This window comes from Emydura macquarii, unplaced genomic scaffold, assembly GCF_026122565.2.
Source record: "Emydura macquarii macquarii isolate MOO-44397 ecotype Brisbane River unplaced genomic scaffold, CSIRO-AGI_Emac_v2 contig_1253, whole genome shotgun sequence".
NCBI lineage: Eukaryota > Metazoa > Chordata > Testudines > Chelidae > Emydura > Emydura macquarii.
Window position 1 is genome coordinate 33,710,891 of NW_027131390.1, and position 69,437 is coordinate 33,780,327.

General features: G+C 49.0%; 3 protein-coding genes and 2 long non-coding RNA genes across 7 annotated transcripts in view; 1 reads left to right on the top strand and 4 right to left on the bottom strand.

Annotated features, from left to right (window-relative positions):
- Positions 1 to 393: 393 nt before the first annotated feature.
- Positions 394 to 15,346, bottom strand: NOX1 (NADPH oxidase 1). 2 transcript variants are annotated; one of them, XM_067549758.1, is made up of 13 exons: positions 15,302 to 15,346; positions 8,574 to 8,669; positions 7,974 to 8,084; positions 6,799 to 6,883; positions 6,101 to 6,249; positions 5,792 to 5,973; positions 5,288 to 5,420; positions 3,839 to 3,931; positions 3,358 to 3,593; positions 3,080 to 3,242; positions 2,679 to 2,825; positions 2,237 to 2,361; positions 394 to 1,252 (listed from the first exon to the last, which is right to left on the bottom strand). In XM_067549758.1, exons 1-13 carry the CDS (start codon positions 15,344 to 15,346, stop codon positions 1,126 to 1,128), a joined length of 1,692 nt encoding a protein of 563 aa, XP_067405859.1. In that variant the 3' UTR covers positions 394 to 1,125. The 2 variants fall into 2 exon arrangements, with proteins under 2 accessions (XP_067405859.1, XP_067405860.1); XM_067549759.1 differs by having other exon boundaries at positions 8,574 to 8,665; positions 15,298 to 15,346.
- A 5,012-nt stretch (positions 15,347 to 20,358) lies between these two features.
- Positions 20,359 to 30,250, bottom strand: XKRX (XK related X-linked). The gene is made up of 3 exons (XM_067548403.1): positions 29,560 to 30,250; positions 26,125 to 26,384; positions 20,359 to 21,973 (listed from the first exon to the last, which is right to left on the bottom strand). Exons 1-3 carry the CDS (start codon positions 29,892 to 29,894, stop codon positions 21,228 to 21,230), a joined length of 1,341 nt encoding a protein of 446 aa, XP_067404504.1. The 5' UTR covers positions 29,895 to 30,250; the 3' UTR covers positions 20,359 to 21,227.
- A 7,375-nt stretch (positions 30,251 to 37,625) lies between these two features.
- LOC137154002 (uncharacterized) lies at positions 37,626 to 39,870 on the bottom strand. The gene is made up of 2 exons (XR_010920018.1): positions 39,734 to 39,870; positions 37,626 to 37,886 (listed from the first exon to the last, which is right to left on the bottom strand). It is a non-coding gene; the product is annotated as an uncharacterized lncRNA (long non-coding RNA).
- A 10,197-nt stretch (positions 39,871 to 50,067) lies between these two features.
- ARL13A (ADP ribosylation factor like GTPase 13A) lies at positions 50,068 to 65,882 on the top strand. Its single transcript, XM_067548404.1, has 9 exons — positions 50,068 to 50,162; positions 53,279 to 53,349; positions 54,975 to 55,224; positions 56,760 to 56,865; positions 59,287 to 59,492; positions 60,579 to 60,672; positions 60,786 to 60,996; positions 63,538 to 63,636; positions 65,363 to 65,882. Exons 1-9 carry the CDS (start codon positions 50,104 to 50,106, stop codon positions 65,437 to 65,439), a joined length of 1,173 nt encoding a protein of 390 aa, XP_067404505.1. The 5' UTR covers positions 50,068 to 50,103; the 3' UTR covers positions 65,440 to 65,882.
- Positions 65,883 to 66,762: 880 nt separating this feature from the next.
- LOC137153264 (uncharacterized) overlaps positions 66,763 to 69,437 on the bottom strand; it is a 3,731-nt gene continuing 1,056 nt past the window's right edge. Inside the window, exons 2-4 of one of the 2 annotated variants that reach the window (XR_010919747.1) lie at positions 68,917 to 68,974; positions 68,314 to 68,481; positions 66,763 to 68,140 (exon numbers count right to left, since the gene is read on the bottom strand). This is a non-coding gene — a long non-coding RNA (uncharacterized lncRNA). Of the gene's footprint in view, positions 68,141 to 68,171; positions 68,482 to 68,916; positions 68,975 to 69,437 lie in introns of those variants that run through there. The other variant, XR_010919746.1, reaches the window with a different exon arrangement.

Below are 69,437 nucleotides of genomic sequence, written 5' to 3' on the forward strand. Positions count from 1 at the left end.
GGTGTAACACGGAACTGCAGCACTCTGCCACAACTGGGTGTAGCCGAGAAAGCTACACTGAAACTGTTCTCACCCAGCCCTCACCTTTGTGGCTTATCCTTCTGTGGAAGATCTCTAGGGCTCAAAGTGGTAGCTCATCTTTCAGTCGCTACCACTCCTGACTGCTGACCTGGGTATGAAAAATGCCATTGTAGATTGCTAAGCCCCCTTGCTATCAATTGGCAGATCAACTGTGGCTGCTGTATCATTTAAGGTGCCTCCCATTCCTGGTAGTGTGATTTTCATCTTTTCTGGATACATTCAAGTATGTAGTAGTTTTCTTTCTTGTGAGTCACTCTGTATAGTCATTAAAACCTTTCTGCTGTGTCTACTGGGTGACAGAATATTAAAGGGTTCTGCTCACAGCGTCACCAAACAGAACTGGTTGGGAAGGTAGGTGGCAATTTGACTTTATTACCCTTTGTTTCTTACATTTATTGCAGACAGAGCACAGGTGCAACAGATACAGGCAGTAGGTAAACGCAGTGCATTTACATCTTAAATTGGACAGAGTGGTTCACTGGGATTGGATTTTATCCCAAGCTGCTTACAAGGGAAGCAAGTTTTATTTACTTTATTTACAGGAACATTTATTGGATCCACTACAAACGACCTCTGTCCTCCCCAGCAGATTTCCACTGAGTTCATCATCCTGGAATTCCTCACTGTCAAAATCAAGTTTAGTCATCAGTGTGAGCTTTTGTCGGTCCCTTGTACAGGTGCCACAATCAAACTTTAGAAGATAATACTGATTGAACCAGAAAGTCCATTTCAATTCCATCTGCAAGGGAGACCGGTGCTGACCTCTAGTGACGGAAGACCATTCGCCTCCCCTCCAAAGGACGTGCAAGGTGGAAAACTCAAAAGGACACTTCCATTGGAGAAATGCAGTGTTTCGGAAGATCACTTCCTTCTTGAGTTTAGTAGTTAGGAAAGACATGGTTTGAATGGCAGCATTTCCTGGTAGCATCAGTCAGTGTACCCTCAGCAGGGCCATGTTGATTCAGGTTTAAAAGGCACTAGAGGATCAGATAATGGCTTTAGGAGGTTGTGGTGTCATACATGTAGTCACCATGTTCCTGGTGCTTAGAAATTCTCCTTGTTGAAGTAGAATTTGACCTTCCTAGGATCCAGGCTGGAGTACTGATGGCAGCACTTCTGCAGGCTCTTTGCCAAAGCTTCAGGCCCACAGAGGAACACCCCCACCACAGACCTGCACAAAACAGAAAGGAGTTGTTAGTGCTGGGGAGAAACAATCTGCCCACCCAGGGCTCTGTACAGAGCCCTTCACCTGCTTTCATCTTCAGAACATGTCCCCATCCTAGTCACTCATTGGCCCCTGCTGATGGGGTAGTGTGCCCAATGAATTACATTACATGTATTAGCCCATAGCTCCAGGGAACTCTGCAACTATGTGCACACTTAACTCCTAACATTCTTTACACCCACCACCACTACCTCAGAGGAGACTCCAGTCCTCTTTACAGCATTCAGAAGGGATAGCTGTATGTGGAGGAGCCATGGAGAAGGATTTTGCTGTGCAGGGCATCTGTGATCAGTGCAGGAAACCTTCAGTTCTTCCCAGTGTTTCCCTTGAGAAGACTATTTGCCATCATCCTACAGAACAGTGGTTTTCGACCTGTGGTCCACGGACCTTTGGGGATCCGCAGTCTGTCTCTAAGATTTCCAAAGGGGTCAGCACCCCCCCCCCTTTTCAGAGATGCTGAGCACCCATGATTCCACCTGAAATCAGTGGGAGCTGTAGGAGCCCTGCACCTCAAAAAACCCCCAAAAAATAATCCACACCATTAAAATCCAATAATCTGAGAGCTCTTCAATAATTAGCCATGGGAACAACTTAGCAAGGATCGTGGTGGATTCTCCATCACTGGCATTTTTTAAAATCAGGATTGTCTGTTTGTCTAAAAGATCGGCTCTAGGAATTATTTTGGGGAAGTCCTATGGCCTGTGTTATACAGGGGGGTCAGACCAGATGATTACAATGGTCCCTCACCTATGAATCCAATCATTCTGGTGCTGTAGCATACGCAGCTCATTCTCAGTGTCCTTACTTGACACCTGTGCTTACAGAAGCAGCCCTAGACTTGCTGGGCATGCAGTCTAAGGAAGAAGCCAGGTAGCTTGAAGAGACATTTCCAGCTCTAGTAACCTGGTCTCCAGGTCACTAGACACTCACCTGGGGTGGGCAGTTGCTACTGCAGAAAACTCACTGCTCCACATGGGTCTCCCAAAGGAGGTTTTCTGTCTGAGACCCGTCACCACATCCGTGTCATTATCCGAGCTGAAAGCTGCGTGGCCAGCCTGGAGTTACAGGAGACAAGAAGTGAAACCGGGCAGATATCCTGCCAGTGCCTGGAATCCAACCGACAGGCTGCAGGAGCCCTCGTTCAAGAGGCCTGGCCTCAATTGCTGCCACGCTCCCTGATGGGTTAAAAGGCTGAATCCCCACCCTGGTACCTGTGTTCACCTTGTCTAGCCTTTAACCCAGTGTTCTCACCTTCTTCCCAGCCCTAGCTACATCCCATTCTCCCTTGTTCCCTTCTGGCCACAGAGTTCTGCCCCTCCTAGACTGTGACCTCTCCTCCAGCCATCAGGACCCTCTGGTATTTATGACTCACAAAGCTGTTGTCCCAGCCGGTGAGGAAGAGTCTGTAGTTCAGGAAACCTGCTTTGCCAGATTCCTCCATCTCTTGCTCCAGGGAGGCGAGTAGGTCATTGAACCAGGCAAATGCACCTGTATCCCGGCAGAGCCAGTAGAAGTAGATCTGGGATCCGGCAGCACAAAGAGAACGAGAGAGACGTTACTGAGAATGGGAGAGCTTGTGCACTGCGGTGGAGCAGAGGAGCGAGTCCATTACTGTACAACAAGGACTGATTCACCAGGAAGGCTGTAGCTTCACCCTCTAGGACAATGCTGGGGAAGGTGGGACATTGTACTTTAAGGGCACACAAAAGGCTGCTGGGACTGCAGGTCAGAAAGGCAGTGTAGGGCCAGCCTTTCCCCCATTACACTGGTTACCTTTTTAGTTTTGAGATGCTGGTCCGCGTGCTGGAACTTGTACCAAATTGATTTCAGCACAGAGGCAAAGGGCGTGACCCCGATCCCTGCTCCTACTAGCATGGCAACCTCATACTGGAACACGTCTTCACTGGCTGTGCCAAAGGGGCCATCCACCTCTATCCTGGTAAAACAAGGCAGGGCCCCGGTAAGAGGAGGACGCTGCCTTCCTGCATCCCCTTGTATCACAAAATTCTGAGTTCTATTGGCTTCCTGACTCTAATGCCGCCCTGGCCTACCTGGGTGTCTTTGGTTTCTGCTGCTGAAAGGTATCGATTAGACTCTCTGTCCAGTCCCCTGCTGCCCGGATGTGGACGGAGAAGAAGTCTTCTTCTGGTGCAGAGGTCAGGGTGAAAGGATGCCACTCCAGGTGCGAGACAGAGGGGCAATTGATAAAAATATACTGGCCCACTTCCATGCTGAAGCCCTTCTTGTGCATCTGTAGTTCTAACACTTTTGATGGGTGCATGACAGCCTGTGGGAAAGGCACATCAGCCAACCATGAGTATGTCCCACCCAGCTGCCACGCCAGCTACACCACTGCTTACAGTGCTGGGCTGAGCCTGGAGTAGCTGGGAGCATCCCAGCCAGGGAGCCTACTGGGATTGGAGTGGTAGGAGCGCCCACAGGCAGTGCCTCTACTCCATTTCCTACTGTGACTCCTCCTGGGAGAGGCTGCTACTGGAGGAGGGGGACTGGTTGTGCCAAGGCATCCCTTACCTTTGTAACTACGACCCTCTGTCGGGAACGCCAAAAGCGTAAGACCCGCTCGAAGACATAGAGAAGGATTGGGGCCAGCACCCACTTCCAGGACTGTGGAGACAAAAGCGAGTAACATATTGTGAGGGCCGCTCCATCTCTGGAGGAGCTAAGGGGAGATCTGGCATCTCTTCTGGGAGATTCTTGGCTCAAACGCTCCTGCCTAATGTTTGGAGAAATGGCTTTTTGGCACAGGAGACGTGGCTCCATGCTGGCACAGGGCGCCATGGGTGCACCAGGATTGGTATTAGTACCTTATACCTACAGACCACTGTCCTGCCCACGCTAATTCAGGTTCTCGTCCTGCTCCCGTCACCATAGGGTCTGTGCACTTTTTCCTCTCGGGACCCCACTACACTTTGCTGACGCCGCCTTGTGAGGTGGAAGAACCATTATCTGCATTTTCAAGAGGCAGAAACTGAAGCACAGAGAGGTGAAGTGTCTTTCCCAAGGCCATGCGGTTGCAAAGACAGGAACAAAACCCAGATGTTCTGCCTCCCTTTTGCTCCTCTAACCAGTGACTCATATTCACTCTGTCTGGTTCTTGTACTTTCATGACAGGAAGCCTTAGGCTTAGGAGACAGTCATTTCTCCCTCTCCTGCCACCACTGCTGTTGAGGAGGGGTTAGTGGCATTTTCAAGACTTGGTCCAAGCAGTAAGAAAGGGACGGGCTGGGGCGGAGGGTGAGAGCCATTGCTCAGGAGGTGTCCGTGCAATCCACGCCAGCTTGGCAAAGAGCTCCTGTCAGCAATGCTCTCTAGTGCAGTGCGGGTTACAGTGAGGGGGGGGGGGTACTTCTCTCTACTCTTTCAGTTCAGGAGGAGGAGAAAAGCTCCATTTCCAAGCCCCTCTACAGAGGGCTGCACATATTGTTAATGTCATCCCCTCTTCTTAGCCCTTTTGAGAACTGGCTACTTCCCAGCTAGCCGACACTGAGGGCTCCCCCAGCGCAGCGGGTTGGAGCTCTTGCCCAGTGGGAGCCTTGCCCTGCATCCTTGCTGCTGCGGATCCAATCTGTGCTGCTGCCATTTCTTACCCGCTCTGTCAGGCTGGGAACCAGCAAGGAAAAGATGGGCTGGCCAGGACTGCACAGCGGGGAGTCTCTTGGCAAGAAACACTTGGAGAGTGGAGTAGGGCTGAGGCAGGCAGGCAGCGAAGGGCCCCACGTGGGATACTTGGCAGGGAGTGGGTTAGGGAGGTGGGACTAGGGAGCTTGTTCTATTGGGAGGGGTGAGTGGCAGGACGGGGAAGGAATTAGGAGGGTCAGAGAACTTCTCTCCCATCACACCATAGCAAATGAGACTGTCAGTGGCTGCACTGCACTGCTCCCGACACTACAAGGGAGAGATCTGTCAGTTAGCTCAGGGTCGCCTCCTGTCAGCGAATTTCTCTGCTGGAAGGACTCTTACCTCAGCTGGGATGCTCCCAAACTCAGGCTCTTCGCAGAGTTCCTTATGTCTGCCCCACTGTGTAGGGTCCCATGCACAGAGCTCGGGGTTGTGCTCCTCCAAGCTCTCTGCTGTCTGCCCACGAACAAGACCGCTGGGAGAAGAGAGAAATGTCACCACGGCTCTCCTGACCCAAGCCCACCTCCCTGCTTCACCTTCAGAATTGCTCAGCAAAAGAGGAAGGGGAGACGCTCAGCTAGAGATGGGCGAGCATGTGACAGCAGGATGTTCTGCGGGAAAACGGGAGGCTAGGACAGTCAGAAGAGGGTCAGGAGTAAAGTGAGGGTGTGACAGATGCTAGGGTGGGAGGTGGGGAGGGTGACAGATGATCGGCTGCAGCAGGGATGTGGTGTGAGAGTCGCACGCCAGGGTGGGAAGTGGGGAGTGCAGGACAGATGGGGAGGTGACAGAGCCCGCCAGTATGATAGCATTTGGGAGTGACGTGGCTGTTGTGCGGTGCCTTACGCGATGCCATGGATGACAAGGCCGGCGAAGTAGATGACGAAGAGATGGTGCGTGTACCAGAAGACCTCGAAATAGCTCCTGCGGATGAATTCCATGGAGGAGGTGACCATGAGGATCAGCGCCACGGTGATGATCACGCCCGTCAGGCCTGGGATGGTAGTGAATGTCACATATGCTGGAGTCTGCAAGGCAACGCAGCAAGATGGGGATGGTCACATACAGTCAGCAGGTAGCACAGAATGAAGCCATGGTGCCCTCTGGCAGCCAACTCGGGTCTCACATCCCCCAAGGCAGGCCCGGGACACTCACCGTGCTATTGGAGTGGATGGGGTTTAGCCACTTGTTACTCTCCTTATCCTGGTGCAGGTCAGAGAGGATGGAGGAGAGGCTCCCATCTGCAGCTTGCTGGCTGTCATTGTACCACTCAAAGTTACACAGGTGGGCGATGATGTGAACAGCTGAATATCACAGACACAGAGAGACTGGAACCTAGACACTGGGAGTCCATCCCCCAGGGCATGTCTACGCTGGACTAAAACACCTGCAACGCCTCCATGGCTGGCCTGACTCAGCTGATGGGCTGTGGGACTAAAAACTGCTGGATAGATGTTTGGGCTGGAGCCCGGGCTCTGGGACCCTCCCACACCATGAAGTCTCAGTACTTGGGCTCCAGCCCAAGTGTCTACACAGCAGTTTGACAGCCCCGCAGCCCAGGCCAGCAGACACGGCCAGGTGCAGGTATTTAATTGCTGTGTAGACATAACCCCAGAGACTTGCTGCAAGCCAAGGCAGCAGAGCCTGCAGGGAAAGGGTCAGCACCCCACTCCATTGCCCTCTGGGATATAAAATCCATGCTCATCAGGTGGAGACAGAGCTCAGACCCGATTAGCTTCCCCCGGAGGGCCCAGGTATCCACACACCCTGCCCCAGGCCAGGGGGAACCTGAACCAGCCACTGCTGTGCTGGTTGGTGTAGCACGTTCCTGTGCTGAGCGGCAGCTCAGTTACCTGTGAACAGGGAAATCGTGTAGGCCAGCAGCTTGTGGAAGGTGAGGTTGTGATCCAGCTGCTTCCTCATTGTGCGCCTGCAGCACTGCGGGGAGGAGTGGAAACGGTCAGCAAACGTGGGGCTGCTTCAAGGGAACAGGCTGCGGTGGGGGCAAGAGGGGCAGGGGGGGCCGTGTGGGGCAGGGCCAGCCCGTCCCCCATGTGGGGGAAGGGGGTCTGTGTGGGGGCAGGGTGAGAAGGCGCAGTGGCACACGAGGCCAGGTGCATACCGCGTCCAGCTCTAGCCAATGAGGGCATCCACCTTGGCCCCAACTGCTGGAGTCAGTGTGGCATCAGCACTAGGAGCTCGCACTGCACCCCCTCTGATTGGCTGCCTTCCTCCACTTCCCCACCTCCTGAGGAAGAGCAGTCAATCAGAGCTGTTGAAGGAGGTCCATGCTGCCCCTCAGTAGCCGGAAAACCTTTTGGGTAGGGGAGGGAGGGAGCAGACAACACCATTCTCACAGTAGGGGACCCACGCGCCATGGGTCAGCCCACTCCCTGCCCCTCCATCCCTGCATCACCAGCCTGGGAGGATGCAGAGGGGGTGAATGAAGAGCCTCGGAAGATGCCCCTTCTGGCCTGGGGAAGGGGTGACAGGCACTGGGCTGCTGCAGCCCTCCCAGGTCCAGGAGAGGAGGCTGAAGAACTCCTGGAGCTGCAGGAGAAGTGGTGGTGCAATGAACAGGGGGGGGTGTCATAATTAATTGCTGAGCTGGGAGAGGGCCAGGTGGCGGGGTGGGGGGCAGAAGTAATTAATGAGAATTGTAAGCATTGGGAAGCTGCTGAAAACCCCCCCTCCCCAATCAGGCAGCAGCAGAAGCCACAGGAAAACCTCCTCATCCCATAAATGTGGCCACATTGGCAAGCACTATTTCTCCCTTGCACACACACAGGCAGGCAGGCAGGCATGCACATGGGAGGGCAGAGAGAGTTTCAAGGCCACATCTGACCAACAAACACACGGTGATGTTTGTAAATGACTTTGGGGCCGATCTCCTGACTTTTTGGAATCTGGCTGCTGATTGTGTCGTGCTGGGAGTGACTGGCCAGGAGTGCCAGAATCGTTCCCAAGTGTGGGTGAACATTCATGCGGTGGGATGGGAAGCAAGGGTGGGGCACGGCTGGTCACTTACCGAGCAGGTGCCCCTCAGGAAGGAGAGCAGGTTGCGACACACTGGTAAGAGGATCAGCATGCTGTTAAAGTTCAGGCATTTTGCAGATGCCCGGGCCCATGCCAGAGCAGACTGGAGAGGCAGAGAGAGTGGGGAACAAGGATGTGCAAAGACAGTGTCAGTCTCACTCTGTGGGAGCCCACTGATAGCCAGCATCACTGTACACACCACGTTGCGTTTGGATTTAATGCAGGGGCTGGGGCCCTTCACACCCTAGACAGGGTGGGATTTTTCCATCCTCCCCTCACTCCCAGCAGTGGGTGCCACTGTATGTCAGCAACTACTGACTAGTGCTCTGCCCCAGGCAGCAGAGCTCCCAGAGCACCAGACCAACTGTGCTGATGCAATCCCAGAGGGGCCACAGCCACGAATGGCCTCCCTGCATGCCCCATTTGGAGCAGCACCAGCTAGAAGTGGGGACGAGGAGTCGGCACACCTGGCCCATCTCCAGCCTGAAGGGGGGCTGTGATGGGAAAGGCTTCCTATTTCTGGATGGGAAACACACTCCGCACTGATAAGCTCAATGCCTGGCATAAGAGGGGCAGGGGAGAGGGTCCTTACCCCAAGCACCACTCTAGTGTAGTAGAACTTCTTATCCCTGTCAAACAGCAGGAAATAATATACAAAGAGGAAAACATTCAGGCCCAACCAAGCTGCCTAGAAAGGGGGAAGAAAAGACAGTTAAATGGCAATTTAATGACCCCACAATCAAACGGGAGGGGACAACAAAAGAACTGTCTACTTTATTTCAGTGAACCTTAATGGGAAAAGCTAATGTAATAGAAAATGCCGGAGGGCCAGCTCCTCCACCAGCATAAATCATAGGTCTAGTGAAGTCAGTAGAGCAATGCTAATTAATACCAGCTGAGGATGTGGCCCATGGGCTGTAATCCCTGCCTCTAATTACAAAGCAGAGTGAGCGCTCACAGCAGTCTTTTCCGAGCTACTCACTGATTTTGGAGGCCAGTCTGAGACACTTGGTGCCTGACGCTCTGAGGCGCAGTGGGGCTTCCTGAGACCAGTGGAAGCTGGGACAGCTCAGTGCTGGGCTGGTGTTACTGAGAGCAGGAGTTGGCCCTGCACCCTCCAGAATGCTAAGGGCTGATTTTCTGAGGTGAGAGCACCCACAGCTCCTACTGAAGTCACTGGGAGCTGGATGCTGAGGAGGACACACAGCCTTGCCAGACTGAAGGAACTTCCATTTCTAGATGCTTGTATTGTCTGCACTGCCAAGGTTTGCTAAGTCCTCAGGTGAGTCCCGGGGAACTGTGGGGGAAATGAAGAGGGACTGTCCCTGCTACTGCCCATTATCTGAGGCTATTTGCTCTGTAGGTGATGGGACGGGGGTAGGACTAACAGAAAGTCCATCCGCTGCTTCTGTTTGTATCACTGTTCCTGAGGCCTAGGCTTTGGGCAATTGTTCACAGCCCCAGGGAGGAATGCAGTCGTGTTGCCCAGCATCTTGGTGAGAGGGGTGAGCATCTCCTTTCCCTCCCTCCCCCCCTCCCCAAACACGAGCATGTTGCTGTTCAGAGTGTTTCCATTCAGCCTGTCGGATCAGGTCAGCGACAGGCACTTCGTGGGTATCTGAGGGCTGTATCCCGCCTAGGTGAGAGGAGCTGCTGGTTCTCCATTTCGCTCCCAGTGGAGAAGTGCTGATACCACCACCCTCTGGCATATCTGGTACTGGCCCTCTGTCTCAGCCAAGGCCAGGGGCAGTGCTTAAAATGATCTGAAAAAAGTGGTGGGTGCATCATATTCTGCTTTGGTTAGGCAGTATTTAAAGTGCACCCCTCAGCAACCCGACTCAGTGTTTATACATTTATTTAATTTGTTGGGTCTGAGACTCCTGGCAAACCCAGCCTCTGCCCTCCCCCAGCACACACACTCTTTGAGCACTGGCTGAACGGCCCTGGAGACAGTTCCCCTCTCAACCCTCACCCCTCCAGGGCAGGGTAGCAGCTGTTGGGAGGAAGCCAGCCCTGCCAGCACCTAAGCTGTCCGTGCTCTGTGGATCAGCAGAGGACTTCCATCTCCAGTGCAGTCAGGCCAGCACCTTTCCTCAGCAATAACAACACTTAACAAATGTCAAGGGAGGCAAAATCCCTCAAGGGGTCCCCCAAAAATCCCACCTCAGATCTCTGGTGTCTATGGTAACTGTTGGCCACTGAATTAGATCCTGATCCTGCAGCTGGCTGTGTGCAGGCAAACCCTTGTGCCCATGCGGAGACAGCTGACATTAAAGCAGCTCAGCATGGATGCAGAGTTTGCCTACACAGAGCCAGTTGCAGGATCCGCCAGGCATTTAGGCATCTAACCCCCTTTAAGGATCTGGGCCAAATTCTGCTTTGAGTGATGTAGGTGTAAATTCAGAGTAACTTCTAGTTTCAGTGCAGTGACTGGCTTTACATCGCTGTAAGTGAGATTGGAATCTGACCCCATTTTCACTGGACATTGTAAATCACTTCTTTCATCTTACACTATAGTTTAGCTTGCTGAGTGTTTGGTAGGTGTAGTCACACAATAATCGTGGGACCAACACAGCTGCAATACCACTGCAAACAAAACTGTCCATGGAATTTCAAGTGTTCCCATGAAGTCAGTGTGTGGGAAGCTGTGAGTTCAAAGGGAAGCAGAAGGAAGCATTTAAATAATATAGGAAATTCTTAGCAAAGCACCCAAAGTATTTACTATTCATTGGATAGATGCTACCATGACACTAGCCAGCCAGAACCCTAATGAGAAACACTGAAAGAACATGTATTTATCATTTTAGAATATTATTTTATCATTACAATTGTTTTGTTTTATTATGATGATTGAACCAAATTCATCCGTCCTTATCGAGCAAAAGTCCCATGAACTTTATTAGGAGGTAACTTGGGTACGTTGGACAGAGCTCAAGAAGGTACATAAACATGTGCATAACTTAACTGTGGTATGTAACCTATTGCTTAAATCAGCCTCTGTACCAGTTGACTGGTGGATAGCTACTATGATGCAATTTTTTTTTTTAAAGGCTCCCGAGGTTATCTTGGCAATTACAGGCTGGTAAATTTAATTTCAGTACTGGGCAAATTGATTGAAACTACAGTAAAGAACAGAATTATCAGACACATAGATGAACACAATGTGTTGGGGAAGAATCATCATGGCTTTTGTAAAGGGAAATCATGCTTCACCAATCTATTAAAATTCTTTGAGGGGGTCAACAAACGTTTGAACAGGGATGATCCAGTGAATATAGTGTACTTAGACTTTCAGAAAGCCTTTGACAAGGTCCCTCACCAAAGGCTCTTAAGCAAAGTAAGGAGTCCTGGGATAAGAGGAAAGGTCCTCTCATGGATCACTAACTGGTTAAAAGAGAAAACAAAAGATAGGAATAAATGGTCAGTTTTAAGACTGGAAAGCAGTAAATAGTGGGATCTATACAAGGACCAGGGCTGTTCAACATATTCATAAATGATCTGGAAAAAGAGGAAAATAGCAAAGTGGCAAAATTTGCAGATGATTGAAAATTACTCAAGATAGTTAAGTCCAAAGCAGAGAGACTGTGGACAATTACAAATGGATCTCACAAAACTGGGTGACTGGGCGACAAAATGGTAGGTGAAATTCAGTGTTGATAAATGCAAAGTAATGCACATTTCAAAACATAATCCCAACTATACACACAAAATGATAGGGTCAAAATTAGCTGTTACCACACAAGACAGATCTTGGAGTCATCATGGATAGTTCTCTGAAAACACCCACTCAATGTGCAGCGGCAGTCAAAAAAGCTAACAGAATGTTAGGAACCATTAGGAAAGAGATTGATAAAGTAAGACAGAAAATTTTATAATGTTGTTATATAAATCCATGAACCATAAATACTGTACATCCTTCCACACCTTGAATACTGTGTGCAGTTCTGGTCACCCCATCTCGAAAAAGATGGAAAAACTACAGATTAGGGGTATGGAACAGCATTTGGCCACTGTATGGAACAGCATTTGGCCACTGTAGGAAGATGCTTCTTCTTATGTGTAAACATATGAGTAATTTCATTAACATCAATGGGGCTACTCAAATGCTTCAACACCTGCCTGAATTCCTTTATTATTAAAGTGCTGCCAATGTGTTTAACGCAAGAAGATAGTCCTTGCCCTGAAGATCTTACAGTCTAAAATGAATAAACTATTTAGGCCTTAATCCTACAACAGGCTCTGTACAGGTGGAACATGGGTCCATGGGGCTCTGTGAAGGAGAAAGGGGTCCACTGGGGTGTGTGGCCCTGGTAGATCAAGGCCTTAGGTACAGTGCTATTTTTCTATCATTTCCACTGTTTCTTTCTCACAAAGGCTATGAAGTGGATTCCACAGCAAGCAATTGTGATGATGTAAGAATGAAAAGATCATGACCCTGGGTTGGGACTAAGCAGGGGGAAGAGAAATTCTTAACAAAATTATACTGTTGTCATTCTGGTGTCCTTCATCTATAAAGAATGAGGAAAGGGAAATAGAAAAAATGTTTGACATGGCAGCAGGGTTTTCTAGTTTTCTCGGAAGAAATACTTAGATGTAATAAAAGTTGAGCTGACAGAATAGTTGAGGAAAAATCTGTGAATATTCATTCGAATTGAAAACTGGATTTTGATGTACAGTAACTGTATTTGCCCCGTCTTTTGTTGCTTTGACTTTCCACAAACATTTGAGCAGTCTAATTTTCACAGTACAAATACTCCCAAAAAGCAAATTTGAAGCCTGAATATTTCCTAAAAGCAACATTTCAGATTGTATATTCTATTACAATATTCTGCATTCTAAATGCATGATGTGTTGGCTATTTGCATCAGTTGTCCAGTCAGGAGCCAGAAACACAGGTGATTTAAGTGACTGACCAACACAGAATGAGTTTTATATTTCAGATATAAAATATTTGCAGCACACTGGTTGTGAGTAGAGCTTGTCAGGAATTTTCTTGCAAAATTATTTTTTCAATGGAAAAAGTACTTTCCACAAAATCTAAAATTTCCATAGGAAAATTTAAATTTTGTTTAAATGTTTCAATTTTCTGTCAGGAAAATCAAAATGAAATATTTTGTTTTGAGGCACTTTGACCCACATTGAAACATCTAAGTTTATTGAACAGTGTTCGAACATTTTGTTTCATGTCAGTTCAACATTAAGGTGCCACAGTGCATTAATGGAGTGGTGGTTTGGATGTTTCATGTCCCGCATTCTATTCTGTGGACTGTCTCTTTGGCCTTAGCACATCTCTTCCCCTGACCACATTACATGGTGCATCATGGTAGTCCACGTGACTGGTGCATCATGGGAGATATATTGCAACTAGGGAGCCTGAACTAGAACTCCATTGAGGCACTGCAGCACCACACGCTGATGCAGTTTAATGCCCAGCTGGTTCAACGCAAAAGTTTTTGATTCGGTTCAACACACCAAAATAAAAATTTCAGTTGTTTAGATCAAAAATATCAAAATGAAATGTTTCATTTCTGAATCAAAATCTGTCAGCATTTTCATTCTGTGAGAAATTTCAGTATCTTGACATTTCGCCCCAATGAGGGATGATAAAAAATGCCAAAATATTGGAATTTCCCATCCAGTGGAAATTTCAACTTTTGCTAAGTTCTATTTGTATGTAACCTATCATTTAAGTCAGCTTCTGTAGCAGATGACTGGACGATAGCTAATTTGATGCCAATTTTTAGAAAAGGCTTTAGAGGCGATCCAATTTACATTGGAAAACACAATCCCAACTATACATGTAAAATGATGGGGTTTAAATTTGCTGTTACCACTCAAGAAAGAGATCTTGGCGTCATGGTGGATAGTTCTCTGAAAACATCCACTCAATGTGCAGCAGCAGTCAAAAAAACAAACAGAATGTTGGGAATCATTAGGAAAGGGATATAATAAGACAGAAAATATCATATTGCCTCTATATAAATCCATGGTCTGCCCACATCTTGAATACTGTGTGCAGATCTGGTTGCCCCATCTCAAAAAAGATAGTTGGAAAAGGCACAGAGAAGGGCAACAAAAATGATTAGGGGTATAGAACAGCTTCAATATGAGGAGAGTTTAATAAGGGACTTTTCATTTTGGAGAAGAGATGAATAAGAGGGGATATAATAGAGGTCTATAAAATCATGACTGGTGTGGAGAAACTAAATAAGTGTTATTTACTTCTCAAAACACAAGAACTAGGGGTCACCAAATCAAATGAATAGGCGTCAGATTTAAAACAAGCAAATATTTCTTCACACAACGCACAGTCGGTATGTGGAACTCTTTGCCAGAGGATGTCGTGAAGGCCAAGACTATAACAGGATTCAAAAAAGAAATAGATAAGCTCATGGAGGATAGGTCCACCAATGGCTATTATTAGCCAGGATTGGCAGGGATGCAAAGCCATGCGAAGTGTCCCAGCCTCTGTTTCCCAGAAGCTGAGAATGGACGATGGGGAATGGATCACTTGATGATTACCTGTTCTGTTCATTCCCTCTGAAGCATCTGGCAGACTGGCACTGACTACTATTGGAAGACAGGATACTGGGCTCGATGGGCCATTGGTCTGACCCAGTACAGCCAGTCTTATGTTATATGAGCTATTCACATTGGGGAAAACATTTCATGAAGCAATTCACTAATCATTTTGGGGAAAAAAATATTTGAGAATTTCACAATCTGATCATTAAGCTTTCTTTAATGGAAAAAGGTGAAATTCAAAGAATAAATTATTTGTTGAATAATAAATATTGTAGATTTTAATCAGTTAGTTTGAACATCATAAAAAGATTTGTGTGGATTTTTTTTTTTTTTTAATACAGGTTTTCAAAATACCTCAGGCCAAATTTGTTCTTGGTGTGATTCATTCCAAGTCAATTGAATCATGCTATAAATTAACTTTTCCTTTTTCCTTCTTGTTTCAATGGATTATACCTTGTCTAATTAGCCAACCCATTTATTTTCCTTCCAAGCAAGCCCCAGATGTGGTGTTTTGTGAGAACCTGATTCAGGACAGCACTTCATCACGTTCTTAATGTGCTTAAAGATAAGAATGTGTTGAAGTGGTGTCCTGAATTGGCCTACATCTTTTTAAGTTCATAAGTCTATTTCATTCAGGTTTATTCTGTAAATCTACAGGTAGTTGTACAAAATGAGCAGCGTTTGCCATTTCTCTTTCTGACCAGCTAGTGCTAGATATCTTTTTTTTTTTTTTTAAATGTGTCCCTCATGGTTTAAAAAGAATCTCTATCTAGATATAAGTAAAAAGTCACTTACGATCACCACAGCTGGAAACCAGTGGTTCACAACCCAGTTTCCCATTGGTGTTCTACAGTGATCTGTGTGGTTGCCACTCTTCCTCTGGCTGCCTGTCTGTGTGTGTGTCCAGATGGATTTGCCTTTTCTGCCCCCTTTCTGTATCTCTCAGGATCTGTTTGTGACTCTGTCTCTCTTTTTCACTTGTTTCACCTGTTTTATAAACTTGACAGGAAATCCGGCATTCACAGCCCTGCCTGGCCCATTGGAATGGAGCTGCAGGGGTTTCCCCACTAGACTTGCATTAAGGAAATGCTAACATTATTCTTTCTAAACTCAATCAAATTCTCCCAGAAAGGGCCTGACTGCTTTACACCATCAGCAAAGCCAGGGCGAGTCTCACAATACTTGTTTTTCTTCAAGCCTCAGCTCCTGAAGTCAAATGGTCTTGAGAGATTCTCTGCTTTCTATTTAAAAAAAAATAAATAAAAAAATAAAAATTCTAGCCCAAGTGCTTGCAGAGAGAAGCTGGAAGATGTGACCTGAGTGACAGCTCAGAAACCAAAAGCCCCTCCACCCCCCGCATTATTACTTTGAAAAATCTCATGATTTGGGGTGGAAGGATCTGTTAAATGGGATACGCAGCCTTTCACCTCTGGGACAGCTCACTAGTCAAAGAAATGCGTTAGTCTGGTGGTTGTTTGGTGATCCCTCCAGAATGAGTTGGGCCTTTGATTAGTTCTTAACTGACAAGTGCCTACGTCACAAAAAAATGTGCCCCTGCCGAGTTAATTCACCTCTACGGAGGGGGGGGGGGGGATACTTTACAGGGCTAATTGATCTTTGAGAGTGGGGAGTGCTCCCACTTGAGTCCATTTCTGAGGCAAGTGGGAGAAGAATGCCTTCCCTGCTCCTTCCGGAAGGCACTTGTGGAAAGGGGGGCCGTGGACTGGAGGATAACCCCACCACATGGTCGTGGGAGGCAGCGTGGCAAGGTTAGCAGGCTGAGAATCAGGGGACCTGGTTCCAGCTCCCATGCCTGCCTCTGAGCTGCTGTGTGACCTTGGCCAAGTCACTTCCCTTTGCTCTGCCTGTGAACTAGGGATGGTGATATTCAGCCACCTCCGTAAAGCCCTGGCAGAGCCACGGTTGGACAGCGCCAGGTGAGAGTTCAACACTACTGTCACATCCACGGTTTGTGAAGCAGCTTCATTTCATGCCTCGTCCTGGGATGGGAGCCAGACGTGACAGAGAGAACCACCAAATATAAACAGTCCAAGCAACATCCCCCCTCTGAGCTTCCTGTCCCATCGGAGGGCTGAATAAATGGGGTTAAAGGTTTGAAGGCGGTGTGGGTAGCTGAGGCTGGGTCTCGGACACCCTGGCGAGACTGGTAGCAACACTCTTCATGCCGTGATGAAACAAAACACTCAGCAAGAGGCCACGGTCTCTTTAAATCTGGAAATACCAACCCCCAGGGCCTGTTTCGTGTGAGCGTGGCAGTGCACGCCAAATGCTCAAAGACGGGCAGAAGGAACATCATCTCCTCACCTTAGATGCAGCCCCTTCCTAACAGGATAGCATCGGTAGCCTTGCCTAGTTAATTAATTACATCACGTGCTTCAGGGCATATATAATAATCACCTGCAGGGGGCAGAAAGGTTTTCCCTCTCCCCCACTGCAGCATCCCATGGCTGGCCAGACGCTGAATGGGGCTTTTCACCTTCTCCCAAAGCAGCAGGTCCTGCAGGAGGCAGGCTGCAGATTCAGTAATCTGATGTGCTAGGTAAAGCCTGTTCTCCATCTGCCCCCTCCCCAACCCCGCCGGGGTCGTTTTATGAGAAAAATACAAAAGGGAGGGTTTAACTGCACAGTTCAACGAGGTTAGTGGTAATCGTTTAATTAAAACAGTGTCAGCTTTGCTATGGAGGGAGCAGGGGTCGGGGTCGATCCTGCTACCTAGGATAAGAAATGAGAAGCAGCGTCATCTAGGCCTGGTTTGCACAAGTGCTGAGCACATGCCATTCTCACTGACCTCTGCTGGAGCTCAGGGGGCTCAGCAGTTCTCCACAATCAGACCCACAGTGCTCAGGGCAGTGGAAGACCAAGCAAGGGAACTAGTGTGGGCCTCTGGGTAGGGGACCAGATATGGAATCAGGGCACTTGGGTTCTGTGTCTGCCCCCATCAGGGATCAGCTGGGTGCCCTTGTGCAAATAATTTTCCTCTCTGGGTCCCCACTGTAAGTTCTTTGATATAGGAACTGTCTTTTACTATGGACCTGTACCGGTCCCAGCACAAATGGGGCCCTGATCCCTGTTGTGGCCCCTTGGGGCTGCTGTAAATACTGAATAACAAAATCCAGGTAGATGTTACTGGTTATTGAGTGGGACAACAAAAAGCTTCCCTGTGGAAATGGAGCTCCCTGCAACACCGAATGGTACTTAGCCAGTGTCCCTTTCACTCCAGCGCACACCCGCCTCTGCCCCCGGCCCACTCAGCAATCCCTCATCAGCTCACAGCACTGCCTTGTCTGTGGCACAGGTGCCAACAGTGCATCGCTGGGCCTGCAGCTGGCAACTAGAAAACAACAAAATCACTGTCAAGGGGCCATGACTAGGGGATGCCAAGGGCTGAAAATTGTTTTCCTCAAACCCTCCCTTTACTGTAGCATGCCCCTGCTCCTACCCGGGAAAGGAAGAATTGACTGAGAGGGGACGCGAGGATGATGGGCCCTGTTTCTTTTCTCTCCCCATCTAGATGCCAGTGTCTGGTTGTTCCCACCCCAGCCTTATGTCCCCATGGAACTATCCCCTGCCCCAATCTGGCCTGCCTGTGTGGGAGGCAGCTGATAATCAATGGGCTGAGGTGGACACAGCTTCCCCCAGCCCAACACTTGTGTTTAGAGGCTCTAGGAAGCACAGGCTCATCTATGCTGGGGATGAAGCCATCAGGGACCACCTGGTGGTATAGCTGCACTGGTGCAACCCCGCTCCCCACCGAACAGCCAGCACTTCTGTATGCACAGTTAAAACCAGGGTGGGCTGCACTGCTGCATTTTCATAGCCAGTCAGCACTAGGGCTATGCACTAGTTCAGCCCTGCTAGTGGCTGGACACCAATAACTGGGGCAAACCCACAGTGCAGACTGGGCCTTGGGCAGTACAGGGGGGGAGGTGTGGGGAATGACATGTACCTCTCATGCCAGAGAGGACATTAGAATGCACCTGAGTAGTGGAACTTAACCCTTAGGATGCTGCAGCCCAGGAGGCTCAAGCACAAGCGCTGCTCTCCATCTCTGGGAACATACCTGTCATTTGGTATTTGGTGCCCAGATGTTCAGGTTTTACCCAGCACCGCAGGGGATGTAAGGACCATGGTGATGGGCCTATCAGAAATGGATGGGTGAGTAACCTGCCTTCTACCCAAACTCTCCAACCCCCCAGCTGTCCTCTAGAAATGAAAGGACGGCCTAAGGGCTGAGTGCTTGTGATGCCAGGACTGGTTCAGCAGGGAACAGGACTGTCACTAGCCTGTCGGGGGTCTGTGTCAGGCCCATCTGCCTTTCCCAGGTCTGACGTCCCAAGTGCAGAACGCTCAGGGTTGGCTGTGGAAATCCCTTGCATTTAACTAATTGCTTGGGCCTCCGATAGAGTTCCCATCATGTTGGCTAATCAGCCTTCTCCGTGCTGGACTGGTTTTGCTGGACGAAACTCTCTTATCTGTGCCTTCCCCCCCCCCCCCCCCCCCCGAACTGAGACACAACCCTCTCATTAGTATCATGCCATGTTTATGCAACAGAAAAGACTAAACTGGATGTGGTGACAGTCTGTGTAGCAACTGCTGCCTGCACAGTTACGCTGCCTGTCTTTGTTTGTTTTGTCTCACTGTGCTCAGAGGAACAGGTTATGCAGGTTAGCAATTCCTCCACACCCTTCGGTAGCAACACTTCCTTCCAGGGTTCTCAGAGTTACCGCGCATTCAGGGAAAAACCTCCCTCCTTCGCTGGCTTAGCTCTCCAGGTGCTGCCTGTATTGCCATCTGGTGGGAGTAACGTCCTGCATGTCAGCCCCAGCAGGAAAGTTTCTACACCTGCCACAGCTAGGGCAAAAAATGTTCACAGAGCAGAGCTGGATCCTGCTGTCCCTTGTTCTCTCCTGCCTGTGCCTCTGTGAAGAGGCCAAGTCAGCCAGGACTGAGGGCAAGTAGGTTTGGCTTACAAGGCTGGTCTTGTTTGTCCAGCCCTGCTTTCGATATTTCCTGCCCACCAGCAGTCAGGGCCGATGTTCAGTGCTAGGTGAGAGCACCGTGACTAGGCGGGAGTGTGTGTAGTGCTATCCTTCCCTTGCAGAGCCCTAGTAACACAGAGGTGTTCTCTCAGGCTTCCTCTGACCTCCAGGACAGCTGCTGCATAGGCTCAGGGCTATACTGCCATGTATATTATAGACAAGGCCCTCCGTGCACCCAAACGCTGGATGCCGTGCTCTAAGGCATGAGATGTACTTGATCTATTTCTCTGCTCCAGGGGACTCCTCCCTTGGGCCAGGGACAGTAATGCCAGCATTTCAGTGATGGTCTCTGATCTCCACTGCAAACATGAGACTGCACAGGCATTCCCCACTTCTCCCTGGAGAGGCAGCTCCTCCCTCCAGAGATTTGTTTAGCAAACAGCTAGAGGAGGGAAGCTAGTAAAATAGTAGGTTGCAATTGGACATGGAAATGAGGGACCCTCGAAGCCAGACTCCGGAGAATTCAGGGGCCTTTCAGGCTTCCGTCTTGGAGATGGGCCATGCTACTCAGGTCTGGATCCAGACTTTCTCAGAGGACGAAGGGGGAGGATCCAGTGTTCAGGCTGGAGGCAACTCTAGGTGTAACGTACCTAGCAAACAATACCACAAGCCCCAGAGAAAGGAATAACACACCTAACTGGGCACTACCGAACAGTTAGAGCCCAGGAGCAGGGAGGAGGAAAATTCCTCTGATCTCCACCCATTGAGCATGAGTCGCAGGAGCTCTGAGCCTCTTCAGACCCAACCATCTGATGCTGCTCGCCAAAGACAAGAAGAGACAGAAGCCAGACCCAAAGGGACACCAATTCCTTTAAAACACAGAACGTTTCCCACCAGGTCAACATCAACATTCTTCCTTGGTGAGCTCAACAAATGTACAGCAATAACCAGTGAGATAGCACGGGTAATGGGCTTAGACGGGGCCCAGTCACAAGCAACGTCCCTTCTGCCAAAGCACAGCTGAGAAGTGCAGTGCCAACCAAAGGCACAGAGCAGCAAGGGTGTCCCGGGGTGCATGGACCTACTGGGAGATGGAACTCTCCTGTCGTGGCAGCAGAGGGTGGACGCTGCCATCCAAGTTGTGGTGCACCATTGGTGGGGAGGGGAGCCCTGGAAGAGCAGCCAGTCAGGGACTCGACTCCCCTCCTGCCCCAAATAAGGGCTCCCCTGTCAAGTTAGGGGGTGGGGGTGGGGATGAGTGTGTGCACATGACTCATGCAGGCTGGGTGTCATAATGGAGACTGAACTTGCCCCTTCTGCTTGACACACCTGTGTGCAGGAGGAGCAGAGCGCAGAGCAGTGGGAGTCTCCTCTCCCGTCACAGCCTGCAGTGGGTCCACGGGCACCAGAGACCCCGTGACATCAGAGCGCAGAGATCTGCCGTGTGGGCGGCACAGGAGAATTCTGCCCTCGGTGCCTGCTCAGCTCAGACCCGCTTTGTGCTCCTGGCTGGTGATGAGGCCCCCTGAGGCCTGCCTGGCTGCTCCTCTTTATAAATCACAGCTTTGCTGACTGGCTGCCCCCCGTTCTGCCTGTAAACAGGCACGTGTCACGGCTTGACACCTTGCAAGAGCCAGGCAAGTACTTTCTATCAGTCACTGACATCGGCAACCGCCTTGGTTTGGATTTTTTGGGCCAGCCCCTTCCCTCTGCTGTGCACGTCAGACGATGCTGTGCCTCACGCCAGGCTCGCAGGGTGCATCGAGCTGCCTGGGCTCGACTGGCGCCCTCTGCTGGCAGCAGGCGCACTGCAGGAAGTCCGAGACATTGCGCCGGAAGAGCTGGCGGCACGGGTGCAGGTACTGGAAGAAGAAGAGCATGAAGCAGATCGCCAGGCAGTAGCCCACCAGCAACTGCAGCACCAGCAGCGGGGTGCAGATGTACTCAAACACGTCTGTTCTGAAGAGGTACCAGAGGATAAGTAGGACAGCATTCTCCACCAGCCGCACACCGTAGTACATGGCCAGCCGGCCCCAGTTCTGGGCCTTGTCTATCAGGTCCCGGTCAGCCAGCTTCAGCTGCACAGCCGACCAGCAGAATATGTTGATGCCAGCGTACAGCAGGGTGATGGAGCACAGCACCGCCACGGTGCCCACCCGGCTAAAGTTCTTCTCGACGTTGTCGGGCAGCTGGGCACCACTACACCAGAACTGCACCCACGGCAGAAAGAAGAGGATCAGCAGGTTGGCCAGGATAATGGGGATGATCCAGTGCTTGAAGACGCTGCAGAAGAGCACCAGGACAGCCACACGGGTGGAGATCTCCAGGCTGCGCCACAGGACGATACAGATGAACGCCACCGGCCGTAGCTGGACCTTGTAGTCATCGTATTTTATCTGGATGGCCAGGATGTTGCAAACCAGCGCCCCATAGGTGACCGATACCAGGCAAATGCCCATCAGGACTGCTGCAGGGGAGGGAAGGGAAGGTGGTGACTGTGGGTAGTTAGAGGGTTACACAGAGCAACGCACACATACTGCTCTAGCCCAGGCCTTCTCCTCTGTCCAAGTACCCTGGGTAAGGCACAAAAGTCTCGGGGAGGCAGGGGCTTAGCATGGTTGCTGGGGAGGAGCGGCTCACAGTGGGTGTGAAAGGGGCTGGAAGCAGGCAAGGGGCAGGGGAGGAATGGCTTGGGGCAGGCAGGAGCAAGGACCTGCAGCAGCTGCAGGTGAGTGATGGAAACAGTCTGGTTAGCAGCAGATCCCAAATGGGAAAGGTATGTCCCAGCTGAGAACAGGGCCTGGCGAAGACAGTATGTCCTGCATGCCCTAAATCCGTCCAGCGAGTCTCTTTCCTGTTTCTTTATCTACAACTGCAGCCACCCACTGCCCTCTTCTGCCCAGGGTAAGTGGGAACATCTGCATTCCTTCTTAACTGCTGACTTAATGGGTGCTCAGCAGCAGTCTAATGTCCTGCCCACCCCTTGCCCCACCCCACTTATCCAGATAGCTAACAAACCCCAGAAAGAAGCTTGAACTGAGCCCAGATGCCAGCAGGCCCAGAGCCAGGGCTGCCCTTTCATCAGCTAGGCCTGAATTTGGCTGAAGACCACTGAGTTAGGGTAAAAGTCTGGGGTTGTCCAGATCCGCATCTCACACAGCTGGAAACCTGGCTGCCGACTTGCCAAGGGGCACTCTCTGACACAGTTTTTGCTAGGAGAGTTATGTTTAAGCAAGTCTCTGTCCACCCTTACGTAGTGACTAATGTCCTATGAGCAATAGCAAATCAATGCTGGACACGCTTTGTCTCATGTTTCAGCAGTAGCCAGGCAAAGGATTAAACTCTGATATCAATGTACTGTAGTACGTGTGGGAAGGGTAAGCTTTGTCCTCTGTGTTATAAAGTCTCCCTTTATGTACAGGAAATGTAGCTGGTCACTCTAGTTCAGCCTGGGCAGGGAAACTGTGCTGCAGCCATAAAGGAAAATTTGCTTTTGATCTCAGGTGTAAGGAGTAAATGGTGTATTTGCTATGGTGGCATGTAGGTTCAAGCTGATGTGCGGAGAAGCTTCCTATGCAAATCCCTGAGCTAGGGTTACTTTCCTGCATCTGTTGCTGAAATGGCTACAGGCTTTATTCCAGAGCTTCTTAACCATTTTCACAGGGTGGGTCACACCTTAATGGAGACGTTCTAGTGGATGCCTGCCCTCACATTCATGATCACACAGCATCTCTGGGCAACTATGGCACTAGCTTACATAGAAAAGCATGCGTAGAAAGGGAAAAGGTGTTTTTAGCTGTCCTGCAAGGAAAGCAGCCGGCACAGTGTGGTTAGTGAGCTCTCTATAAACCACCAGCAACTCCTCATGGATGGACCCCAGTGTGGGACCCAGAGTGTTTGACCGCTACAGAGGGACTATGGGCCTCAGGGAATGAAAAGGAGGGTTTCTTTCTGTGCTTTGTGAATTATCTCCTCTTCCTTCCTGGGAAGCAGCAGGCACTGCGGTATTTGTGACCTGGAATTCTGCTCGTTGCATGAAACTTTAAATTGCACGTGGACATGAAGATCAGTGGAAACTGGGTGTCATTCTCCCATTAATTCACGCCCCTTTGGGTGTGTAGGTGTTTAGAAGCTTAAGGCATGTGTGACATACACAGCAGTGGAAATCTGCACTTTCTGAGCTAGTAAACTCTTATGTAAACTAGTGATAAATATCAGTTTTGTATCACAGGTACACTAGGAGGTTACATTGTTTATTTACGTGAAGGATTGGAAAACTTGGTTTACACGTTTACTGATTATGTGTCAATCCTGCTCTGTCAATGGAAAACCTCCCTTTGATTTTAAGAAGAGTAGGCATAGACACAATACTACTACTTTGTGCTTCTAGAGCGTCTTCCTTCAGCAGATCTCCCAGCACTTCCCAAACATTAATTAATCTAGCCTCACCACACCTGCAGGAGGTAGCGACATGCTGTTGTTTCCATTTTATAGATGAGGCAAACTGAGTCATGGGTTAAAGAGCATGCTGTAGGTCACATGGGAAATCTATGGTAGAGCCACATGAGGACCTAGGTCTCCTCCCTTCCTGGCCTGCACCTTTCCCATGAGATCATCTTCCCTACCCAAATCCAATTCACTTTACCAGTCCTTGTCACGTCCATGTTTAACTTTACTCATGGGAGCAATCCATTTGAAATATATGGCCCAGATCTCTGGCTAGTGTAAATCAAAAGCGCTGCTAAGTCAATGGGGCTACAAAGATTCACACCAGCCAAGGATCTGGACCAGGGGGACTACTAATTTGTAAAGTTAAGCACCTGCATACACATCTGCAAGAACCAGCCTTTTTCATAAAATCACTATTATATAAACTAATAAACTTTTTATTTCAGGCACTGCTTGACAGTTTTCAGGGCTGATTCAGGTGCTACTGCTCCAGTTAGCGTATAAGACCCTGAGTTAGGAAAGCACTCCCAGCCAGAAAAGCACTTAAACACTTTCTTGATTTGGGGCCTTAGTCAGAAAGAATCACGACTGTGATGAGATTACACAGAGGTGGAGGGCGTGGCTCACACAACCTCTGCCTCTCAGAGGAGCTGCATGGCACTTGAAGCCTGCGGTGGGTGGGTTATGGTGGTTTTAAGCCACCTTTGTTTCCTCCCAGTCCTGGACCAGTGCAGGGGCTGGAAAGGGCCATGGAGGAGACAGCTCTGGGAGCCTCTCTTAGTCACCATAGCCTCCCCAAAATCTCCCCAGTGATGCAAGAAGTGGCCTCACCCTGCACACCCCTCCTGCCCCTTGCAAGGGGGTCCTGGGAGGTAGCCTTATCTTCCACAGTGCCCATGCCAGGGGGATCAATCCATGCTGGAAGTAGGGCTTTTAGGGCCTCTTTACAATGCTCCTGCCCTTTTATGCAGCACAAAAGACGCAAAGCATGAGTGAGGAGCTCACCTTCTAATTGGAGTAAATGAGTCTGTGAGATGGTAGCTCTCAGGCCTTTCTAAGCAGGAAGTCACTAAACACAGCACTCACTGGGTTTTATTCAATCAGTTGCTATTTCTAATTTACAATTTCCTTCTCATCATTTCTACTATTAGCTTAAATTAAGGTTTATTTTGGTTTGTGGTCTGTTCCCTTGCCTGGATTCTAAGAGCTTTAGTTACATTTATATGATGTCCATGGAAAAAGTATCTAAGACGAAGCTGCACCAGCAAGAACAGACCGTGTGGCATGATTTAAATGTGACTACGGATTTTTTTTTAAAAATAGATTGGGAAAAAAAAGTAACAGTAAGATGAGCTCTGGATTGGAAGCAGCTTCCAAAGGAGACAGAGGAAATAACGTCACAGGAAAGGAGCCTGTTAAAGCCCTACCTCACTAGTGGATCTACTTTTATAGCCCTCATCACCACAGTATCACAGCACCCCACATTCGTACATGGATTTTAGCCTCCCAACACCCCTATGGGGTAGGGAGGTATTATCCTCAACATACTGTTGGGGAACTGAGGCACAGGGTAGATTGTGTAAGGTCACACTGGTAGTTTGTGACTGAGATGGGGAAAGCAGAGGTCCTGAGCCCCCATGCCAGTGCCCTACCCACTAGACCATCCTTCCCTCTCCTCATGGGGCTTACTCTTCTCTAGAGAGTGTAGAGTCCTGCATGGACAATAAGCCAGGGACTGAACTAGAGAGATCACACCTTTTTGGGGTGATAGATCAAGCTTAGAAGACTCAGATCTTAGCTGCATGAGCCAGTGCCTAGCACATCCTGTTCAGCTGTGTGCTGCCCTGTCTGCCATGGAGCTTTTCTCTGGTCTGAAACAGGCTCCACTTCTTATCCACAAGTCTGAGCTTGCTACCTGAACATTCCCCTGTAGTGTCATTTGGACACTCTCCACCTGCTCTCCCAAAGTGTGGAGCAGCATCGCTATGTGCTAGTAAACAGCTGTCACCTTCAGTCCCAGAGGTGGCTGAACTAGAGGACTTAGCCTATCCTTATGAGGCTTCCGCTGTATATTTGCAGCCCTGACAGATGTGGATAAGCACTGAAACTTCTGGGCCTGCCCCTTGAGCCTCACTTGTCGTGCCCCACGCTACCCCCTTCCTCTTTTACCTCTGGCAGTGGGGACATACTTCTCGATGACGCTGATGTACAGCTGCAGCGTGAGCTGCGGAGTGGAGCCCAGGAAGGCCTGGATCACTGCCATGCGCTTGAAGGCATTGCGGTGTGTGACCAGCTTGCGGACCGAGTGGCCGACCTCCTGCTCCAGCTCCACCTCACAGCCCTTCCTGAGCTTCTTCTTGCGGGTGATGGTGACGTATGGCTCCTCCTGCCGGCCCGAGCAGCAGTAAACCACCAGGGCCTCCATGCACCTGTACAGACAAAGCAGCCCATCAACTCAACCAGCCTGCACTCTCACCAGGGACCCCCTCATGCTCCTCTGCATCCTCCCCAGCAGGACGTTGCGGATCCCACTCAAGCAGTTTAGCAAGACTAGTGACGGGGAGTAAGGCAAATGGTGACCCTGTTCACAAACTGGGGGCAGGGCATCGTATTTGCATTGTGGGTAACATGCATCCCCAAAACGCACTTTGCTCTGCTGCAGTGCTTGAAAAGATCAGGATAAAAAGTGTGTGTGAGTGAGATCCCCCTCCTACCCTATTGGCATGATAGCTCTGGCAGCCTGGCGTTTTCTCCCCAGGGGTATTGTACAAGCATTGTATTTCATTTACTTCAGCCCAAAGACTAGGTACCCTGGAGTCTTTGCCTCAGCTAAGTCCTCTCTGTCCCCCTTACAGTAAGGGAAAGGTTGGGGGGGGGGGAGGGGGAAAGTCCTTCTATTTATGTTGTGTGGTACTTTACTGTTGGTTTTGCTAGCCCTGGAGATCCTTCTTACACAGTACATCTTTGAAATATTCAATCTGACACTTGGTTTCTTTGGAAATCCCCATTTTGTTGCTCCCAGCACTTGGAAGGGACAGTTCTGTATTTTGAACTCCAGCCCCTCCAAGTCTCATGAACTGTCCAAATCCAGCAAAATCATTGGGGACTAGGGGAATAAGTATGAGAGAAAGTTCTCTTCGGCAAACCATTTCTCTAACTCCTACATGTGTTTGGCTTCTGCTCGGAAACTATGTGCTCTGTGAACGACCGTGGAAAACTGTATTAGGACAATCAGTCGTACAAGAGAAATCGCCATTTTTCAGACCAAGATGGAATTAGATCGCTGCACCACTTCTCCTATGGGACCTGAGCCTCGCCTGGTTACATGCTCTGTTTCAAACTCTGAACTAAAGCCACATTCATCTGAAAGGACCAGATTCCAGTGAGCCAGAGCCAATTTATGACTCAATGAAACCAGGTGAGACTCAGCAGTTTGGCTTGAAAGGGTTTGCATGAACCAGACAACTCTGGAAATGTTGCGAGGCCCCTCTTACTATTGCCAAGTGCCTGCAGACATCACAATAGACGGCATTACAGGTGCTCCACATTTGGCCTTTCGCTGCTGAAATGGATGGGGGCCATTTTCAGCATCGTCCTGTTGTAGAGAAACCCTGCTATGTGCTTTCATGCAGACAGACAGAGTTAGGCATTTGGTGCAAGATCAGAGAGGCCTGCAGGTGGCCTCTACGCCCTAGTCCAAGTTATGCTACTGTTGAAAGTGGCAATGGAAATTTAGCCTTAAAAAAAACTCTGTCCAAGCCTGATCAAATGGCCTGAGGGAAGTCCTCAAAAAGCCTGGATATTCAGTCAAGGAGAGTGTTATCCCATTAGAATGGAAGCATCACAGGCTGAGGGACACTCCGTTAAGCCTCCATTCTTTGCTTCTTGTCCAAGGATGTAGCCTTAACAGCTCCAAACTCGGGGGGTTAGTGGGCTCAGTATGAAGGGGAGGGCTCTGAGTTAGTTGTTTAGATGCCAGCTAGATACTCCATATTGTCCTGCTTATCTCCTTCCCAAGAATTCGCCACAGAGACACCTAAACATCATCTGTGTCCCAACCAGGGCAAAGTGGGAGCCAGCCAGATAGACACCCTCCCCAGGTGCCAGCTGGAAACAGAAACTGGTTTTAAAAGCTTTATTATTTCTGTAGTGAGCTCTGATGCAGCCAGCGTGGCTTTCCCACAACCTACGGTATGTAAAAACAGGCCGTCTTGCTGGCGAAGGCAGAGCTAACACTGGGAGGGGAGCATTCCTGTCTGGAAGGAGGCATCACAGTCATCCTCTAGGAATGAGACTTAGGCTTCTTCCATCCCAGGTTACTGCAGCCAGCTCCTCCTCTCCCCCTTGGGCCTAGGGCTACAGCAGCCTGAGCATCTCTCCCTGGGTGTCTGCTAGGGTTTTTCAGTTTCAGCACTCACTCATTTGCACCAACACTCTTCCCTTCTCTATCCCATGTCTCCCCCTCTCATCCCTCCCACAGCATCAAACCCTAGGTGACAGCTTCCTTCCCTCAGTCGGAGACAGGATCTCCAGCCACATCTTATTCTCATCTCCGCTCTGGAACAGCCCCAGCAAGAGATTTTCACCCCTGTGCCATACAGCTGCTACTGCAAAAAGACTTCATAAGCCAATTCCCTGTCTCTTAGCGAGGCCAACTAACTCAGAGGGGAAGTACAAAAAACAATCAGGCAAAAGGAGCCTTTGTTAGAGAGGCTGGGTGCTGAGAACATGGTTGGAGACACATTCACTCCAGACCTCCCATTACAGAAAGACAGTAAAAGCCTTTAGCCTGGGGAGGGTGGGGCAGGAAGCTGCTGCCTGGGTGGGTTCCAGTGGCCACTGACTTTGGGGGAGGTGACTGGGTAGGAAGCTCCTGTGTTTTATTTCCATTGGGGTTTAGGTGGCAAAGAGGAAATCACCAGGGCTTTATTCCTCTGAATCTGTCCATGTGGGTAGAAGAGGGGGAGAGAGAAAACAGGAATTATTTTGGGATAATGAAGTGTCTCAGCCACATGAGGTTTTGCTAAACCTACTCTTTGTAAAGGAGTTGAATCCAAGCCTAAAACTAGTTTATTTACTTGACCTTTCATAACTACTCTTGACTTGCTGTGGGCAGGAGGAAACTGGTTGCAATCTCCTGCATAAGGCAGGAGGAACCAAATACAGTAGCTCTGAGCCCCTGGCCCCTGTGGCTAACATGTACCCTAGAGAAGTACCCAGGAGCTCCTCTATCTTCTCACCATCTATCTACACCTCTCTCCACAGGGACTGGGACAGCAAAGAGCTTTCCCACGGTCACAGCTGCTGCTACACTCCTCCTGAGAGTGCCTCTCTAGGAACAGCAATATTAGCCCTAATAATGCTTTGCACTGACAAAGCACTGTACAAACAATAATTCTTTAACGGTAGCACTGTAAAGGCCAGCCAGTGGTCCCCTACAAGGATTCTGACCAAGGAGCTTCCCTCGTCAACACAATGTCCCTGGGACACAGTCAATGTGCAGTGAGCTGGCTGACTCAGGGAGCAGCTCATCTCAGTTCTGGTTCAGTGGGACTGGGGAAGGGGTATGTATTACAGGGGGGTGGCGGTATTCCTGCTGCTCACCTGATGACAGGCCCCAACTGTAGAATGTGCATCAGTAGTACCAGTGGCTTGTCACTGGTCAAATCCCTGTGGACAAAAATGAGGGTCAGCTGGACCATGATGGATGGACACAGCATGAAGAAAATAGTCAGCGCCAGCCAGAAGTGATCATCCGAGTGACTGTAGGAGGAACACAGGATCCCAGCAGCCACGCACTCGCCACAGAAGAGAAGTGTGGAGAAGATGATACTGAATGGTGGCTTTGCCTTGGGGGGCACGGAGGGCTCTCCTGTTTTTTCTTCAAGTGGGGGTTGGTCTGAACATTCCCCGATGGGACCCTCGCACATGCTGTCCATCCTTGGACCCCCAGCCTCTCCTGTCTTGTCAGCTCTGAGCTTGTCTCCCCAACCGCTTCCTTGAGCCCCAGAAGTCCTAAATGTGTTTAATGCAGTGATGAGTTAGCCCTGTCCAGCCCAGGGGCTTTTAAGGCCCATCTTTGTTCAAAGGGTCCTCAGACTTTGGGATGCAGCTTGCTACAAAAGGGGAAAATCCAGCTTCTCTGTTTTTGTTTTTGTTTTGCTTCCAAGTGTAATGTGAGTTGAATCAGTCTACAAAATAGCCTGGTTTGTAAAACTTCCACACATCCACCCCAGAGCCAGGCTACTTTCACCCCCCATAGGGCACCGGCAATGACTGGCTGGTCGCTAATGGTGAGCTGAAGAGGATGGCCGGGGAGAGCTGGCTGGGCGTCTGTTAAAAAGAGAAAGAAGCGAACGGTACACCTGAGGAAACCGCACTGCTGGCTCTTGTCCCGCAGCCGGGTAGGAGCCCCCAGCACCAGGAGGGCGGCGGCAGTTCAGGGGACCGTCAGCCGGGGTCCATGCAGCGCCAAGAGGTTGCGCCAAGCGCGGTCCAAGCGGGGAAGCTGCTGCTGCTCGGGTCCAGGGCAGGGCGCTGCCGGGAGGGAGCGGTTGCGGGTCCCGTCCTAGACGGCGCTGTGCAGGTGTCGCTGTCTCGGCGCTGGACGGCTCGGCATGCAGCGGGCCCGGCGGACGTCTGCAGGCTGCGCCCGGCTCGCAGCAGCGCCGGGCGGGCTCTCCGGGTCCACAGCCAGCCGCATGCCGCTGCCCGGACTCGCGGGCTCCGTGTGCCCCGGCGGGGAGCTGGTGGCGGCGCTCACCGGAGACTGGCCGCTCGGGGGGCGGAGGCGGCGGCTCTGCGGAGGAGGAGAGACGGGCTGAGCGCGGGGCAGCTCGGGCCGGGCACGCACGGCAGGACTGGGCAGGAGCCACCCGCCGATCGCTCGCTCACCCTCCCCGGCACCGCGCGGGGACCAGGCCCCCTCCCGGGCGCAGGCGGGCACCTCGGGCGAGGCTGCCCGCCCCGCTCCGCCCCGCCCAGCGAGGCCAACCGCGGCGCGCTCTGCGGGCAGGGGGCAGGACCAGGGCCAGGACAGCGCCCGGCCGGTCAGTCGCCCGGGTCCTCCCCGGCCGCGGTGCTCGCTTCGCCCCAGCTGATGTGGCCGAGCAGGTGTGAGCGCCTCCGGGTGCCCGGGTCCTAGCGCCCGTCCCCGCGGGCAGCCTGGCTCGGCTCGGCGCCATCGGAAATCATGGCGGGGAACAGACTGGGGAGCCCACGCTGCCCGCAGGGAGTCCCCAGTGTGCCCCCCGGGATGTTAATGGGGCGCGGGCACAGAGCCCAAGACACAATGTAGGGAGATGGTCCCTCCGCCTCATCCCCCGCGTTATTCACTCAGTGCCTTGCTGCATTCAGCACCTGGGCGAGGAGCCCTACACTCACCCCGGGGCCACAGCTAGTACTGCCCCGCTCCTCCCTGGCCTTGTGCCTCTGCTTCCTTCCCTCTGCCTTTGCTTTGCTGCAGCAACTCTCACTTCCCACCCCCGGGCTTTACGCCCCCTTCTCCATCCCACCCACCACAAATGATCAGCAGTGAAATAGTTAATGCCGACCGGTAAGGCGCAAGCCTGTGAAGGCTTTAGTGTCAGCTTCGCCGGAGGAGGCAGGGCGATCATGTGCAGACTGTCTGCAGACCCAGGAAGTCCAGGCTGCATTGGTTATGCTCCCTTTGTGTTTGGAGGGTTTTCTTTGCAATTGTGAGGGCCAAAAACTTTTTTGGATGAAACCTGAGATTCTGCAGAATCACCATAAATGGTGCAGCCCGTATAAATGCATCAAGTAGTCGGATCTGGTTCCCCGGCCAGGTGTTTTGCACCATTGTCCTAGATATTATGGACTAGATTTTCAAAAGCATTTAGCATGTTGGGTGCACAAAGCTCTTTTGAAAACCTGGTTGTGATTATGGCTGCAGAGCTACTCTCCACATGCTTGCTGCTTTCCTCTGTGAACTGGGCTGATGCTACCCTGAAGACCCCAGCTAGGCCCTTAAGTTATATTCCTCCTGCTCTCTGCCATTCTCTGCACCCCCTTCCTGTGCATGGCAAAGGAGGAAGGAAGATAAATGATCAGCCCACAGAAGCATATGTGAGCAGAGCTCAGCAGATCGCTCTCAGATCTTTGTTCCCACCCACCTGAGACCAGAATGGGGGTGGGGAGGTTGCTTGCTGCCTAGGAAGCAGAAGGCAGAAAAGTGGGGATCCTTCTAATGCACACGAGATTAGACCTATTTCCAGAGTTGGATTCTTGGTGAGGGGAAGGGTGGCTGAGGGGTCATGGATGTAACCAGATTCTGTATTAAGTGTGTGTGAGCACAGCTGTTCTCTAGATAAGGGGAGGCTGTGTGGGAGGGGATGTTATTGAGAAGTCATGGCTACAGCTAGCATTTTAGGTAAGATTAGGTGGGCAGGAGCAGCTGGCCTCTGCAACAGCCTGTAGAGTCCTATAGTAAACAAAGCAGGTATTTTCTTTTATCCTATAAGCTAATGGGAAGCATGGGAAACTGATGAAATCTTAAAAGTCTTTTGACATGCACCCTCTCCTTGCTATTCCTATCAGTCCCACCTGAACTCCCCTACTGATTACAGTGTTTTCCTTTGTGTCCCCAGGGTCTCCATATGTCTGTGCGCTGGGGACAAATGGGATGGCTCCTCATCTCATATAGGGGGATGCAGATTTGAAACAAGGCAACAGAATGGACCTTTTCCTCCATCCTGCAGGTCAGGGGCCCCATATTATCGCAGTCAGAGCTTCGAGCTATGGAAACTTCACATCTGTAGATGGGGGAAGGAGCTGGAGGCAAGCACCACAGCCCCATGTCCCATTCAGTATCCCTGACCAGTTCCCCAATAGCATCAACCCCAGACCGGCACCAGTATCCCTGTCCCTGACCTCAGGCAGGGATCGCTCCTTACTTTCCCAAAGATCCGACCTCTTTTTGAATGCACCAGCACTGATACTGCCATGGGCTAGTCAATAACTGTCCACAGGTCCTCAGAGCCTATATGCACCCTCATTGTCTGCCAGAGTGTTCAGCATGGTCCATGGTCACGTGCTGACATCTCCTATTGGCTGTGTGAGATCTGACTCAGCCATGGAATGTTTGTGATTGGCCAATTTTTCCTATTTTAGGGAGACTTTAAAAGCTGTTTGCCATACAGTCCTACAGCCAAGCTGGCTTGAAAGGAGCTGACCCAAACTCACAGGAAAAAGATGTGGTATCCACTGCTAATTCTACCCCAGCTCCTTCTATATTAGCCTTCATGCAAAGGCCTCACTATGCTTTGCAAACATGAACCCTTACAACCCCTATGAGGTATGGGTAAGCATTATTCCTATTCTACAGAGGAGGAACTGGGGCATAGGAAGGCTGCCAAGCATATCAGTAGCAGAGCTGGGAATAGAATTTGGTTTGGTGTTGGGGAGCAATCTCCTTCCTGTGAGAGGCTTTCCCTCTGAAACACATGGAAATCAGAATACTTCATTGCTGTGCTCCTTTTTGAATGTGATGTTCAGCAGGGTAGTGTACTAAACAAGTAATTATGCTTTCAGCAAGTGGTCAGTGTTTTCTCCTCCACCACTAGGAAGCACTATACCAGGCTGCTAATGAGGGGCACTGCAAGTGTGAGGAGGTCAGAAACCCCAGAAGGAGCTATTCTCTATCTGAGAGAAGAGGAAAGAGGAGGCTGGATGGGACCCTTAGTGTCCTGGCTTATGGCTGTAATGACCTATATAAGGGCTATAATAGGGGAAACTGCTACAGCATCTCTGTATCTGCCTCTAGACCTTATTAGGGGACTCTGCTTCTCAAAGGTCTCTATAAGAAACAGGATGGCTGCTATCTGCCTTCATGCTTGTGGGACAGTCAGTCTGATGTGTCTATCCTCCAAACAGAACTGAAATGTCTTCAGGGGCTGCCATAGCTTCACAATACAATGGCATTCATGCCCCAGCAAAGCACAGCTGGCTCCCTCTTTTCAACACACAGGTGCAGCCTGTGGACATGACTGGTCCCAGCATGCAATTCACCATCTTCATGTGAGTGCCAACGCAACATTGCATGCTGGGGCCAATCATGACCACACCTTTTCATTAACCATAAGAGCAACTTGCAATCTACTCCATTTATGCAAATTAAATGCAACCCTCAGGGATTCTGGCAAGCTGCCAGTGCAATGCCTCAGCTCTCCTAACTCAAGGTAGACATACAATTAAGAATCTATCTTTCCATGTCTACTGATAAATCAATTAAATATAATTACTTAAGCACATAAGCACTCCAGTGCTGCCTTCTCTAGAAGGATCTCAAAGCACTTCGCAGGAATTAACCAATTAAGTTGCATAACCCCTACTGTGAGGTTAATATTATCATCCTCATTTTACAGCTGAGGCACAGAGAAGTTAAGGGAATTGCCCGAGTTCACACAGCAAGTCAGTGGCAGAGCCAGGACCAGAACCTACATCTGACTCAATCTTGTGCTTTAACAGATGGATCATAAAACAGCACTGTAAACAAAGATAAGATCTCAAACTGAATTCTGCTTTCATATCCACGTAGCACTCCCATTATAATCAATGGGATAGGCATGCATGTGTATCTGTGCACCCGCTTGAGGTTACTATGGAGAAGGTCTTTATTGCAGAGCAGCAGTACAAAATAAGACAGAAGTAAACAAGGAGATTGTGCAAGCAGTGGGAGGCAACAGAAATAAATCATTCCCATGAGAAGCAAGAGTTAGTTCCCATCTGGAGAGCTGTGTGCCATGCTAGTTGCCATGCTGCAAGAGAGGTCACTGCCTCTGAGAAGATGAGCATACTGCCACGTTGGCATCAGGTATCTTAGCAATGGAACAGATGAGGGAGACTCTTATTTCAACCTGGACAAGAGGTGACCTAAGTGTCCCAATAGAAATTACAAAATGATGATAAAGAATCAATAAAGTTTGTGCATGAAAGTTAGGGCTAAAACCCAGACATAGCTTAGCGTGGCTCTAAAGCAGTTATGAGAGTTATTTGTGGATGGTCTCTAGGAACTTTCCCATCATCTGTTCTAAAGATACTAATTGTTACTTATTTATATCACAGGAGCACTTAGAGGTCTATTATGCTAGGCCCTGTACAGACCTATAGTGAAATACAGGCCTTGCCTTGAAGAGGTTACCATCTAAATAGACAGGACAGACAGCATGGGAGACAGTATTAGCTTCATTTTACAGAGAGATGAAGTGGCTTGTCCAAGGTCAAAGGAGTCTGCAGCAGAACAGGAAATTGATTCTAGATCTGGTAAGTCCCAATCCCGGGCCTGAATCACCAGACCATCCTCCTTCCAGTGTTGCCAACTCTCTTGATTTTCACAAATCTCACGCTATTGGCATTTTACTTAGAGCCCCTTTTCTCAGTCTCATGATCATAGGAGAATCTTGGCTTTTATTTACCGGGGGGAAGTTTCTATCCCTTGAGGTTATCCAACGTGTATGTGTTTTGATTTGTTCCTCATGGTTTTTGGGCCCTGACTGATGATCTCAGAACATTTGGGACTGGCAATACTGCCCATCCTAAATATAAATCCCAAATACAGAATTCTCTGTATGAGCTTTACTTTCCCTCTGTATAAAATGTGGTGAGAAGATTTTAGGGGGGGGCAGACTCCACCTTCATAGACATCTCCTGTTCAAAATATTCCAGGCCTACCAGTTTGGCTTCTGTAAATGGAAAACAGAAGCTGCTCTTAAAGAGCTAAAAGACCAGAGAGCTGAGCACATGCTGCTTGAAAGTAAGCTGCTCTCCCTTCTTTGGTGTCTCTGCCTGGAAACACTGCTGCACTAGGACCCGGAAGAAGTCATTACCACTGGAGGAAATCACTGGGTCATGCCAAGAAACAAACTGTCTGCTTTCCAAATATAGTCATGAATAGGGGTAGAAACAGCTGGGTCTCCAAGGAGAGACAGACAGTTATGGTTTCCCATCCCCCCACCTTTTGGATCAGGAATCTCTCTGCAAACAGAAATTGTGTTGCGGGATGGTTAAATATTTAGCTAAGGCTATGTGGTCTGATGGAGGTGTGTTTTGAAACTCTCTTTTCACTCCCTGAAAAGAAGCAAAAAGCAGCTCAGACTGAGGGAGCTGGATTAAATGGGAATCTCCAAATATTAACAAATTAAACATTCAACAAACAAAGGAAAACAACATTTAAACTCTGAGTTCAGAACAGTTAAAGAGATCAGACCAGCTAAACTGGTGACTAAGGGTACAAGGTGGCTTCAAAATCATTTGCAAGCCAGAAACCCTTTACTTATTTTGCAAAATAGCACTGTGGTAGATAACTAAAACAGAACAATTTTTTTTAAACTGAGTCTGGATTTTTGCTGCTTTTGCATTTCAGCATAGATTTGTCAGTTTTACTTTTGCTTCCATTTGCTTTCAACTCAGGGTTTCCCTGCACTAAAGAATGCTGCAATATTTGGGTTACATACACTACAGGAGGATGGCTTTAGAAAAATGTTTTGATGTGATTTTTCTTTCCAGCTTCCTGGAGACTTTTGCATTGCTCTTTTGTCTTGTACAACATTAGGCCTCCATCTTGCCATCAGGTATGTGTGAGCAGAACCTTACCCCTTCATGGAGTCCTGGGGTCAGAGACTCCATGGATCAACTGCAGCATTGGGGCTGGACCCATGTAAAAGGCGCCAAATGCGTCTGGTCAGTGTCCAGTTAGATACTGAGCAGATGATATCTTGGTGTGCACTTGGGTAATATTATGTGGCTATTTGAGAGTCAGTAATGTTGATGGAGATTTCATTGCTTCTCTCAAATCTCAGGCATTAGAAGTTTTACTGTTGCTTGTTTGCTGAATTGCCTTTTAAAAGAAATCAAGAAATGTGGATGATTTTGGTGGATTTATTGTAATTCATTCAAATTCTGTCCAGTTTGCTGCAGTTCCAGTTCACGCAGCAGGTGACACTGTAACAATAAACCAGGTAGTAAGAGTTTGTCTCTTCAGTTAACAGATTCATCTGGTCCCTGGAGGTTTAACTTTAGGTGGCCCTGTTAATGCACGAAGCTAACCTGAGTGTGGCTGTGAATGACCTCGTTGTATTATTTGTAACCTGGGAAGTGCCCTACCCACTGCTAAAGGCCCCTTCCCCAGCCTAAGGGGAGGAGTCACTGAACCTGGGATGCAACTGATTTTGGGGGACAACTAATGAAAAAAACCAGGAAGGGGTGTGGGGGTCACAGGTTTAAACGAAGGGAACTAGAAAGGGACACTGAGCAGAGAACCCCAGAAAGCGCCCACTGCCCCCGGAAGATGTCAAGGGAGCCAGCGGATGCTGCTCAGAGGAACTCTGCCTGGATGCGTTAGTGCACAAGGGAACAGAAGTAGGCCCCACAGTCGCAGAGCACCCCCCCTGCCAGTCTCCTCTTCTGGTCTTGTCGATGGCCATTTTGGCTAAGTCGAGGAGGAGGTTGACGAGGAGGTCCCGTGACTTTGTGTGGCCATGGATGGGGTGTGCGTAGACGAACAGGTGCGGTGAGAAGTGCAGCCAGAACCTCAGCAGGAGGTTCTGGAGGAGCCGGAAGAGGGGCTGCAACCTGGTGCACTTGAGATAAATGTGCGCCAGGGTTTCCCTCACGCCGCAATAGGAGCAGGTGTCGGGTGAACCGTGCCAAGTACACGCCCATGTTCAGGGCCCAGAGGGCCTGATGGTGTGAAACCTCCCTGGCTACCATTGTCATTCCTGCAAACAGCCAGAGGAGGCCTCCATAGAAGGAACCGAGGCCTGAGTGGAAGTTAACCTTCTCATACCCAGGAACCCTTCAGGTCCAGTACTGCTGCTCATAATCTCCATGATCAAAAAAGGGATATACACCATGCCCAAAAGCAGAAGCTCTGTGAAGTGGTGTCTACCGCAGAGAAATTACACGCTAACTTCTCCCTGTGTAGGAAATGGGAAAGAAAGGGTAACAGACAACTGGCTGAAGGGAAGATGGTAAGCTAGAGGAAAGCATCTAGTCCTGACTCTGTCATGGGCTTGCTGTCTTAATTTAGGCCAAGCACGAAAACTGGGTATAAAGCAAACATCTCACAGAAAAACAGGCGCTGCTCTTTGAAATACACTACAAAACTCCTGGAATGGCGTCAGAAAACTGGAAGTCCGTATCCCCTACCAGCAAACTGCTATGAGACCTAGTCCAGTTGCCCAGCAGATGGGACTGCAAGCTTTACTGAAGGCCGCCCTTAATGGATAGCTTGGACATTCTCTCCTCTCCATGGAGCATGGGTTGGAATTAATTCTCCTATTGCGACTGAATCTAGCCCAAGCAAGTATCTGTGTATGTCAGTCACATAACAATCATCCCTGCATCCTCAGTGTGTGACGCTCTAGTCCAGATGGGTGTCATCACTCTGGCCTGCCCCTCAGGAAATCCCAATGGAATCAAAGGGAAACAATCTACTCTTCTTGCTGTCTGTTTCCCCATGCTGAAGACTGTTTGCCTGACCTCTTTCAGGCCTGTCAGTTTTCTTACCCATCTCGTCACTGTGTGTTTAAATGTCTGTGTTTCATAAGGAATGAACTAGTGTCTGTGCTGTGTTTCTCAGACACTGAATATGAATATACCATGGGAAGCTGCTTATCTCTCTGCACTTGATTTCAGGTCCCTGATTTCCTTCATCCATGGTAGTTAAGAGAACTGCAATGTGCGTGAGGAGAGCTCAAAAGGGAAATTTAACTCCGCCCTCCCAAAGTGTCTCAAAAAAGCTATTGAAGGGAAAAGAGAGCTCTGTTAGCCCTGTTTGACAGTGTGCCAGTGCCAAGCTGGCGTGTATCCCAGGACAGGGTGCCTGTCTCCAATAGCAAGCTGAACTTTAGCTAGTGCTACATGCAAGGTACACTTACTGCCAGCTAATGGGGGTTAGTGACAATGTTCCTCCTATGACCACAGCCCGAGATCAGGCTATTCCTCATCAGCTAGCATCAGGCTGTTGAAGGCCCTTGATTCATCAGCATCTGATTTTGCTCTGGAAAGGCAGCAGTTATCTTGTGATTCCAGTCAGACCATGTGGTGTTTGTGTGTAATTAGTTCTCAGAGTCTAAAGCCCCCATTATCCGACTTATCATTAGCAGCCAGAGCTGTGCTGGAATTTAAAGGGACAGTGTGCTATTTAACCACGCATATTTGCCACACAGTTTTGCTTTGATTTGTTGGCATTTACTACAAGAGGCACTTCAAGAAAATAAGTCTCCCTCTGAACATTATAGCTGCCATCTACTTTGCCAGTATTAGAATCACTGGAGGAAATCCTGCCAGATGCCCACTACACAGCAAGCAGAGCTCATAGTGAGTAGATCCCCACTGCTCTCTACAGATCCCATGAAAGTATTATGTGGATCCTTGCGAAGAGATCTCACTCTTCCACTAAGCAGATCTGGATACAGTCAATACATTTTTAAATAGTGCTAAGTGGTCGCCTTTCCTTTTTGTTGTCTTCACTGACCTACCTGAGTCTTAAAAAATCCTTACCCAGTGCTGACTATAATCATCACTAATCATTGCCAGGTAATCCCCAGCCTCACTGAGTGATTTTAACTGCTAATCCTCATTAACCCTAACCAGCCTTCCCAACCTTAGCTAATCCTGTCTTGTTCTAGCTAATTCTCATCAAATTGGACTCTTCCTAGCCAGTTTTCACGAGTCCCAGATAACAGGCCATTCTAACTAGTACTCACTGTTCCTAGGCAATCCATGTCAGAGCAAATCGCTAGTGCCTGCCCATACTCACCACTCCTCCTCAGTCCTATGAATTTCACAGCTGTCCCCTCGTTCACTGGACCTCTGGGAATGCAGCACTGCACACATGTACATTGAGATTTTTAAAATACATGCCGACTCTTAAAGGACCTGTGGGCTGAAAGCTAAACAGCCCCTGACGTTTCCGGTGCCAGCATGCTCCTTCACGTGCCTCTTTGATTCTATCACATAGTGGGCGGTGACAAGGGGGAGACGCCCACTAGCAGTCAAACTAGATTCTTGGTCAGCGTGTAGCTTGGTAACAGCCCTAATGGGGAACATCTTCTATTATCAACCCGGGGACTAAATTCTATCTCCAGTCTCACCTGGCAACGGTTACCAAGGAAACCTGGAACAGCTCCTACAATAGAGGAGAGTTGAAGCCCATAGGCCTCTCCCTGGAGGCTGCTGAAGACATTCTGCTTTCACCCACTCCAAAGCAAATCGGGAATAACTCCACTGCCTCCCCCCCAGTTACTCGGGCTTACACTGGGGTAGCTGAGAGCAGAATGTGGCCACGAATAGCTACGGCCCATTGAAACCAAAGCTGGGCAGAGGTGTTTATCTCATGGCTCAAGGCCAGGAGGTTGGACTGTGTAACCTGACCCAGACTGAAGCAGTCGGTCAAATTCAGGCCAGTAGCAAAATGCCCGATGATGTCAGTGGACTAGGATTTGGTCCTGGAATTTTAGGGTCAGTTGCCAACTCTCATGATTTTATTGTGAGTCTCCGAAGATTGGGGGGAAGGGTTAAGGGGTCCCATGAATTGCTGGTATCTGCCTTCAATCTTGGGACAGCTTGTCCTTATCGAAAATGGCCACCATGTTCCATTACTGGATTGAAGCCATAGGGCACTCTAAGGGAAGGTGGTGGCTCCTTAGTCACTGTGTGGGGCCAGGCAGGGGACAGGAGAACACAGAGGTGCTGGGAATGCAGGCAGGGGCGAGTGTTGGAGACAAATGGGTCGGGGGAGGGGGATGCAGGAAGCAGGGGGAGCAGAAGGAAACTGTGATGGGCAAGAGACTGAGGGAGGGAAGTGAATGTGGGGGGCATGTAACTGAGTGGGAGCCTGCACGGAGGGGGTGGGGCAGCTGCCTGTCTTGTCTCCTAGGAAAGGAGCTAGAGGGGGATAACATAGCAGCTCCCCACGTCCCATGGGATAGGAATGGGTAAGTGGCGTTCCCGCCAAGCAGTGGATGGGGGGCTTGTGTGCGTGTTTGAGCATGTGAATGTATTTAAGGTTGCATTTTGATCCCGAGAGGATCCCACACAAACTGGGGATGGGCAGCAGCTTCCCCCGAAGGTGAAAAAAATCAAGAGAGGGCTACAAAACAACGGGCTTTATCTGGCTTTAAAAGTCATGCGATTTTTAGAAGGTTGTCTCATGATTTTAGGGTCTGACTGATGGCGTCAGTGCTTGGGGGTGGTCACCCTTCTGAGGTACTGTAACCTTGCCCCCCCCCGATACTGCCTTTCTGTGCGGTTCGGGGTGGAATCCAGACCCGCCTAGCCTCAGCTTGGTAGTGGTGTCCCCAGCCCTCAGAGATGCTGGCCACTCGTACTGCTGTTGTAGTCAATGCGAGCTGTTGGTGCTCAGCTCCTCTGAAAAATCAGGCACGTGGCTTGTGTATGTAGTTAGTTCCTGTTGTAATTGGCTTCTCTGCCTGCACTACCTAGGTTACAGGTGGCTGTGCTTTGAGAGAAAGAGAGGCTAAGGGAATTGAAATAAAATGTTCTTGTAGTGGGGCATGCCACTGTCACCAGCTCTAGGGGAGGTTGCTGCGGGAGGGCTCTGGTCACGGTAAAGTTTTGTTGGATTTTTAGACAACGTCGTCTGTCTTCTTTCCTTTGGATGCCTCTGCTGTTGCACTGTAAAGAGCGCTCTCTCTCGGCAAATGACAGCATGTACCAACGTTCATAAGTCTAGGGGTTCAGTAAAGTTGTTAACCCTTGAAAAATGACCCAGCTGCACATAGCACCACTTGCAAACTCCCAGGCCTTCTGGTGCTTCCGTGGCTGAAATCTCGAATGCTCCATGCACAATACAGGAAGGGGAAGTGTTTCCTAGTTCAGTGAAACAACGAGAGTTCTGTGGCACCTTAAAGACTAACAAATTTATTTGGGCATAAACTCTCATGGGCATTCACGAAAGCTTATGCCCAAATACATTTGTTAGTCTTTAAGGTGCCACAGAACTCTCGTCGTTTTGCTGAAAACAGACTAACATGGCAACCCCTCTGGAACTAGTTCAGTGAGTTTTTTTAAATGTCTGGCCCTGCCTTAATTGCTCTGCTTTGTTTGGTTGCTGGTGATATTAGAGCAAACTTAGCTTATCTGGGCTCAACTCAAGCAGCCAAGACACACTGGCCCTTTGTGGTCTGTAGGAGGGTTCTCTACTGAGTGAGCCAGAAGAGAGGCTGGCCTGGTTCCCCTCACATTACCTCAAGATGAAAGTGGTGTATTTTGCCATGAATTCCCCACTGCAGGCGTGCATGCATGTGCACATGCATACAAAAGCTTACGGGGCTCTGGGCAAGTCTCTTGCAGTCACACCTTTAAAAGAGGTCATCCATCCAGGTGCTTTGGTTTGATGGGGCCCAACTTGAGACACTTTCTGCCTGATTTTTGAAGGCGCTGTGAACCACACACAGCAGTTGAAGTCAGTGGGAGCGGCAGGTGGTCAGCCCCTTTCACAGTGAGACCCAAGCTATCTCAAAATGAGGCACCTGAACTCAGTGATAACTTTTGAAAATCTGGGCGTCAAGCTCTGTAGTCCCCTTTTCAAATAAATTATACTCCTCCATCTTGCCCAGGTGGTGTGAGGTGAGGCTAAATAGACAAATGTCTATACAGCGCTTTGCCGCCATTGGAGAGAAGGGGCTAGAGAAGGGGAAACTATAAATTATTTTTATTCTTATCAGGGTTAATATTCATATAAACTATTTTCAAATGAGATCAGAGCTTTGGTTCAGTTCAATCCTCTCATCCTCCTGTGGCAGGTCCAGACAGTCCAAAACAAGCTGCCTGTGATAAGGAGAGGCCCACTGCTGGGAGGAGTAAAGTAATGGCAGCTGAATTTTGTATTCCCTTTGGAAGCTGGCTTTTATAGACTTGCCTGATCCTTAGTGTCAATTGAGGGGAGTCCAGTGAACTGCTCAGTCCCCCCTGTTCCCCTGTGGAGGGAAAGTGGGTGGTTCTCCCTAACATTGCTCACTAACAACCCTCTTGGCAGATCCAAGGAGCAGCAGTGATGGGTTCAACCTCCTCTATGCCAGAGAGACTAGCACTGTGAAGTGGAGCTGTGTGAGGAAGATCCTGAGGGCTGCAAGAGGGGCCTGAAGGACCCAGGGGAGTGACAATATCCAACACATCGGCTATATATCCTTGCAGTCAAGTCCTAGCCGAAGCCATGTGTTATCACCCTCTCAGAAGGAGAGTTCTTACAATGGAAGAGCTGATACCACCTAGCCCATGAAGTATAGTGTTGCACGCTTTCAGCTGCGCTGGGGCTGAGCCAGCAAGTGGGGAAGGGCGGTGTCGCATTCCCCAGTTGGTGAGTACACAGTCCCTTCTCCAGGAGGAACATGAAAGAAACAGCTGGAGTTCCTAGTGGATGTTTACCCAACCAAGGGGTGTTTGTATATGTGTGCTGTACAGCAGCAACGTGCTTGTGGAAACTTCCTGTGTTACTCATTAACCATCTGCCCACTCACTGAAAATGTATGTGTAAATGTGCTTACACCCATTAAACTGGCACACAGCAAGGTGTGTGAGAGGAAGGGATCTGGGGACCCTGCACTACACCCAATATATAATGAGTTACACACAGTTTGCAGATTAGTGGTCAGGGGATAAAACAATTGCAGGAGTTGACCATATGAAGCAAGCAAGAAGCGTGTATCCACCAATGGTCTTCAAACTTGTGTATGTGTTGAGCAGGTGGGTTGTTTACAAAAGAGAAATGCCTGTTTTGAGCTTTGATTAATAAGGGACAAGCTGAGATGCATTTTTTGTGCTACAGCCAGAGTCCAGCTTGCCGAAAAGAGAATGAAGATGGTCCCAACCCTCACCAACTAGCCCCTACGTAGCCCCATTATCACCTCCATGCCCTGGTGCTCCTAGAGTCCCTGTTCTGGTTCCCAAGTGTTGTCTTTCCCTCCCCAAAATCTGCTCTTGTGCTGATTAGTGTGTCACTGCCTCATATCTCAAAGTTTGTCCTACTTCCTGCAGTGCTTTAAGATAAGAAAGCTTATTAGAAATATGAAAACAACAAATCCTTAAGCTCTCTTCAGCTCTGGATTTCCACTGTGCTCCATTAGCTGTGTCTGAGGCTGTTTGTTTCTGTGTTTTCAGTGTTGAATACCATGTTGGTATTAAACATTAACAAGGACTTCTGGGCCTGCTCTGCTTGCCTCACTGATGTAAGGCAATTCCACCTGGATCAGCACTAGCAGTCTGAAATCTGTACTCTCACCAGTCACTCTACTGCTCCTTGCCAGCAGTCTGGCCATTACCTCCAAAGCCATTATGCAAATTCCTCCCCAGGATCATCCCAAAGAAGTCAGTGGAGTGACTACTCACGCCAGTGGATCAGCCCACATAATCGCAAACACTGATAATCTCCCAGGGCAGCTGTGCCAGACTTGAGTTTCCTGCAATATCCGGAATGAACTTTACTGAATTAAGTTAAACCGTATTGAATTAGGTGATACCTAATTGATTGATTGATTTGATACCTTTAGTGTCCATTGTATTAACAATGCAATTGTGTATGCATTATAGCAGTGTATGCAACTTCTCTAGTAGGAGGGGCATGCTAATGTAACTCCCCTGGTTATCAGCCCTTTGAAGCCACCCCTGAAGAAGTATGCATGTACTGGTTCAACTTGGATTCTCCAAGGACCAACAGATAAAAGACTTTAGGATAAATAGCCTGGTTTTAAACTGGCTCTGGGCCTTCTTTCTGATCCAGCAAATGGACAGGACCCCCTGGTCCACAAAGGGCCCCAATCATTAGGGAAGTGATGGAAGGACAGGGCCTACCGAGGCCCCATAAGACTGTATGCTTTTTCTCAGCTGAAGCTGAACTTGAAACCACCACGATACTCCTTCTGTGGGGAGTTCCAGCCATAGCCCATGTTAATGCCGGGGTAATTTCTGGTAAGTTTATTAGCAGGCAGGTAAGTTCGTTTATTGTTTTTGGTATGTTTTCTCTGTAGTGCCTTTTACTTTAAGAGTAAAAGAGGTTTGTACAGGAAGTGCTGTATGGTAGTTATAACTGCAAGCAGCTGCACTGTTAACCACCTTGGAAGAGAAAGCAAGCAGGTCTGCTCAGACTGTCTTAGGCTGGGGCTAACACGGTGCAGGCAGGGAACTGTGCAGCCTGGAGATACCCTGATCGAAAGGAGAGAGATGTGGGTCTCCACCCAAGAGAGATGATGGCTGGAAGCCTGACAGAGGATGCCCTTGCTAGAGCACAGAGAGGAAATACAGATGCAGTTGCCCTGACCTGTGACTATTTCTCCTTTCCCTTGGTTCTGTTGTCATCCCTCTCCTCCATGTTGGCCTGTTTCTCATTTTAGCCATCTGGCTTATTGTATACCCCCTTTATGGCAGGGACCATGCCTGGTTAGTGTCATGCCCTCTGATGAGATCTTTGGATGAAAAGCAAAAACACTAGGTGCTAAAAGTTATTGAGCTACAGCCTCAGCTGGCATAAATCAGTGTGGCTCCAGGGATTTCCCTGGGGCTATGCTGATTACACCAGCTGCAGATCCGGCTCATTGCTATTCAGTTACTAATATCAGAGCAGACAGAAAACTGCTCACAAGAGGTGAGAAGATAAAAGAACTGGCAGGTGCCATCGGGTGCATTGCCCCATTGAAATCAAAATGTGCATACCTCAGTATACACAATTCAAGCTCCCCACCATCCACGGCTTCCACCTCCGCTGACCTCAGCAGTTTAAAATAGCGTTGCTGGTTTTAAACCACTTATGTGTATCATTCTGATCCCTTCTTCTCTCTGCAAGATCGACCTTCTTCTATCAGTCTGGTTTTTGACAGAACTCTATCATTTACATCCCCCTAACCCTAGCCTTTCAGTGGCCCCTCGTCAGTCCCAGCAACATCCTCCCTAACACAAAACGGGCTCCAGGATTACCCTTGATATTCCAAATGACAGGGAGGCCATTTGAAACTCCCCCATAGCCTCGGGACTCTCAGAGCCCTGTATGTAACATGGTCCAGAGCTTTTTCAGCTGAATGCCATGCAGATGATTTCTAATGCGTATTGCCCACTTCTCCCATCTTTCCCCAGTGCCCCTTCATGTCTCCAGCTCTGTGTCCTGCTTGCTTTCTATTATTTGACCCTCACATACACTGCACTGTAGGAGCCACTTACCCAGTCCAAATCCCTTTCAGTTTCCTCATGCTGTCCTCTTCCTTTGGTTCTTCCGCATCTCTGGTGCCCTCCTGCTGCTCTGTCAAAAAAATTGAGCTACTGGGAAAATTGCATCTTCGAGTTTTCTCTGGTCCTTTGTCTGTAGAGGGAATAATAGTTTTAAGGTCAGGAAGCAGGGCTGTGTGGCAAAAGGAAACCTGGTGGGGAGAGATAAGAGGCTGGGGGTTGCGGAACAAGAAGCTCCCTGTTTATCACCCTTGCCCGCCCCATCACACTGTGCTTCCTATTCCTAGAAAACAACTTTCAACCCATGCCCTCTTCTGTTTTAAATACACTGTGAACCAGTCTGGTGCATAGCTGTGTACTATGCCATGAAGCCTGGAGAGCCAGCTTCCGCTCCACCTATGCAGTTGGTAACGTAGTCCAAGGATTGCAGCCAATTCAATGGGCTGATTGCCCCTGAATATCGCTTTCCCTAGTAGTGCTTCTCAGGATTTTCTTCCCACGTCCTGTGTCAGGTTTTCAGGTCTGGATTCCCCGTGGTGCTCCCTGGTTTCCATCTGAAATGAGGGAACACCAGCTTCTCTTGTTGACCCTGCTGCTCCTAGCTGGGTAGTAAATTGCTTTAATCCTTTCCCAAAGGGTCCAGTGGAAAGTGCCAGATTGGCGGTAGTAAAGCCTGAGACGGTCCATTTATCCACAGAACACATGCAGCAAGAGTGACGGCAGCATCCGCCCCCCCACAGTACAGCCAGCGGGCCTCAGACATAGTTCAGGCTCCGTGTCTATTCAACAGCTGGCCTCTGCTTGGGCACCAGACGAGGTTGCCAGCTAGTGCCAAATGTGATGGTGCTTTTGTGACCTCTACACTCACTCAGTAGGAACTGCACTGATATCTGCCAGGGTCATTTCATACAGGCCACTGAACAGCAGCCAGATGGTAACAACTTTGGGCATTTCAAGCTTGGGCTGCATATGATTTAGTTATCGGTCACCCGAACCAGCCAGCCTTCCCCAGTCCGATTCCATGAAGCAGCCATTTCTTCTTCACTGCGGTGAGTTTGAACAATGGCTCTCACAGGGCTGCGCTTACTGACTGGTGCATTCCAATCATGCGATCAGGCTCACCCTATTCTCTGGATGACGCATTCTCGGCTGGCTGCTTTCAGATCACCCTGTTGGGCCATGTGTTTTAGCAGGTGAATCCCTTGCTGTATTCTGAGCTCCCTTCACTGATTAGTATCTAACCCTTCTTTAATTTTTTGATGTCACTGGGGAACTGTTTATTTGCCTGTGGGTTCCTGGGTATTCCCCTGTTTGGATCCTTTGCTTCTGGCTGGTGGTCTGTTCAAGCTGGTAGATCTGATTTGAATAACGTGTCTGACTTTATCATAGAGTGTTCAGATGTTGCTCAGTAGGTGCCTTATAAAGGTATTAAATAAAAACAATTCATAATGAAGAGCCAAGAACCAGTTATAACTTGTATTTAATAAGTGGAGGGCAGCAAAGTCAACTCCCCCCCCAAGAAAGGATTCCACATACATGTCTGTTGCTCTTTGCAGGTGGTACGGGATATGAATAGTGATTGGAAGTAATTGGATTAGGCCAACTCCAGAATGATCTGACGGGTGATCTGTTACAGCAAGTACTATTTTACCTGGAAAACTGTGATGGCCAATCAGAGTGCTCCATTTCTCCAAGCCATTTAAAAACAGAGATGGACCTGATTACTACTTTATCCAATGGCTCTGCACATAGCCTTGTAGGAAATGCAGTATTCACTCTTCCTCCAGCCTTGTAAGACACAGTAGGAGAGGCAGAGCCTTCCGAACTACATTTCCCATAACGCACAGATCTCCTGGTCTGAACCTATCCTGGGATTAAGAAGGCTACAGGCAGTGACTAGTTTAAATCCAGATTAGATTTAGCCGAATGCTGCAGGAAGGAGGAGAGTGTGACCAGAAGCTGGACAGCAGAGACTAACTGGTGAGAGGCTCTGACGTGCACTCCTTTAACATGAGACAGTCTTGTCTCCTGGCTGGAACTGGGATTCAGTTCCACAGGGATTCTTGGCTCAGGAATATTACTCAAGGTGGTGCTGGGGGGGGAGAGGGGGGGCGGGCGGGCGTGTTTTCTCTTCAGGCCTGGTTGGCTGTGCCGGGAGTTTGTAGTCATTCTTTGGGCATTGAAAGAAAGTTCAGGGAAAGATGGCGGCATTCAACTTCAGGGGTCTAGCTGTGGCTCTGAGGCAGAAGCCAGGGCTGGTTCTACTGTACAAGAACAGGTGGTTGTCTAGGGAAGCAACGTGCTAGAGGCAGAAGTGTTGTGCCTGAGGGGTTCTTGGGGAATGGTTATACCTGGCGGTCCTCAAAAATCCCTAGACCCATCACCTGGGGGCAGGGAGGGGGAAAAGTTGGCAATGAGTTCTCCACCACAAAAGAAGATGCCTTTGTCTTTCTCCTCATCCTCATAGGGACCTAAGACCAGATTTCAATGTCCTTACACCAAGTCGTACCATTCTCCATGAGCAGACCAAGCAAGGGGGACTCAGTGTGTCTAAGGGTGTCAGAATCTGGTGCCTGAGGCGTCTCACCAGCACATCACTGAAAACTCCGTTTGGTGGTGATGGGAGTTGCGCTGTGTCACAGCAAGTGAGCAGGATGAATAGCTTTGCTTCACTTGCAGTGCACAATTGGACGTTCCAAGTGAGGAATCCGCTGCTGTTCGTCAGGAAAGAGAAATGATCTGTAAAGCGACAGTGGAGTTACTATTATAGTGACTGTTTAATATCATAGAAATTATAGTTCATATAGTTTATTAAGAAATGCCTGTATTTGTATTGTGGGAGCACCAAGAAACCCCAGTCATTGGGCAGGACCCCATTTTGCTAGGCACTGTACAAACAGAATTGCAGCTAGTCTGCTTATTCTGTGCTCACAGCACATTTTATTTAAAATTCTGCAATGGAGCAGGAGTGGCTCTATGAGTTTAATTTTCTTAGATGTTACCCTTCCCTCTTGCTCTTACTTCTTCCCTTTCCTCAGACCTCCCTGCTCCTCGCAGCATAGGGTCAGGTCAAGTCATAAACTGATGCAAATCAGTGATGGATATCAGTGGGGTTATGGTGATTAACATCAGTGGAGAATCTGGCCCTGTGTTTAGAGGGGCGGGGGTCAGGTGAGAAGGAGCAGAATGGGCAAGGGTAGCAGCATCTCAGAAAAATCCAGTTAAACCCAGTCACAGATTACCACTATCTGAAGAGCTGGTTTATAATATTTACTATCCTGTCTTCTCAGGCGGACACTCAGTGTGCGGTGGCTGGCCATAAACAAACTGCTGTTGGTCCAGTTCAGAGAAACATCCCAAAGTTTGGAGGCTGCTCTGAACTACTTGGGCCCACAAAGCCAGTGGATTATTATTTGTACTGCAGTAGCACCGCAGGGATCCACTCAAGGACCAGGACCTGTACAAACACCCCACAAAGATGGTCCCTGCTTGAAAGAGTTAACAGACTATTTCTCATGGCATTTTGAGCCTTCTGCACATGGCTGGAAGGAATCAGATTTTAGGGGAGAATGATCCTAACATGACTCGGCTACCCCCACAAACAAGAGAAGGGGAATTTCAGGCCAGCATGACCCTTCCCTGAAGAGATGGGGGAGCCCAGGCCTTTGTGTGTGTGAGAGAGGGGTGGTCCTGGGGATCCTGAGAAACTCCAATACAGAGTTATCTACAGCCCTATGGGTGGTTGTTATGGAGAAATGAGCAGTGTTATAGCTGGGAGGATGAAGTGCAGTAGTACTGGAGTCTCTGGTGGCTATGTCCTTATATCCGTGTTGACAACTCCTGGTCACAGCGCTGGCTGGCATGGCAGTAAGGAGAGCCAGCCGTTCACTTTCTCTGGTATTCCTAGGTACAGAGGCGAGAGGCTCTCCCCTCTCTTCACAGGGCCTGCAGAGTATGTTCCAGCTCCTCTCCCACTGCTGGTCGTGGCTGAAGGCAATACAGGAACCAATCAGGTAAATCCCTGGGGCACAGTTGCATTATGACACTTCGCATGCTAACTGCCTGCAGCTTTACATTAGAAATCAATCTGTGACTTCTCGGGAAGGGGCTGGTGGGATGTCTGACCCTTTGCTTTGTCTGGGATGGGGATCTGTACAGTGTCCTGCACCCTGAAGAATTTTGCCCTAATTCTGGCCCTTAGTGTGATTGTTTAATAAACCCTTTTAGCTGCCTGGTGCCTGTAGAGAGCACCATTTCTCCAGCCCATAGGACTGTCTGTGTAGTCACAGAGGGAGAGTGCTGCATTGTGTGACATTGTGGTGTCTCCAAGCTCTTTACTTTACCTATCAGAATAGGGTTCCTGTTAAAATACTTTAAAATCAATAAAGAAAAATATTAAATGGAAAACCAGATGGGAAAAGATTTAAAGATTCTTTCTTGCTCTTGCCCCGAGCAGGCTTTTCCCTATGGTATGTAGGCATGCACAGGACAGAAATTCCATTTCGCAAAGGATTTCAAAATCTGGCTTTGTTTCAAATTGGAACATTTCAGAATTCTCCACAGAAGAAAACTCTGAAAAATTTTCATTTCAAGTTGATTTAAATGTTTCCTGTCCACCAAATCAAAATGTTTCCATTTTGACTTTTTATTTTATAATCTTTAGTACAAAATAATAAATTTTCTAAACAAAGTTATTAAAAAATGTAAAATGAAAATGTTTAGTTCAGAAAAAGAAGGAAAGGGATGTTTTATCTTGGTTAGAAAAAAACAAAAAATGTTCCCTGAAATGAAGTTTCAGTGAACGCATATGATTTCGTGAAGCGTTTTGATTTAGATGGAATTGAATCTTCTGATGGGAAATGGTTCTGTTGAAGTTTTTCAGACTAGTTCTATTGTCCAGTGTTCTGTCTAGTTTAGGCTAAAATGACCAAGCAATAAGGTTTTCACCACTTACACTGGGGACTAGCACCCCTAAAGGAATAGACCTTGGTGCCAGGAAATGTTCTCTGCTAGTCAGCCTTTTCTCAATTTCAGCCCATTACTTTTAGTGAGAGCTGCATTTTGTGATAGGTATTAGGAATTCTGGGATTCTTGCTTTAAAAAATGCAAGTGATAGTGCAATGATGCGCCACCACTATTTCAACACCGGGCTCCCACAGAAATGTCCCTTTAGTCTGTGATGAATCATGTGTTACTGGGATGTGTGTGCATTGGGGAAACAATTCATTCGTTTTCACATTTAAACAAAATTACGCCCTCTTAGTCATAGAAGGAGATAGCTGCACTGGACCAACACACTTTTTTGAAGCTGCACTTTGCTAGAGACGTTTAGACTGCTACAGCAGGGGTCACCAGGTGGCATTGTTACACACTGTCTTACATGTTCTTTTTCTTAGTGGGTGAGTAAATGGTCAATCTCTGAAGAAATGTCCTTATTAGTGTTGTTGTTGCAGGTTCTTTAGTGGAGCTGTGAAGCAAGTGTAAATAAAGCAAGTTACATATAAAATACATCCATGGCTTTCTCCTCCTGGGGAAAGCCTATGTGCAAGCCCCAGCCATGCTACTGCTCACCACAGGGGCAACAATTCTTTGAGCCAGATTCTCCTCTGCCTGGCACCATGTCTAGTTATTGACACCTGTGCAAAGTGGATGCAAAATGCTTCCAAATCAAAATGCTTCACTCCCACACACCAGCAGGAATGGTTTGTAGGCAGCCTTGCAGAGGTGTTAATGGCAACACAAGGTGCAGGGTCAGGAGAACCAGGACTAATACAATAATTGAATGTGGAGGACTAGGATTCTCCTGGAATGTTTTGGAAAATATCTGTCATTTGGCACTATCTAGGCGATCAGTAAGGAAAACACTGAGCTCCTCAACAGGGTGTTGGAGCCCCAAGAGTAAGTAATCTCTGTCAGGGCTGGGTGGGGAGGGGTTAGCAGTGTCCAGTGAGAGAATGAACTCCAGCAGAGGCAGGGGAATCAGCCAAAACCTCCTTCAGAATTAGTGGCAGAACTAAAAGGAGGAGTCCCTTCGAGCCCCCTCCAGCTCATCATTGCTCTCAGGACTTTGGAATTTTCTTGTCTGTTGGGACAATAGTAAAAAAGAGTAAAAGAGGAGGGGGAAGCTCCCCGGTTTAGGTGGCTGTTGGCACAGGTCTCGGCATCGTGGGGGGAAGTGGCATTGCTGCATCTTGCACCCACTGCACGAAAGGAGAAGTGGATCTGACAGGCATTCCTGTGTTCAGGGTGCCATGTGTGCATGGATGCCTGGGGGCAGAACTTTATCAGGGCACAGTCCTGGTGCTCCTTACCCCCATTCCTTAAATACCCTAGTTTCGACTCTTTCAGGATGGATGGGGATTCTGCATTGATGTAAACAGCAATGTAAGGGGAGGATCCAGGGAAAGAGAGGCTCTGTCACAGGGACAGGCATTTTTGAGGGAGTCAGGGACCAGCTATCTGTGACAGGCTCCTGTAAGGCAGAATGAGCCAACCCAAATCTGCTGGCAGTAATTAAATCCCTAAGTGGCTGGTTGGCATCTGTTGAGCTAATGAGCCTGATAAAGGATTACCAGGGTTCAGTGGAGGTGGTTCCTAGAGGCAGGAACTAGCAATGGAGTGGGGGCAGGCCTGGCAGGCATGCTGCAAGAGGCAGGGAACTCCCAGGCAGGGTCAGGAAGCCCAGACTGTCAGGAGCTGTACGGAGTCCGCAGAGGAGAGCTGCAGGAGGCAGATCTCTGCAGACCCTTGGTTCTTGGGAAGGGTTCTCTCCAGGTTGTGGCAAGAGGCCTCCTTCCAGGGAAGGAACCCAAGCTAAGAGAACCCTGATGCAGAGGACAATCCTGTGCTGGCCCCTAGGGAACAGACTAGGTGATCTGGGTGTCTTTTCTGTGTTATTGTCTTACTCTGCCCTCATCATCGGTTATTCACACTATGTCCACAAAGGGCCTACTTCCTCCCTGCTGTAACCGCATGAATTCAGGGAATTATTGCGGGAGAACTAGACCCGATGAGCTTTTAGGATAATTTCTCACAAGATGGTGGCTGGTGACCATTTCAAGTCGGAGGGTTGCTTGGAGTGGAAAATATCTCCTCAGTGCAGGCTAACTTTGTTTTCCTTCCTCACCAGGAAAGTGACCCTCCTTGTCGTGGGCCTGGACAATACAGGGAAAACCTCCCTCATAATGGAGATACAGAGAGGTGAGGAGCCAGCTGTCTCCAGTTACTGCTGGAGGCTGAGGATGTCTGTGCTGCTGTCAGAGGTGAGACTGCAGCATGTGTAGACGTTCCCGAGCTAGCTTTGGTCTAGCTAGCTCCAATAACAGCAGCAATAAAGCCACCGGCAGCAGCATGGACTAGCAACTTGCAGACATAGCCAGGGTCTTGGGCAGGGTTGAACAGCCTGTGCTGCCGCCTGTCCCCACTTTCCCGCTGTGTCTACCTGTGCTGCGGACATACCTCTGATTGCAGCGTAGGCATGCCCTGAGTCTCAGTGGAGCTGACATGACACCAGAGGCAAAGAGGTTTTTGTTCTTTGCAAATAAATTCAAATCTCCCCCTCACTGAGAGGATAAAGCTTCCTGTGCTTCCAATTATTCCTCTGCAGGAGGCAGCATCGCAATAACCCTGTGAAGTCAAAATTGGATCCTAACAGTGTCTTTATGCCATGGTAGCTGGGTCTGACTTTCTCACTTCTATTCGGTAACTTTGTGTAGCTGATGCTGTTCACCTGAGTCCAAACTAGGGAATGCAGACTTGGCCAGTCTGCATCACTCACCGTCTGTGCCAAGCCACCGCTGAGCAGCAGAGATCTGAATTCACTGCAGCAGGCAGGCTGCTACACGGGGTACAGGCGAAGAGTATGGCACAGCTAGACTTGGAGTGTGTGGAATAGCCCCTGCCACACAACGGGGATTTAAACAGCCACACACACAGAGATGCAGTGCTGGGTTATGCACTCAGGTTACACCCAGGGGGAAACATGGCTGGGATATCCAAGGACCCCAATCCCATTCCTGCCGAGCAATTTGGCCATTCCAAAACAATCCACAGAGCCGTGATTGCTTTAAGAAATGTGCTGCTAAGATTAACCTGACCTGTTGTTGTACTGTAGGAAACAAGGTGGGGCTATTCTCCCCCTGGCCATGTCCTAAGGCCAAATCTGCCAGGATTTAGGCTAGATTTCTGAGCAAGGGGTGGCCCAGAGCACGGTGTTTGTGCTGCAGTGGCCTGCAGTCATGATGCTGACCAAGACCCACGTAATCCCTGCTTGAATCACCTACTTTAAGACAGAAAATCAATCTGAAACAGCCAACACCGACAGGGAACCCACTTCTAGGATTAACACACCTAAGCTACTTAACTGGCCCCCATCACCAAGTGCCTTCCGCTCTGTAATGCAGTTCCCCCTACAATACTCCTGGGAGGTAGGGCAGTGCCAGTATGCCCATCTTACTGGTGGGGAATGCAGGCACAAAATGACTTGCCTGGGTCACACCAGGCATCGGTGGGAGAGTAAAGAATTGAACCTAGTTCTCCTGACTCCCAGGCTAGTGCCCTAGTCAACTGGACCACCCTTCTTTAACCCCTGCTAGCTAAGGTCCTGGGATAAAGCTCCTTGAGCCGTCCATAGCTAGGCAATGTACTCTTGGGACTTCCCAGAATTGCCAGTGTATCCCCCTTCAATGAGAACAGGAATGTAGCTGAAGGGAGTTAACACTAATACAGGAGATCCATGCTATAAACCATGGGAACAAGGGATAATAATGGGCAGTGTTTGTCTAGGGGCTACGTGTGTCTTCCTGTGGTTGCTGTTCTCTCTGCAGTGCTCTCGTGCGAGGGGCTCCCCACCACGAAGCCTAACCAGACAGAGCTCAGGGTGGACCGGTTTGACATCTCCCTTGTTGACCTACCTGGGGGGCAGCAGTTGCGGGCCACGTGGCGTAACCACTACAGTGATGCTCACGGGATTATCTTTGTTCTGGACTCGAGCGATGTGCTGCGGATGGAAGAGGCCAGGAGGACCTTGGGCCGTCTTCTGTCTCACCCTAGGATTTCAGGGAAGCCCCTGTTACTGTAAGCCTGTCTTTCCTTGCATTGAAATGCTCATTGTCCATTCCAGTAAATGGGATTGCTGTGCATCCAGGCAGGAACCTCATGGGCTATGTCTTGGGGATCCCAGTGCTGAAACAGCTGGATGAGAGGAACCCAGGATTGCAATGAACAAGGAAGCTGAATTACCCTCTAATCCAAAAGAGGATTGTACCTTTGGGTTAGGGATGGTGGGGTGATTGGTAGCACAGTGCAGTTGAGACCAGCACTGAGTAAAAATAGAGTTCTGCAGCCCCCACTTCTCTCGTGGCCTCTGTGGGGTAGAGGGTGCCTTCGTGATGATCATTAGTTATGTTGCACAGAGATATGCTTGGCACGTTACAGATGCATAAAGGAGAAGGTCCCAGCTCCATGGAGCTGTCAATCTAAACTGAGTGGAGAGACAATAGAGTAGAGGGCAGGGAGTTCACTGGTTCCCACATAGAACAGATAGTCCATCTGTTTAGTCTTGTTGGTTGCCACTGGGTCTCGTTAAGGTGTATCTGGGTTTTTAATGTGACTCAGCAGTTACTGGATCATGCTGGGTCATCTTAGGAAGGCTGAACAGGCAAAGGAATGAGACAGGTGCAACTTAATTAGGGGACTCCGCCAAGCATTGTGGTGATGGGACGCTTCCCATACGTCTCTCTGTGCTCTGAGTGTTAACTGGCCTGGAGGACACGGTGCAGAAAGGAAAACCCAGCTACGCAATTCTGTTCTCGTCATTTTGGAACCAGTCCCTCAGTCCTGTCTCATAGTGTCTCCACCAGTCCCTGGCGTTCCATTGGCCTGGGATCTGCCCTGCAGGGAAGGATGGGACAAGGCAGTTTGCCTGTGAAGCAGGGAGCTGGGGCAGAACAGGCAGTGGGGCATAGGGGAAGGGTGGGGACAAGGGCTCAGGAGCAGGACTGAACCTGGGGTGAAGCGAATGTTCGCAAACCCCAGCCACGGTTCTTCATTCAGAATGAGGAGCCAGCTGGGAGTTCTCCTGTCCCTGTGGATCGCATCCCTCTGCCTCAGCGGCCCCGAACTTTCACATGGGCCCCTCCATTCTAGAGATGAGAAGCTTGTGTAACTAAACCCCAAACCTGCCAGGCCTTTAGGGAAACTTTTGGGGGCTGCTGCCAGATTCTGCCAACCCCAAAGTGAAGCTTCTTGCTGCCTCTGAGTTTCTGAGACTGAACTCGGTGGGTTTCTTTGATCCTGTCCCAGAGCTTAGGACAGATGGTCACAAAGCCCAGGCTGAACCAGGCCCTGGGAAGTTCCCACAAGTTCATACCTGAAACTCGCTGGCTGTCTCTGGAATTTTGCCCATGTTGCCTTTGAATAAACCTCAAACTGCAGGGTTACCAAATCATGCAGACGAGTTCCTCCTCAGCACTCGCCTGAGTCCACTTCCCCTCAGGAGTAAGGCTGAAGAAGAACAAAAAGATTTAGCTACTGCAGGAACTATGCTGGCCAGTGAGGTCTCATCCTTCTCTCTCCTTCCTCCCTTCACATCGCTGCATCCATGATCCCAGGTTGGCCAATAAACAGGACAAGGTGGATGCCCTCCTCCCATGTGAGCTGATCGAATGCCTGTCCCTGGAGAAGCTTGTGAATGAAAACAAGTCGCTGTGCCGCATCGTAAGTGGGAGAAGGGCTTGCCCAGCTCGATGTAGCTCATATCAGTGCCTCCAGCAGCCCTGGCCTATGAGACCCAAAGGGTGTGGAGAAAATCACTGCATCAGGAAGATAATCCGATCATTCTTTGTTGACCTGTCTCATGCATTCTCAGATGCTGGTGGCCAAATGCTCCATTTCCAAGAGCCTAATTCATCTTCATGCTTATACAAGAATCACAGCTCCAGGGAACGTGTTATGCTGTGTGTCTTTTGCCACAAGAGTCAAAGGGACTTACGGAGAAGGGAGAAAATTTGGGCAGCTGAAACATGCAGATCAGCACTTTCAAAAGTGCCCAGTGATTTTTGGGGTGGTTCATTTTCTGGGAACCCAACTTGGAGACACCTTGGGCCTGAGCACCCACAGCTCTGACGAACTTCCACCCCCATGCTAAATGGCTTAAGCTGCCACACAAAATCAGTGGCCACTTTTGAAAAACTTGGCCATAGTATTTTTGGAGAGGCCCTTCATCCAGAGCCTCATGCTGAGTAGGGGGAGTGATGGGCCCTTGTACAGCTCCCAGGGCATGTGGGGGTGCAAGAGGAGGAAGATGCATAGCCCCATAAGCATCTCCGCATCAGTGCCAGCAGTCAGGCACAGAATGAAGTGCTGGGCTATGAAAGTGGTAGATACAGAAGCAAAGGTTCCCTGGGGAGTTATATACATTTCTCCTCATTTTATGCTACCACCTCAACAATGGTGAGGACATTAAAGGAGGTTATTTGCTCTTTATCTAGTATCCCATCACTGGTACTTAACAGGGAGCTGCTGAGAAGCATTGGCCTATGGAAGGGGGTATACATCCCCTTAGGTCAAGGTGCAATGCTGCAAGGGGTCCTCATCCCCGTGCCTACTGCTGGACGTTGGCCTCTCACCAAGTCTTGCGTGGCTCAGCCCTCCAGCCAAGTCACAAAGTCCAAACCCCTACCTGGGTAACAAAAAGTCCTAATAAATCCAAAGGAATAATTCTTCAGCCCCTCTCAGACCAAACAAACACCCACTTCTTCTCCAGCAGATTATCCATGCGGCCTCCCTCTGCAAGGGACTCTGCAGGTTACCTCTAGAGTCTCCCACTTACAAGCCCTATCCCAGGACTCCTCTCACAGGAGCCTAATTTGCTCCCTAAGGGTCTCTTCTATCCATTGTAGGCCCTAACTCAGGACTTCCCCCAAGAGAGTCTACTCTGTTCCCTGGGGATTTCTTCTCTTGCCTTCTTACTCCCTTCCCAGGATCCAGTTTTTACCTATAGACTCTCTGGTCAGAAGGCCTAGACCAGCTCCCTTCCCAGAGTCTGATGACAGGAGCTCTGCCACTGTCTCCCTTCTCTAGGGGTCCTGATGCTTCTCTGAGGACTCACTGTAAAGCCAGGGCTTGACCCCACACAGGGCTGCACTACCTCCTGGGAGCACCTCCCAGCCTGCAGCAGCTAGAGCTTTCTAGGGAGAGCTCCTTTTTCCCTCCTTTCCTTCTATGCAACTTTTCCTCTATGCCACTCTAGCTCAGCTGCTCCATTGCTTGTTAGCTAAAGGGGCAGCACGTGGCTGCTCCCAGGTGTAGCCCATGGGGTCCTTATGAACCAATTAGGCCCCAATTCTCCCAAAGGGCGGTGAGGGCCATGACAGCCTAATAAAAATAAGGTCCAAACCCCTTAATCTCTAAGCAAATCCACAGCACTCAGGCTGGTTTGTGGCTAGCAGACAGCTCGGGGGTGGGGATGAGATTAGGATGCCACTGGGTGGAAGGGGAATGACATGAACAGGTAAGTGTCTGTCACCAGTGTCCTCTACTGGACCTGTTCAAGTGTGTGACCATGTTATCTGCTAGTGGCTGGAGGCCCTCAGAGGAAACCTTGCTAGAACTGAGACTGTCCTTTGGCTTAGTTGGTGGAGGCCTGTGGGGTTTTTCGGACCAGGATTCCCCATGCTGCCTGTGAGTGGCTTCTCCATATGCTTTGCAAGCAGGCAGCTATTTCCTGCTAACCCTCTCCCATTCAGGCCATCTCATGCCAAAGGACTCAGCAGATTTCCCCCAACATGCCCATCCAGTGACTCTCAAATAGAGAAGTTGACGGTACGGCCCCAGGCCTACAACCTGAGGGCCAGACACAAGAGCCGACTTAATCCTTTGCATAATAGGGCAATCAGGGATGTGTATCCTGCACGTTCTTGCTACCCTGGATCTGGGACCCTTGTGGGCTACAGCAGCAGCTGTGCCAGTGAGCCATACGGGGCCTTCCCCCTGCTGGCACGGGTAGAAGTCGGACTGGCCTTCTCGCTGTGGTGAGCTGCTCTTGGCAGTTGTTCTGCTAGCTTTCCTCCTCGCTGCTGTGCTGTCATGCTGCTGGTGCAGACGCTGACTCAGGCTTCCTCCTTTCTCTGCCCGCAGGAGCCATCTTCAGCAACCAAAAGTCTCCATAAAAGCCAGTCCCGGACCATCCTGCAGGGGCTCCGCTGGCTCCTGCACACTATTGCCGTCAACTACGGTGTCCTGAGTGCCCGGGTGCAAGAAGACAGCCCCAGCCAGCCGGCTCCCAGGGAGCAAGAGGCTCCCCAGAGAGCGGCGCAGGCCCGCAGCCAGACACGGGGGGAGAGGTTTGCTCTATGGAGAGTTAATATTCTTGGCCATGCCCTGCCCTTGGTCTGACATCAGTGTATTTCCACTGTGGATTAGGGTGCAGACAGCAAGCCTAGAGGAGGGGGATTTAGTTTCCTTCAAAGCCAAAGGCTGCCCACATCCCCACAGCCAGCAATTTCTCACTCTTCTCCTCTCCGTATGCTGGTGTAAGTCAGGAATAACTCCAGTGAAGCCAAAGGAGTTACACTAGTGAAAATGGGAGCAGAATCCAGTCTCCAGGACGCTGCTGCACGGCAATGAAAAGTGCTGCGCTGAGCTCTGTAATTATAGCACTGCCCCCATCCAAGAGGGTCTTCAAGATACACAGTAACCCACGCCGTTCCTCACAATTTCAGAGTGAACTGCAAACTTCCTCGTGCATCCCCCTCGCCCAGCAGGGGCTGAGCCAGCATCTCCCCTGGTTCCTCGAGACTGAGCCCGTGTATGCAAACCAACGGGGAGCATCGGAGAGGTGGCCATTTTAGCTGGCATGGTGACAATGGGGTGGGAGGAGGGGTTTCCCTGTCTCCAGCTGGGGGGAGAGAATTTTTGGACAGGGCCCCCTGCAACTAAGTATATGGGGCCTTTGATAAAACCTGGGGGAGTAAGAGCTGAGTGCACGAGGTGTGGCTGCTGCAGGTCTGTATGCGGGGGAAGTGATGGGTACTTGTTGGGAGCTGACAGAAGTGCCCCCTGGTGTATCGGGGGCTCTTTGTCAGATGCTCAGCAGTGGCCTGGGACTGGCTCCATGGCTGGCAGGAGAGGATGCTGTAGAACGAGCCTCTCAGCTCCTCAGCGCCACTACTCCTGCGGGGCAAGAGCCCTGGGGACAAGATTTCGCTTCAGGCCTGGAGTTCAGAGGCATCCATACTCTGGGCTCTGAATTCCTGCTGGCTGGTGGTGTCCCCTTCCTTGCCACAGCTGGGCAGCAGGGGGTGGCAGAGCTGTGATAAGCTCTAGGGATGGCAGCTAAGGGCGCCTGTGGGAGGAAAAATCCGGTGTGTGTGTGTGTGTGTTGAATTGTGTGTTTTGTTAATTTCTTGTATGTGCTTCTCTGTCCCTAGGGAGTTGCTGGCCAGAAGAGAGAGTTCTCAAGAAGGAAGTGCTAAGATAGGGGAGTACAAACCACTACAACCCATCCAGAACATCCTTCCACAGGTAACCAGCCCCCACTGATTCCTCACCCCTTAATATAGCTGTTCCTGTGACTGTCCCTGCCAAACGGGGACAGACCTCTGGCAATGGTCTTTCCCCATCTCTTCCCTGCACAGAAGGAGAAAGGCCCAAAGGTACCCAAGAGAAGGAAAAAGAAAGTGAAGGTGAAGAAGAAAGGGGCGGTACAGTCTGGGTGCATGGCTGATGAAGAGAAAGGGAAAGCATGGGGAGGAGAGAACAGAGCAAATACTGCAGTTGGGCTTCTCCACAGCAACAGAATTGGCCAGGAGAAACTGCTCCCCACGGAGACGACAACTCCCCCTGCAGGTAACCATATTAGCAGGGATCAGACTGGAGACAGGTTCCAGCCCCACAGGCAGACAGGTGCTGCCTGGGGAATTGGAACAGCACATCTTGCACAGGTAAACACTACGGTTGTGTGAAAAGTTCATCTAGAACCCAGCACCCACCTAAGGTCAGAATGGTCCAGTTTATAACTAAATCTGCAAATGAGTGCAGGTCCACAAATGTACCTCAGCGACACTCCATCCAGGGTGTTGCTATCACATGGGAAATGTCACCTTGCATGTTATTTTCAGATGGTGGGTGGTGATGGGTGGCTTGATTCCAACCCTGTCTCCTGGAGTTGGTGACCTTCTCTACCAATCCTGCAGGGGCACCTAGTAGCTGCACTATCCCCAAAATCCTGTAGTGGTATCAGGAAGTTCCTGTTCCCCATTTCCTCACCATGGACTTGAGAAATCTTTGTGCTGCAGCCACCACTGTACTAAGCAGGTGGTAGCAGCTCCCCATCAGGCTTTACTGCAGTAGCTAAGGAACCTGCAGAGGGTCTGTGAAACTTGAACCTCTAAGTGAACCTGCATTGGGAGCTTTGGGGTGAGGCCACCTGCCAATGAGCCTGCCACTGTCTGGTCCATGTGGAGCTTGTTCTTCTCTAGTGAGTGTGTAGCTACCCCCCTGAATGCCACATGCTAAGCATAAGAACAGCCATACTGTCTTCCAACAATGGCTAGTTCCAGATGCTTCACAGGGCGTGAACGGAACAGGGCAATTTATTGAGTGATCCATCCCCCGTCGTGCAGTCCCAGCTTCTGGCAGTCAGGGGTGTAGGTACACCCAGAGCATCTTGGCTAATGGCCATTGATGGACCTATCCTCCATGAACTTATCTAATCCTTTTTTTGAACCCAGTTATACTTTTGGCCTTCACAACGTCCCCTGAAAACAAGTTCCACAGGTTGACTGTGTGTTGTATGAAGAAAGACTTTGTTTTACTTGTTTTAAACCTGCTGCCTGTCAATTTTGTTGGCTGACCCCTAGTTCTTGTGTTATGTGAAGGGGTAAATAACAGTTCCTTATTCACTTTCTCTGCACCGTTCATGATTTTATACACCTCTATCATATCCCCCTTCAGGTGTCTCTTTTCCAAACTGAACAGTCCCGGTCTTTTTAATCTCTTCTCATATGGAAGCTGTTCCATACCCCTAATCATTTTTGTTGCCCTTCTCTGTATTTTTTCCAATTCCAATATATCTTTTTTTGAGATGTGGTGACCGACTGCATGCAGTATTCAAGGTGTGAACATATCATGGATTTATATAGTGGCATTATGATATTTTCTGTCTTATTGTCTATCCTTTCCGAATGGTTCCTAACATTCTGTTAGCTTTTTTGACTGCTGCTGCACAGTGAGCAGTGTTTTCAGAGAACTATCCACAGTGATGCCGAGATGTCTTTCCTGAGTAACAAGTACCAGCTAATTTAGACCCCATCATTTTGTGTGTATAGTTGGGATTACATTTTCCAATATGCATTACTTTGCATTTAACAACACTGAATTTCATCTGCCATTTTGTTGCCCAGTCACCCAGTTTTGTGAGACCTCTTGGTAAATCTTCGCAGTCTGCTTTGGACTTACAAAATTGCTGAAGCTAGTTATCATCTGCAAACTTTGCCTCCTCATTATATACCACTTTTTCCAGATCATTCATGAATATGTTGTATAGCACAGGTCCCCATACAGATCCTTGGGGGACCTGCTATTTACCTCTCGCCACTGCCTGTTAAGCAGGGGTTATTAGTTTCAGGGTTGTGTTTTTTAAATGCTCTTAACCAAAAAGGCATCTGTGGGGTTGATCTGATTTATTGGATCAAAAATCCATTTTTAAATCCACAATACGGGTATTTCATAAGTCTTCAAACTTAGCTCATGTTCTAAAATATTTTATCAAAAGAGGATGCATTTACAGTAGGAAGTCACATCCCACCCCCCATGAACTATGCAGTGCATATGGAGTGGGATGGCACAGGTAACTATTCTGAAGAACAGATTACATTTTTTATGGACTTCCAGAAAAGTGGCACTCACATGGTCCTGTAATAGCATATCTAACCAGGCTATGAAAATCTGCTAACCGTGTTAACAGGACATTTTTCTCAGTTGTGTTATTAACCCTTGGAGATAGGAAGTGGTAATAGAAATAAACCTGCTCTGTAAAGGCTCTCAAAGTTATGTTTTTAACATAGATTTTGAAAACTCTGGTGCCTTAATAAATAAACTTGCTCGATAAGTGAAGACTGGGTCAGAACTGTCAGGTACTGCAGATATAAATAGTGAGTTTTTGGAATTTAGATTAGCGGCATGGAGCAGAAATGATGGGGGGGGGGGAGAGATGGGAGATCTTTACAGAACATCTTTGCCCTCCTTGGCAGGTGGTGATGTGAGAATGGGGAGGAAAATACTGATATTCTCAGAAAGCTGTTGGGCAGAGTTTTCCCAGGTAGCGTGATGACCGCAAAAAAAATCCTTGTCCAAATGTTAAATCTAACTTCATTTCATTTAATCCAGGGCAGAGCATAAAGAAGAAAAAGAAGAAAATTAAAAATAAAATCAAGTCCCAGGAGTCCTCACTGGAGCCACGGAATGAAGGCATCTCCGGCACCTTTGGTCAGTATTTCCCAGGTGAAACGTGTGCAGGAGCGGGCGCAGGACATCTGCAGCCCACGTTCCTGCAAGGAGTGGAAAGGGTTCCAACTGCTACCATCCCTCTTTCTTGGCAGAGGAAGGCTTGTGAAATGTTGTTATGGCCCATATTGCTCCAAGTTACTGGGGAGGTGTCAAGCTCTTTGTCTGCAGTCAGTATCTTCCCCCAACTTGCTCTTATAATCTGTATGGCCTCAGGAATGGTTGTTTTTGGTCAGCAAGAAGTTTGTTCTGAGAAGTTCAGGTTGGTTTTACAGCTCAGTTTGTGGCCTGGCAAGGTTCCAGACTGACTAGTGAAGGTCTCTGGGTGTGTGTTGGAGATCGAGGTTTAAAAGGCATAGCCAGATGTGCCCAGAGGATACTGAGTACATGAATTGGTTCAAGGAAACTCTGATGCTGTGACATACCAGGCTATGCTCCAGACCACTGGGGGGGATGTGTCATCCCGGCTCTGTAACCTGGAGTGCTTTGCAATGCCTGGCAGTTGTAGCCTCTAACATGGACTGCTCACAACCACCCACCAGCATGCAGGGCACTTCCAGGCGTGTTTGTGTAACTGCAGCCTGCCAGTCACACCCTGGCTCTCACCTGCCTGGGTTATGCTGCAGGGTGACCCCAATGCACTCTCTGTCCCAGACTTTCCCCCAGAAATGCATGTCCTGTCCTGTCCAGCCCGATCCCAGACAGCCCAGAAATATTACAGTCATTATTCCTTTAAGGGAATAATATACACTGTTTATCATGATAAATGAAGTTACCCAGACACTTTAACTTAAACATACTGGATCAGATGAAATAATAAAATAAGTGTATTAATGACAGAGAGAAATTTTGAGTACAAGTAAAGATATATAAAAGTCAGAAATGATTACAAGAAAAATAAAGATAAAACAGTTACTAGTGCTCAACTTAACAAACTATATTAGATTCAAGCAAAATTTCTCATGCTTCCAGCAAGATTACTGACCAAACTTTCCAGGTCGGGACCCACCCCCACCCAAAGTCCAACAGCTGTTTCCTATTGTCTTCTCAGGTGCGGAGAATGCGATGGATAGGGGGAGAGAGAGTCGGGTCCCTTGGGGTTTTTCCCCCCTCCTTTTTATAGTTTCAGTCTCCCTCTTGAAAAACATTTTAAGCTGAGAACCAGGAAATAAAGAGTTTATGTGGAAGGATGTTCCCGGCTGGGTTTTTTCACCTTTTTGAGCTTCCTTTGTTTTCCCTTCTTGTAGACAACTCAGTTTACTGCTAAAATGCAAATTAAGGCAAACATGCATTCCTTTGTTTAGGACAGAACTGTTTGCTAACTTCTGCAAAGCAGGGCTGTGGGGTTTGGAATATGTGTTATTAACATCATACAGGGGAATCTTATAACTTCACATACAGTGTTGCCACACGTATGGTAGCAGGACAATACTGACCAGCGAATTATGAGTTTTCAAATGATATCTTATAAGGCATACCTTGTACATAGATTATTACAATCATGTGTAGGGTATGAATACAGGGGTATATTCCATCACAGATGCCCTCTATTCCTAGGGTGAAGTCTGATTTGTGGGTTTGAGAGTAAGGATGAAAAGGAACAGGGGTAGAGGACAGCTTGCCCAGAAAGGAGGGGAATATTTCAGATCTTTAGCTGGGTTTAAAATCTTTCCTTTGTTTTTAATGATGGTTCTTTATTTTCCCTCAGACTTGTATCGAAGGGCAATGCTGGCTCTGAAAATGAGGCAAGAGCAGAGGAAGCAGCCTTCTGCTGTCACTCCCTGAAGAAAGGCTACGTATTGCTCTCCATGTAAGTGTGGTCTCCACCAGGCATGAAGAGGTGATGGCAGATTACTCTGTGCTGTTATTTCTCTTGGCTTGAGGTTCTATGTTCCCCTCTACAGTGCAATGTATCTGTGCTCCTGCTCAGAACCACCCGAGTCCAGAAGTCACATGCACAAGCATGAGCAGTCAGTATCAGCTAAGGCAGTGAGACTGTCTAACCTAATGGAAATTCTGCTTTAGGGACCAGATTCTCAGGGCTCTTGGGCTACCAAGGTGGAGCCTCAGGCAGTGAGTCTTCGAAATGCAAAGACCAATATCCTCATCCTAGGGCCTGTGGGAGCGCCTGGAATTCACATGTGTAAGATGAAGTGTCACACATGTAAAGAGTTCTGCCAGCAACCTGGATGCAAATCTCTGAATAAAAGGAAATGCAACATTTCTACACCTGACCGGTTTTTTGTCTCTCTTATTAATGTTCTCTCTAAACTATCTTATCCTGTAAGCCACTCTGGGGAAGGAGGGGACCAGACCAGACCAGGTCCCCTCATCCAGTAGGCCAGGGATAAGGACAGGAAGGGGACAGCTGGTGTCCATACAAGCCTAGCTTCACAGGGCTAGGGCTGAGCTGGATAATCATTCAATCTACTACCTGGAAGATATTTTTTTCTTCCAGTGACAAGATCAAGAAGGGAGTTGTGGATCCCCTGTCAGATGGCCTCACTCAGAGTTCAACCATGCCAAGTGAGGCTTTGTTTCAGGAGTCCTCTCCCACATGGGACCAGATGGTGTAGGATAAGTAAAGCTGTGTCATTTGCATATTGCTGGCATTTGAGTCCACATCATCTGACCATTCACCTAGTGCAGTGTTTCTCAATTAAATTTGGCCACGGAACCCTTTTGAACTCGATAAATAATTGCGGAACCCCCCAAACTCTTAACAGTATTTTTACATATGGGGCCAAAAAAAATGTCGAAATAAGCAAAGGTCAGCGTTTCTCAATTAAATTACACTTACACTCGATACCCTCCGCCGAGACATCTTCCCTTTTTCGGCGGCGCGGAAAACAGTTGCTCTCGGCGGCGGCGAACAGCTGCTCGCGGAACCCTAACAGTGTTCCCACGGAACCTTGACACCAATTGAGAAACACTGACCTAGTGGGTGCATATCAATGTTGAGTAGGACTGGAGAGAGAATTGATCCTTGTGGGAATCCACAAGTGAAAAGTCTGTTGGCAAAGGTGCACTTTACTCCGAGTCATCCCACAGGAATGAATGGGACTAGTTGTGGAGTAAGGCACTACTCCACATGAGCAAGAGTGGCTCACAGTGTCCCCATGGCTAATATGGCTTGGCTAGAAGGGATCATAACACTATCTGGCATGTGCGGCAGCTCTGTACTGGAGACTCCGAGGTGCATATCGTCACCCATCTTTTATCCGTTGTCTCTTTGTACGTAAAGCCACAACCACACACATCCTGTGAAATATTATTGCACATAAGGTAGGCATGTATGATGTGATAACAGCCCAGGAGTGCATGGCTGCGTACAAGACATGCTTGCATAGACTGAATGCATCATGGAGTGGAATATTTTTGTGTCAGCTGTTAGCGTTTCAGTGCTGTATGTATATGCATGGCTCTGAAAGCTGGGCCACCACAGAGCTGCAAATGCACCAGCTGGATGCTTTTGACAGGCTACAGCATATCAAAGGCATATGGTGGTTTTATCATGTTATGAACAAGGATGTCAGGCGTTAGACCAACCAGTCACCAGTGTCTTCCCAAACGGCACAGTGCTGGCTTAGCCAGCTGCTTGGTGTGCCAGAGTCTGTACCAGTCCGCCAGCTTTCTGTGCTCAATCCAACCAAAGCTGGATGGAGAAGATCTCATGGAAGGACTCACACATGCTGGAGGGTTGTCACATCTTCCAACCTGGCCTCAGCCTTAGTATAGAGCAGGCCAGAACATTGGTAGGAGCCCAGACTCTCTGGAAACGGGCAAACTGAAGTGTGCACTCAACACTCCACGAACAATTAATCAATGGCTGAATGTTGGTGTTTGTACATCATGTTCACAAGCTCATAGTTTCCACTGGTTTGTGGCCAGCAAGAACTGCTGGGGAAATTTAAAGTGGCCTGTTAATTGGGAGACAACAGGTGCATTCTCTGCCCCCAGTTAAAAGACAAGGGCTCTTGAAATTCCCTTTGGTCACATGATCATCTTAATTGTGTGCCTGAGGCCTGGTGGGATTTGGGAGCTGAGAGAGAATCTGGCAGGGCCTGCACCTCCAATAAATAGATGACATCAGGACCTATCTAACTGCTCATGGCTACAGCATGGTTAATCTCTGGTACACGACACCAGGTCTCATTCTACCAACACAGCTATACCAGCACGTGTACCTTGGATACAGAAACCACAAAGCGTAATGTTTACTGAGACAGCTAAATGTGCTGCATTAGCACCTAGCGCAAGCTGGGGAAAGTGGTTAGTTCCTCCCATACGAGTGAGAATTACACCCACTGTCACTCACGCATCCTGGTGCCTTATGTCACTGAAGAATAGGAGCAGTTTGCTGGCAATAAGTTTGCTGCTGCTCTGAAGAAGGACGTTGAGATGTCTGATGGCCTCCATGACAGCATTCCCAGCTGTCTGTCAGGCTGGACTGGATGGCAGGCAACTGGGCTGTGACATCTTCCACCTGTAAAAAGAATAAGACACTAGTCCTTCTGTTTAGGTTTCTCTGTATTTGTCTCTCTCTTCTGTTAGGTTTTGTTTAACTCCATGAGATTCAATCTACAGTTAATCACTAATGTAACTGATGAACACCCAAACCCACACAGTTGAATAAATTATTTATTCTCTCTGACATACAAGTTTTGCATCTGGCATGAATTTTCTAAGGGATCGCTGGGTCTGTTGATGAAATGTCACTTGTGTTGCTGCATGTTTGTGAGGAAGCTTTGGACAGAACTCCAGGAACCTTCTCGGGCCTTGAAGCCCCTTGACTGGGAACAATGGAGTCTGAAACAGCAGCATCTCCTGCGGAGGAAACAAAACAGTGGTATGACATCTATATGCACCATATAAACTGTGCACTATTGAGCCATACTGGCAGGGAGGGAGTCCAGTAATAAACTCCAGGTCGGAGCTTTGGCTGTGGCCAAGCTATGTACAGATAATGGTGTGATAATTAGTAAGTATAGATTTCATGAAATACTGAATGGGAAAGGCTAGTTGTGGTGAGAAGGATGGGTTTGGGAGTAGAACACTGAACTAGATCTCAGGTAGGCTACAGACTGCCTGTGTGACCTTGGGCAAGTCATTTAATCCACCCTTTGCTTCAATTCCCAGCCTGACAAACAGGGATAATATGTCCCTATCTCACAGGAGTGCTGTGAGGCTAAAATCCATTAATGATTGGGAGGCATGCAGATCATGCAGTGATGGGGTGGGGGTTAATAAGTACCTAGATACCTGTTTTCTCTTGTAATGAGGAGCCTTTATTTCCAGCGTCTTCATAGAGCAAAGTAAACTGCACCATGAGAAGAGTAAAGAGTCAGTGTCTGAGTCTGTGTCATTCATGCTCCTTAAAGATATACAATTACTGAATGAATAACAGAAAGCTCTTAGCTGCAGGTTTGTGGGGGAGCTGTAATTCTATCCATGGATTCTGGGGTTGTCAGGAAAGACAGGAGTGAGGCTGGAAGCACTAGATGTAATTATGGCCTCTTTGGCATGTGAATTAGGCTTCTGCAGTTTTCTAAGTGGTCTCCACTGCTCTAACCCAAGCTGCTGGACAACAAAAATGCTGAGCTTCTAGCCCAGTGCCTGGATTACTTGATGAGCACATAAGGATCTTGAAGACAGGAACCTGCCATCTGCATTAACAAATGCAATCAAAATAATTTCCTGGGACCATGTAAATATCATGCCTCCTCACTTAGGACCCAGTCCTTAAATTAAGGTCACTACTCATATGAGCTACAGCTGTTGTA

Coding starts and splice junctions, on each gene's coding strand:
- NOX1 (XM_067549758.1), bottom strand. CDS start 15,346: ATGGGAAACTGGGTTGTGAACCACTGGTTTCCAGCTGTGGTGATC. Junction 8,085..8,573: donor ACACTAGAGTGGTGCTTGGG/GTAAGGACCCTC, acceptor CTGCCTCTCCAG/TCTGCTCTGGCATGGGCCCG. Junction 2,362..2,678: donor CCGGCTGGGACAACAGCTTT/GTGAGTCATAAA, acceptor CTGTAACTCCAG/GCTGGCCACGCAGCTTTCAG.
- XKRX (XM_067548403.1), bottom strand. CDS start 29,894: ATGGACAGCATGTGCGAGGGTCCCATCGGGGAATGTTCAGACCAACCC. Junction 26,385..29,559: donor CAGTTGGGGCCTGTCATCAG/GTGAGCAGCAGG, acceptor TTGTCTGTACAG/GTGCATGGAGGCCCTGGTGG. Junction 21,974..26,124: donor GTATGTCCCCACTGCCAGAG/GTAAAAGAGGAA, acceptor CCTCCCCTGCAG/CAGTCCTGATGGGCATTTGC.
- ARL13A (XM_067548404.1), top strand. CDS start 50,104: ATGTTCCAGCTCCTCTCCCACTGCTGGTCGTGGCTGAAGGCAATACAG. Junction 56,866..59,286: donor ACAAGTCGCTGTGCCGCATC/GTAAGTGGGAGA, acceptor CTCTGCCCGCAG/GAGCCATCTTCAGCAACCAA. Junction 63,637..65,362: donor AGGCATCTCCGGCACCTTTG/GTCAGTATTTCC, acceptor ATTTTCCCTCAG/ACTTGTATCGAAGGGCAATG.